This window comes from Pecten maximus, chromosome 8, assembly GCF_902652985.1.
Source record: "Pecten maximus chromosome 8, xPecMax1.1, whole genome shotgun sequence".
Classification (NCBI taxonomy): Eukaryota; Metazoa; Mollusca; class Bivalvia; order Pectinida; family Pectinidae; genus Pecten; species Pecten maximus.
This window is the reverse complement of record NC_047022.1, coordinates 9329168-9401256: the sequence shown is the minus strand read 5'-3', so window position 1 is coordinate 9401256 and position 72089 is coordinate 9329168. Positions and strand designations below refer to the sequence as shown.

The window sequence follows — 72089 nt, the reverse complement described above, 5'->3', positions numbered from 1 at the left end:
AGAATCGACGGTGAAATTGGGACAGCACAGAAACATAACTGTAAGGGAACAAAACAGGTACATTCAATGAAAATTAGAACGTTTTTACTGTGATGTCCCTTTAACATTTGTTAAGACTACTAGGAATATTTATTTGATTGTTAATACATGGTAATAATACCTACCTGTTAAATTTATTTTCATTAATATCCATAAAAGACAGTTACACAATTTATGCTGTATTCAGGTTTCTATTAAAGTTAATTATATATTATTTCAAATTTTATTAAGATATCAGTAAATTGTATTTCATTTTATTGAGGAATTGAAAATTATTTCAATTAGAATATGTATTACTGTATATGTGTCATGACAGTAAAGGAAGTTTAGATACAATGTATCTATGTTATGTTATTGATTATTCAAAATATTGAAAGTTTAAAGTATTTAATGCATTATGTGTTTTATTTTTATAAGACATTCTCTACATATATGTACTCAGTTCAGGCAAGTAGTTATAAAAATTTAATGTATGGCTTCAAATGATGCAGCTGTGCAAAGCAGGGTGTGTTATAACCTCAGGCCAATTAACAGAACAGTAAGATTATCTCCTGACTTGAATGACAATGACAATGACAATATTTCATTTCATAAGCATATAAAGTATTGAGAATTATATACACACCGAATATGTAAAAATGGATTGTAGCTCTCCATCTGAGATGCCTTAATCAGACCAAAATTACATGTATAAACGAAATACCAATGTAATTAAGGTGGAAATTTCAAGATAAGCTGTAAATCCATTAAAAACTTGTGAACATGTTTAAAAAGACCAACTCTATTGAAATGAAGTCATTCTATACTGAAATTAGAAAGAAAAAAAAACTTTATTAAATTGTAACCTAGCTGTCTAAACCGTAAGTCATTGAGACCAAACGTATTGGCCGGTTCATGTAGGTGTCCAGCATGTAGAGGTACAATGTCGAATGATATAAGCTCACAAAAAATAATGCAAATGAAATTAAGAAATGATGCAGTTCTTATCTTGTTATATTCAAAATATAAAGACATTACTTTAAAAAATTAATTGTAAGAAAAATATTAAATTAAAAAAAATAAAATTAAAAAATTCAGTGTAATTCCAAATGGTGTAATAAATGTAAATTCACCATTACCAAAACCAACCCATAGCCTTGTAGCCGTAATTAGTACACATTGTTCTCGTCCAGGAAATAAGTTTATAGAGCATGAGGTCCAATTTGCCTCAGGACAGTTGAACACTACAACCTATGTACCATTTACCTGTTAAACTGACCTGCTGGAACTACATCGTTTTCTTTTCCCATTCAGTCAATATCTATCATGTGTGTCACTCATACATTTGATTTTATGTAACATATATAGATCATGAATGCAATGGTTATTCAAACCAATTATAAAATTATAAAGTTCAATGTTCAAACTTAAAAGAAAATGACATAAGGCCAGCTGCAGTTGCTGTATGGTATGTTTGATAAGAATGTACTTAAACATTATATTAATCTATGGTGATTTACTAATTGACTTCTAATACTCTATACATACTTCCATTATAATATCAAAGACATAACGTTATAGTACCAGTTTGAAATGAAATATCTTTATTTCTTCAAATATGTTTTATTATAATGACTTATAACTGTTGTTATAATACTGTAAAGAAATAGACAATCATATAATTTCAAAAGTGTCAGATATAGACAGTCACAAGTCTGTACCTATATTCTATATGACCTTGGTATAGGTCAGCCTGAGTTTCCTCTAGCCCTGACACCATACCAGACATGGTGTCAGGGCCAGAGGAAACTCGGGCTAGGTAAAGGTAAGGTGTGATGAGCAGTTTCCATCTAACAATTAATTAGGGGGTCTTTATCCAGTTAGATGACCTTTTGTACACCTGTCAGTGTAAGTCTGTCTGTTCTCCACACCCCTGTAATCACGCTTGAACTACAGGTAAATATTGACCTGGGAGGGAGGGAGATTGTATCTTATATAACTGTTAAAAGAACTCGATGTATGACCACGATTTAATAAAATGGAAATTTAAGTCTAATGTTAAACTGTAATACATATATGAAACTTAATGTTATTTATTGTAAAAAAATAACAATTTATTACACTCTGTCGGATGTATAACTTCTTTAAAGACGGCATATTCTAATGAACATAATTTGTTGTAACGGAAATTATTTGGTATGTGGTGAGACGGAAAACGCAATATCTGTACAGACCCGTGTCCGTTCGTTGTTCCGTCTTCAACGCAAACGCTACGGAAGTGCTACGGAAATGGTACGGTAATGCTACGGAAGTGCTGCGGAAATGGTACGGAAGTGCTACGGTAATGTTATGGAAATGGTACGGAAGTGCAACGGTAATGCTATGGAAATGGTACGCTGTGCTTAAATCGGAACTGCGAACGTACACGGGTCTGTACCAAATTGAATAATCTCAAGGGACACTTACGTGAAAAAATCTTAATGTCTTTCCTAGATGAGCGCTTTATTACCTTAATATTTTCTTTTTTGAAAAAAAGTAAGGTGTCCACATCCCAATGTTAAGTACCTTACATTTGTCAACAAATGTTATTAACGGGGATACTTTTGTGGTGTCAAAAATGTTAAGATCAATGACAAATCGCAATTAGATGTTTAATGCGGCATTGTCATGTCCTCGATAAAAATGAAAATCATCCGTAATAGAACAAATCAAGCGACAGTTTATCGTTCAACCTTGTTGAAATGATTGTAGCAAGTAGGAATCAATTTAGTTCAAATTTAGGTATATCTAGGAGGTAATTCAGGAATATCAAATATGATCTTAACAAATATAAAGTGATGGTGTTTTAGTTACCCATAATTAAATACATTCTTTAAAATCGATATTGTGAAATATTGAAGTAACGCGAAATACACATAAATATACATATATGTCATGAATCTGTTGAATAAGGTACGGTCCCATACATATTTCATGTCTTTGAATTACTTCAACGATGTTGATAGTCTCGCGTTTTTAATATAGACACATTGCTTCTGGCAATTTTTAAACAAAATATACATTGAAAACGATTTGAGTTGGATGCATAAGGATTAACAATTTAATTTGGAGTTTCATATAACACTATATAGCAGCAACATAGGCGTATCAAAACAGTTCAGAGATTACAATACTTATATTATTTACAACTGACTTTAACACCACTGCGTGAAATATCTTGTTTAAGGGTACACCAAAGTTCCCATGCCTATGATGTGATATTGTAAATGAAAGGGCTTGACGAACTTATAGATGAATGACGATTTATCCGGAGACAGAGCATAGATGTAGTTTCTCTGTCTCCAAAGTAGTTGACAAAGTTAACATATATATGCTGGTAATTTTATACATGTAAATAGACCAACTCTGCTTATACGTACAATTCTGCTGGCACGTACTATCTTAAATATTTGAAATATATATCATGACACCCTTACAGATAGATTAGGGAAATAACTGGCCAGCCGACTCGGTACACACACGAAGGTCAACGAGTCGGTAATTAGTAAATCAACTATGTACATGTACATAGACACTTTGGCCAGGTAAACACACGAGGGTCAAGCAGTTATATATGTCACTCAATTTTACTTATTACAAATACTTATACAAATAGTTTGAAATCCGAAATTACTGTGATACGAAAATTTGAACACGAAGAATGATAGTTAATTCAAATTCGGCCCTTAAATCTAATTCGGTCCTAACCTACGGGACATTTGGAAGTGAATGTTCGCTTACTCTATATATTAATAAGACCGATAAAATAGTGAGTTCTAAAACATTGTCACTATTGATACAAACTTACGAACAGATCTAGTCACCAAGCAGGCAATTGTCTCTGCCAAATATATGTGTGGTAATGTGTCGTCATTATTGATGACATCTAACGCATACAAAATAAATACTCACATTTCGGTTAAATTTTGAAAGAAGTCACCAGCATACCAGGATCTAAAACGAAATAACAATGGATTAAAGAAAATGAAACTATCACAACAATATTCGACAGTCAGCTATCTGATTATACTTTTAATAGTCCAAAAGGTTAAACAATAATACAATTCCTTTACATCAAATACATTCTTATTTCTACTTTTGATTATAAGATATGCTCAACGATGATGCTCTTAACGTTTATTCTTTTGTTAAAAGTGCATCTATGTGTGGAGGAATCATAATTAAATAATAATAACCAACACAGGGATCCAATATACAGCACATATTGCTATAATTATATCGACTGTTTAATACATTTTTACCAGTGAAATATCCAAATTATTCATTCTATTAAAGTGATATTTTCACTGGACAGGGGAAACTACTTTTTTTTGTTTACAAATTATCGCTGTAGTCCTAGTTAGCATACGGGGTAGGGTTTTCGTTGATAAAAAATGTAATAAACATAATAGCTAACAGTGTCTTCAGTAATACCAAATATATTTCACGAGTGGGGCTAATATTTTGATATGTTTTACGAGTGCGCAGCACGAGTGAAAAATATCAAAATATTAGCCCCACTCGTGAAATATATTTGGTATTACTGAAGACACTGTTAGATATCCTCTATTTATTAATAAAAAATGCATGGGAACAAAGACAATTGGTTTGCATATTGGGTTGTTAATTTTCTAAATACTTAAATGTACCTTTCCAAATATAATGTAATATGGATATACTAAGTATGATGACAGCAGAGCCTCTAGATAGTCTCTAATAATTGGCGTTTTAATTGATTTGCAGTAAACATAACCTTCTAAAACGTAGGAATAAAAAAAACTAAAATAACGTATTTGAAAGGCCAAGAAATATCGCCATATTTCAGATGATATTACGGGGAAACGGATAAGTATCCAAGACACTGGATTATTGTTGTAGGCAAGTCTAGTTGACAAAATTTCATTGCAGTATACCACCTGAAAAACATTTGAGTGTGCTACATTTCAAAATAATATTTACAGATTAGATTCGTTAACAATGAAATAATAACATATATTCTGCAGTAGTATTTCGGAATGCATTACTCCAAAATGATAGCTGACAAACGTCTAGTTGAATACATCAATATTTGAAGTCATCATGTTATATTACACTGAATAGATGTCCGTACTCATTCAGCCAAATTGAGCGATACATTAACTAAACATTTTGAGATTTCTGACAAAGGAGAGTTTGTGTATCTCCCTTTGATATACGATTTTGATATACATTGTAATTTCGATAAGTTTGATGGTTAACCACGATATCTCAATACTGAATCGACATGAATGGAATGTGTCGAGTCAATGCGTCTACGTATATAATATTAAGGTCATTATTAATATTGCATAACTATTGTAACATAACTATTATTATATTGCATTAAGTTAGATATATTACTTAGAAATTTGCTTCTGTCAACTAAAATATGCAATTCAAATATAGTGTGTAAGTTAGTGTATTTATATAGCACTCGGATCAGCATCTACATCTTTAAATATGTATATAATGGCGCATTTTACCTTCATACAAAACATATTATAACTACTTATAGTTTCATGCTTACATTGTAATCTTACTGTGTAAATAACTTAATGACGTTCTGAAGGAGCTCGGGATTAAACAACTAAGAGCCAAACATCCGTGTTTTGTTGAGACATTATTTCGCTAAAATATATTCGTCGCCAAAAAGATACGAAGTTTAATGCAGAGGTTGCTTCTTAACCATAAGTCATCACTTTAACTGTGCATCTGTTTTTATAAACGAAGAGAAAGAAAATTAAAACGACTTTTTAAAAGGATTTCATGCGGGCTGCTGTGGGGGACCATAACTTGTGTTACCATGCCCACGCACGCATGTCGTCATGCTATTTCTCATTATCATGCGTTACACTTTGAGTAACTATACACGAATTGTTCAAATTATTGTCCGTCACAGCCTTGTTTTCGATTTTCGTTTTAAGTAGGATGGTGTAGCACATACAACCTAACATAGGTATTTTTGGATTTTGTTGATTTAGCGATAGATATGGCAATTATAGATGATTCAACATGAATGATCAAAAGTATTTCAAAAGTGAGACAGGTTTAGATACTTTTCATACATTTACCTGATTATTTGGCATTTTTAACTCTCTCCCGATATTCGCAAATATTTACAATATCATTTATGAGAATAGAGACTTGTAAATCGTTGAGAATAAAGTGTTGAGTATATTCTATTTGTAGCATACATCTGAATGGTTCTTGATACTTAATCCTAAGGTATGCCTTTTTTTAATACAACGTGTACAACATGACCTTTTTCCATCTAAAATGTCAGTAATAATCATTACATTTTCTCAATGATAACCTAAATAAGCAGTATAGAGTAAGTGACCACATGGTATCATGATCCAAACTTAAACTAAAAAAAGAGATGACAGTGTTTTGAAAGTTTGACAAATGATGATCTTTTTCACTTTATGTCATTTAACATTTCAAAATTATAGACAAATGACACAAGATCATTGAAAGTGAATTAAACAAGTATATAGACTCACACTTAAACATTGTACGATAGTTAAAGAGCAATAATCACAAAAAGACACATACCCGTCTTTCAGAAATCTGTAAAGCAAACAACGATTTAATTAATTAAAATACGTTACAACTTATTAAGTATTTGATTGCAATCATTTTGTATTTGTACAAGACAAAGCAATTCAATATAATTAATTATTTGTGAAATGATTTCAGATATCGTCCTTACATTTATACTTTTAAATCCAGGTCATTGACAGATGCGATAGATAGATGATGATAAGAGAATTATATATTTATATTGATTGTCTCTTATCGCGTGTTAATCAAACGAGATAACCGGAAATCTTCCATTCTTTTGAGAATATACATTTTACGTACAGAAATTGGTTTGCTAGCTTTTTTGTTTTTTTTTGTTTGTTTTGGTTTTGTTGATAAATTATCTCTTGTCCAATATAGGATACTGCAGATTGTTGTAATAAATAATAAGATATATATATAATATACGTTTGATAAACTTACTTCCGAACACATTCTTCAAAATCAATCAGCCTGAAAAGATAAAACAAATATATTCTATAGATGCAAACAAAGGGAAATACACAATTTTGGCTAACAAAGGCAACAAAAGGAATGTATTCAAATCATGTTATAACATTTTGATGAATGTAGATTAATGATTTACCCGTGCAGAAGAGGGTAAACAATATGTCTGCCTCATCTCTCACTGCATGCGTTGGGAGGCAACTAATTGAAATACAGAGTGACCTCTTTTGATACACAATACACCGTTTCAAGTGTGACGCATATAACAAAATGGGTTTTTTAAATTCTATTTAAATCTAAGTTCTAATGACAGTGATAAAGCATTAAATAAAAAAAGTGTTGGTACAATGAGAGATAGAAAAGGTTACAATAGAAGTTTTCGGTGAAAAGTGTTGTTAAGAACTTGTAGGCAGATGCTAAAAGTTTCACTGATTGGCAGGACAAGTATTTGCTTGTGAATCGCTTCAAGAGAAATTTAAAACGTAGGCAGCGACCTGGACATCGAGATAACTATGTTACTTTTATCAGCATTTCCTTGATGCATCACAATTTCCTTGCTGTCAGGAGAAGACCTGATTTATGGAGTCTCCATTCAAAAATGCCCCTTTTATGAGAAAACATTTGAGCAAAACACATCACTTTTGCCAAGCGGATAAATAACAACTCATTGGAACGGAACCTTTATATCGAAGTCCAAACATATGCAAGATAATTTTGGGCTAGAAAAATCTCACTGTTATACTTGATGACACTTATTTATATGCAACAAAATGCAGATCACAAGCTCCAGCGAATCTCCACCGTGCCCGGAGGAGTCTTCCATAAAACGTTTTAAAAATTCATCCATGACGATCAACAAGGTAAACTTGACAAATCAATCAGAAAGTCGAGATGACATAACTTAGGACAACAGATAAAGAGGCAATGATAGCAGTCTAGATGAGATCATGAAAAGTCTTCTTCAAATACACAACTTGGCACGGCGAGTGCAAGATGATATGACCTTTCAAAACGATCTCCTGCTTAGGCAATACAATTTGCTTGCTTTTATTAGTACAGGGGATTGGTATTATGAGAAAAAATGTTATAAAATCTATTTAAATGAAGGATGGATTAATTTCAAACGAACCTGAACAAAATATAACTGAATATATCTTATTGAAAACAACAAAGAATTCTGTCATACTAACTCATTCATATTCCAGCATAGAATGAATTCGTTAAGGGTAGACGCAGTGCTATTTTGTGTTTGTTCATTAAAAGGGATCTGATTGCTTTGGGAATTTCGCTGCGTTATTTAGCGCGACTATGAAAGGCTATGTAGCATATATTAGGTTTGGTATTACGTTTGGTAGTAAATATAATCAAGTGTAAATACAGACACAAAATACTGTTAACATCATCACTTAAACTTACCTCTGCGGCAAGTCCTTTTCAAGTCTGTTACATACAAAAAATGTAAAACAGCATAAGGGGTCAGAATTAAAAGAATATCCAAATTCACTTTTACTTTTACTTAGTTATTGCTTTGTAATAGCATCGGATACAACACCATGCATCTTTATTTCAATTTATCAATAATGACTCTTAAATTATCGCCGGGTTGTACACATACATCGAATACATAAGATTTTCTAACAGGCCTCGCAAATCTGTGTTGCTCACCTGTTAAGATTCTTTCCATTCAAATTTGAATACATTTTGAGGCAAGTCATTCCGTCAAACTACCGACCAAAATTATAATCCTTTGCCTGTTGGTTACTGTTGTCGCCAATTTTGTTTTACATATCAGATTTGCAAGATACTACAAGGGACTTATGTAACCCCATATCCTTGTCAATAGGTGACAATGACAAGTATTAGATAAGAACGGGTGGACGGACGGACGGATGGATTAAACGACGATTCAAGACATGGGGAAAGTTGATATGAACGTGTAAAATATCAAAACCCGGAATAAAGTGCAGATGTTAGTGTATTCGCCATCTTTGCACTCATCATTAAGCAGAATTAAGGTATGAACATCAATACAATGAAAAAGTCCAGTCAAAATGCTGATGGCAAAAGAATAACTACACGCCATTGTAATAAATCCTTTTAAGTTTCATATTGATCGGTTTAACAATAAACGGGCAATGTTTCAATACTGACATAAACCAATAGTGTCTATTTTTAGAAACAATGAATCAGGGCAGTGCGATTAGATTTATAGGTTTAAAGCTGCCAAGTTTCTATTGGATCGATAAATAAGTGAGATAAAATTTGAAAACGGAAAAAACGCATATTGTAACAGTTTCGATCATTTTTTAGTTCAAATGGCAATCAATTAATTGATGATCATTTACATGATTATTATGCATAGCAAGCATTAAAGATGACGGTTGAACAAAGAGGCGGAGTAATGGATTTGAACAGGCGGACGGACAACCCCATTTCATAATAGTCCATCACATTTTGACATGCACACAGAAAAACCACTGACTTCTTATATTTTACTTAAATACATCTTTTTTACATTAGGACGCCATTGGCAGATAACATGTTTGTATAATGTAGCATTTTGCTCTTTTATGTATTTCTCTTTCTGAAACCTTAATGCGTTATCACATGTATTTTCAATTTCTCTCGTGCGAACGTGAAACAATTCTTTGGCTGATTTAAATTAATCGAGTTACCAATACCAATAGCTTTCCGGGACAATAATCGAAGTATTTACTTACTCTTTAAGAATTTCCTCCCTTTCTCTGAAAATAAATCACACCATATTATATATACATACATATACTACTATAATATTCAAATTGTGTGTAGTTTATCCGTTCCGAAGGTAGAGTACCAAGTACTTTGATAGCATATATATATATATGAAGAAGTTCGTCACAAAGACATCAATAAAATATACTATTATCAAACGCTTATCATGATTAAATTATGTTATATCTTATTATTTTATATCTTATTAGGTTATATCTTATTATCTAAATAAACATAATGATGCAGATAATGTACATCTTTATTTATAATCATAATCTTAGAATTAGACTTACATGAATATTCGATAAAAAATTTTGAGTTTGATACCCATTGTATGATTCCATGTAAAATATTTAACTTATAGGAGATTACGTAGAGTAAAACTGACTTATATAAAAATAATGTCTTGATGTATGAATTAGTTATATCGATTGAAGTCATACTGACACGTGCTATTTTAAACAAGTGTTTCTGAATTTATAACAAATAATTGTCAAATATTAATTTTGTGAAATATTATTGGGATTGTTTTTTACATACCGAGTTTTATATTCATGTAACTAATCAATTAATCGTCGGTTATATGAGTATTGCTCCATTGTTTGTGCGCAGAATGTATTATCGCAGACATTGAAGATTACCGAGCATATCTTAAATCGCTAAAAGACGCATTTGAAGTATAAGGAGAAAAAAAAAAAAAACATGAACACGATCTGTATTTCCGATTCTTTTTTACTTGTCAGAATTATTGAAATCTGTTTCATGGGAACTACGGGAAACAGTCATTTATAATTCGCTGCAATAGTAACGTAAATAAATGGATATAATGATGTTCATTACTGTTCAGTGTAAAATATTAGGATACGCAACAGTGCATTAGATGTGAACTACTTTTCTACGAATAATCGAACATACCGAAAAGATATGTCCGCAACATCAAAAAAAAAATGGTAACTAAAATAAATGGATGACGTATTCGTTGGCCTGCATATATATTTATGTATATTGATTTAAACTACAACAGAATACACAAACACTTGTTTCATCACATTAACACATTTTTTAACGTTTGGGTACATGGTTACACTTTTAAAATATCAGATGTACAAAAGTTTCTGTTCAACAGCTTTCATTACAAACCTTTCGTTGTTTTTTCCAAACTTGTTCATTCTGTAACAGAGGAAACAAATGTAGTTTTTTCTGATTTAGAGCTGTAGGAAATTGTGTTTGATTCAGCTTCCCAATTTTAGATATAAACGTTTAAAGTAATCGGTGAAAGGTCGGTTGGCTGGTATATTAGTGTACATATATAAGACTTTATTTTTTCGAAAAGAAAAAAATAATAACTATGGATCATTTTTGTGCAGGCATCACCATGTCTACTTAGCTATCACAGACAATCATAAACTAACCCGCATAAATATCAGATAATGTTGTAGCCGAGTGGCAAACAATTAAATATTCCGTCCATATTATCTGCACTTTACATTTGTTAATGTACACTGCATTTGGAATAGAATTACAGAAACAACGATAACGAAATTTCCATGATAATCCAGAAGATGGTATTATTAATGAACCCTTTAACGAAGATTTTTTGAAATATTTGCCAGATAGTTTATTCTAAATCAATACGGCGAGCATCTCTATGACTTAACCACACATTCATACATTTTCTGAAATTATCTTTACTTCAAATACTGAATGGTTCGTTATTTGACAACATCTTGATATACAGTTAAGCTCTCAAGCTACATCAACCTTTACTGATAAGTTTATGAATGAAACATTACTATTTTGGTTTGTGTTTTAAACATTAAAAGCGAAAATTGTCCTGTAATATTTAGATTTTTTCTATTTAGAAACACCGGAACGATTATATGACCAATTAACTGTTTTTTAACCATCATCAATCAACATCATCTGCAAAATAGTAATAAAATACTTTTGGTGTACACGAATCGGAAATGGGTGTATCACTTACGCAAAATATTAACATAGTTAAAAATGTGCCACATTTTTTTTTATTCTCAGATTGTGTTACATATTCATTGTCCAATATTTACCAACAAATTTGCAGCATACTCTTCAAATATAAGATCATCTAGTAGCATAAGACTTTGTTTTGATAGTTTTGTGGATTGAAATTAAAACATGTCGTACTCCTACGAAAGGCAACACTAAGTAGGCCATAACAAAGGCATCTTGGAATTTTAGAATTGTTTAAAACCTTTGTCATAGGTGGTTTAAATCTTGCTATTAAGAACACATGGTTTTGGTCCAATTGTTTTCTGAGCAACATTACATTGTCTCTGTCAGGAGTCCTTTCCGTATCATCCGGAAACGATATTGGTATCATATAGAAAGAATATTCTCAATCAAAATGATGAAGACAGTCAAAACTAAAAATATTCACTGCTAAGACGGCCTTCAATTACCGGCCCACCTTCGAAATATCATACATCCAGGACATGAACAGCTTTGCTATTTTATTTTTGTTTTTCAAAATACCCGTCATTAAAAACATGTAGTTTAAAAATAAAATGTTTTATTCAATAATCATGTTATGTGTTTTACTTCAAAATTTATCGCAGATATTTGATTAATTATCCGAAACTTGTTACAAATATTTTTGTTTTGAACTATGTGCGAGTTTATTCGCATATATCATTAGATCATTCTCAAACACTATCTCTTCAAATTTCAATTGGAATGTTAGATATCGTCATCCACGAAAAAGTTTGCGCCATCTTTTTTACACAAAAGTGATAGTAAAAATAGGAAAAAAAATGAGATACCACATTCTTCAAGGTGAGCTCTTATCAAGACAAGCTGTAAATTCACAGAAGAAAGAACGATATGATCATATAACAAGTGGATTGTATACGATTTATATGTCCAATATGTACTATTTATGTGAATAAGAATACACGTAATATATATATTAAATTTTACTACATAGTTTCCTCGAAGTTATATATAGTGTTGTATACAAGGCAATCTTGTCTTGTGACATCAATCATATTGTACATAATTGTATAAAAAGTTTACCTTTTTTTCCAGTCTATGAACCGTTCCTCTCTGAAATTGATTATACATTTATCATGTATTCCTACCATTTGTTATGAGTTTGTCATTATCGTATCGAGTTGAAAATGAAAAGATAGAATAACACATTCCTTCCGACTTTAAACATTACACTGTTTAAAAATCATCATTATATTGATGTTATTTTCAACGAAAAGCAAAGCTTGGAATTATCAGAAAAATATATTCTAGTGTCTATTCACTCAGTAAATTGAAACATATACTATTATTACACTACATGACAAAAGTATCTGTTCTAGGAAATGAACTTGCCAATTACAAAGTTTATCAGTATAGAAACTAGCGTAGCATCTCATAAACATATAATGTTATCAGCAAAGTTATCATTCACAAAAGGACATTCAGTTCATCTACTATAACATATGCAACATCCAGTCCACACATCTATTTTGATATAAATATTTACATCGCTTCTAGTTGTTTTTCCTTTTCCACATCTCCGTCAATGCTGAAATCAGCAAATTAAAAATAATGTTTTTTATGACATTTAAAAGTAATTTTGTATATCAGTTTTAACACTAACATAAAATGCAAGTATGTTAAAACTAAACCCAACATCATGTTTATTTATGTGATGTCCAAACTGAATAAACAACCTGTTACTAACTGTAGTTCGAATCTCTGAGGCATATATGATTTTCACGATTTCACTTTTGACTCTTAAGTTAATGTTATTGTTCTTTGTCAATTCTGATAAGCATGTTTCCCAAGCCTGTCAGGTTTCCATAGACAAACAATATATGATGTATTGCATACAATTGAATGTTATAACACAAGTAAACAATATAAAGCTCAGGTTTTCGCTTTCCAAATTTGTCTACAAATAGCTATCTTAAACTTTTTTCTATATTGTTTCATAATTTTTGTGTCAAACATTTTGACCCAGCAGTCATGAAATAAACGTGAGCAAGCAATAACAAGAATGAGTTATTTACATGAATCATCATAAATTAGTTACATCGTTGATTACAAACTTATATATTTAGACGGAAATTTACCTCGATTTTAGTGCCTCAGCCATTGTACTTTTATTCTCTATGGTGTCATCAGCCACGAAAGAAATCTAAAATAAAAGATAATATGAAACTATTTTTAAACATTAAATTGCCTTCTTACATTATTTTCGATTGTCCACTGCAAGAGAAAATTCCAGTAAAAATATTTTATACTGCTGAAGAAACCAATCCGTGTGATGTATATTATACAGACCCGTGTACGTTCGCTGTTCCGTCTTAAACGCAAACGCTACGGAAGTGCTACGGAAATGGTACGGTAATACTACGGAAATGCTACGGAAATGGTACGGTAATGCTATGGAAATGGTACGGAAATGGTACGGTAATGCTACGGAAGTGCTACGGTAATGCTACGGTAATGCTACGGAAATGCTACGGTTGACGCTCACAAATAATCGGCCGTTTCTGAATAAATTATCTGGTTCTTATAAAAAGCGGATCCTAGACGAAGCGAACACGTAGAAACGACAGTGCAATGGTGTTTGATGGAGTGAATGTTGTATCGGGAAGTGGAAGAACGTTTTATCAAATTGTACTACTATAGAAAACCTCAGTATGCAAAAAATTGTACAACTTTTAGAAACCGAAAATATTAAGGTGATATAAGGATCTTTCAAATTTATGAAAATTTATTATTCTCGGCAACAAAAGACGATAGCATTTACTGTAATTTTAAAATAAAATCACTCTCTACACTAGCGCTGCGGTCGCGTATGTGTTGTCTCTGTGTGTCCGAACTTTATTGTTGTGTATTTATGTATTTATTTATATTTTCACTGCATTTATTCACTGCATTTGTACTGATAAACCGTAAGGTTTAAGAAATCAACTAGTTGAATTGAAAAACTTGTATCAAAGTATTAATTTAGGTACAGGTAAACAAATCAAGATTTCTGAACACAGATTGACCAGGCTATTTATAGACCCCCTATAGGGCTAATTGTAAAAAGGAGAAACTGACCAGGTGTGGTGATGACTTACACACCTGAGCCCGATGACACCTAATCAAGTGTATATCCATGGCCATCAGGTGAAGTTGATGGTGGTGGGGAGGGGGATTAGTACCCATGGCAACAAGTTAGAGGGACAATTAAGTCAAGTACATGTACGTGTCTGGCAAGTCTATATATAACATTCACTGGTACATATTACTGGTGTGTATGAATTGACGATTTGTTTAAAAGTCTGATGTCGGATCAGAGGAAACTCTGGAAGGGGAGGGATGAAAACTAAAAACAAGACATCAATAATTATATACTTAAGAATATACAACGTACATGTGCAATCAGATACAGTACGTGTATATCATACGTCTGCAATGGAGCAGACTCTGTGTGTTTACGTGATAATGGATAATTAATATAACACTCTGAAAATCTTTATTAATGGACTTGTTTTGTGATCTAACCTTCAGTTGAGTGACAATCAGTTAACTTTTGCACCCAAGGAGAAGTGAGGAATGCACGATAATTAATTCAATTTTTTTTTTTTTTAACTTATTGTCACAAAGAACATAACCAGGTAATACATTGTTTCAATATATAAAGACTTCAACAGTGTAGAGTGAAGAATCTACTTTTGAAATTAATTTTGATGTTGTTTGCGATCATTTTAATCACTTACATGCTTGTATTACAACACATATGTTTGTGTCAGAGGCCTAATAATGGCTGACTCAGGTGTACATGTACTTCATGTAAATATTTTGTCGGACAAAATATTAATATTTTGAATTTTTATAGAATGTTAATTCACGAAAGTTTTGGCTTTTACATTGATATTCTAAACTTGAAAGTTTCTTTTACAGTACATGTCATCTATATGATTTATACATTGTATGTTCTGTCGACAGATCTTGAGACATGTACAAATAAATATATATGTCCAGACTACATGTACATGTATGTAAATTACATTGAAGCCAAACATCTAGGAACGGCCTGTTGCCAATGGCCAACTGGGCGCAATATGCAACCTTACAGCCTTGAGGACATGCATCCTATCACACCTTACCTGTAAGATGCTGATTAGTCTAGCTCTTTTGTGTCTGGCACATGGTTTACCTGGCCAGGTGACCTGTCCCCAATTAACCCCCCGGGGTCCAATTATTGCTCATTCTCACTGAGTCACTGTTTTTACTTTCATGAGAGAAAATATAAAAATGTCAAGTTGAATATGACTTATAAAACGATGACTCAAATGATTCACCCTCTCTTTTACATTTTTTTTTCAAAACTTTTCTTTTTGCCGATGATGGTAAATTTTGTAAAGCAGCACGTTATATTTAAGACTCCTATCCGATATTGACAGAGTCTACGACTGGTGTAAAACTTTAAAATGCACGTTTTATATAAAAAAAATATTGTTATATAACGTTTAGCAACAAAAGATATACAACTGAGTATCCCGACAGCTTGGGTGAGGAATCTCTAAAGAAAGAAACACATGCTAAAGCCTTGGGTGTATGGGTCACTCCGAATCTTAACTTTTTATTTCATGTTAGATAAGTGGTTGGTAAGGTCATGCCAATCTACATATTTGGATTTTCAAAATGTTATTCGCTCTCTGTACATTAGTGCAGTCAGTTAGATTACTGCTCTGAAATATGGTCACCATAGCAAGCAACACTCGTACACCAGATTGAAGTTGTACAGGTTTTTTTTTTTTTTTTTTTTTTATTTCTATGTTTTAAATCAAAATTAAACGATAATAGTCTATATTACATGTAAATTTGTACACAATTCAACTTACATAGTCTGGTATGAAGGCATTAATACATATATTTTTATTCAAATCTGTACAAAGCCTGCTTGATCGAACTTTATAGGAATAATTATTAATAATATAGGATAATTTAACTTTTTAGTTCCACATCTTTTTTTGACTATGTCGAGTAGCTCAACCTTGCTTTATCCCTGTAAATGCTTGATTATTGTAAGAAATTGTAATGTTCTTAAAAGAGTCCTAATTGATTTTAACTACATTTGTACCTTCGTCATGTTCCCGACAGTTTTTGGGTTTTAAAACTGAAATAAATAATGAATAACTCCGTAGATCACGATGACATTCTCATTAAAGTTGGAAGCCAAGTTTTATGAAGCAGTCTATAGCCTTACCTGTAGGTCATAATTACCTCTTATCGTTCTACCTTTCACACCTAGTATCACTTGGTCCACAAAATACCGTACCTTTAGTTGACCAGTGTACAACATGCTGTGATGTTTGTATCATTGCTGTTAATTAAGTCTAACTACCCTAGTTTACCTGTGTGATACTGTCTGGACCATTTGTACCCTATACATGTAGCCTGACTAGTGCATATTATATGTAACTGTTTTAAAGGTTAGATTTATAGCCGTATCTATGTAACTCTCACCTCCTTATAAAATTATTTGCTGTCGCTACATTTCTTTTTTGACGTTCGGTAAGTATATTTAACTAAATTTCGTTTCGATAAAAAATACATTCCGCAAAATTTTCTACCGAACGGTTATGAGACGGTCTGTAAGTGAAAATAGGTAAACGCAAATGCTACGGTAATGCTACGGTCAGTGGACGCAAACGGTACGGAAATGGTACGGAAATGGTACGGTAATGCTACGGAAGTGCTACGGAAATGGTACGGTTATGCTACGGAAACGCTACGCTTAAATCGGAACTGCGAACGTACACGGGTCTGTATATCAAGTATCCGTTTCACTAGTAAAAATGGTCAATCGGGGGATGGTTTTATCAGTCTGATTTCTTAACTTGGAACGAGTTTGAGTTGTGTTGACGTGTCCATTTTTAATATTATATCAATGCTGTATTGTATTTTGAAGAATTATTTTCCTGTCACTTTTATAAACAATGGTTAACATTTTGTCATTTATCAGGTAATGGATCAACCTATATTCAGCTATTAATATGATTTTGTTTGTTTTAAAACAGCATATAAAGGGTTTTAAGTGTTTTCAGGAGTAATTACTATAGCAGATGGACGCCGCATCATACACCCACCTGTCCCTTTCCAATGATTTTTGATGGGTTGATATTTAAAAAAAAGGTAAAGATTTTGTATGTGACTTGGTCATATCTTGATAATCAATTATATGATTAAAATTTTCATTTGCCTTTACAAATAGAAGGGTTATTTGGTATATACTATATTAACGAATGTTTGGCATGTAATAAAAGATAATACATACTAAATTAGAAAAAAATATATATCTAACTTGAATAAGATATTGTTATTGTATCAACACCAACATATCCTCCATGTGCATCTTGGTAACATTGATAAGAAGTTGTCTAAAGAGAAAAGTTGACGGACGGATAAATGGACGACATCTGGACAGGCGACGGATACTTCACTATGACGTAAACTTACTACTGACAGGTGAGCTTAAAACTAAAGAAGAACTAAAACAGTTTTTGACTGGTGCTTGCTTTATGGTGGAATATCGTAAAGAGGATCAGTTTAATGGAAATTAACTATGATATTTCGAAAGAAAACGTATCAATCGTGTTGTCAAGTCGTATGCATATGATTGTTATTTGTGTCGTGTGTTGTTTGTATGTATATGTTCCTGTATTGGCTACCGTACGGGAGTATGTGACCAGATAGGTGCAAGGTCATGGAGAATTATCGGACTGTGGTTTACGGGTATCTTACACTGTCTTTACTGCGTGAGCAGTCGAAAATTAAATTCAGACACAGATTCCAGATTGGTAAGTATATCTTTATATTTTTCTACCTATTTTACAATTTCATAGCCCTATTTTTGATAAATATCTTTGTTCAACAATCTTTAGAGAGATGCGTAACATTGTTAGTATTGTTTGTCGTGCTTATTAAGGGTAGATATTTTCGATTATTGATTTGTTATTGGCCACAGATATTATCATTTACGCTATGTGTTTATATATTTGCACTTATCATGACTTAAACTCATGTTATAAATTTAAAATGAGTACTCAGGTGAGAACTTATGCATGTTTTTTGAGTATGGAAGCCGTGAGTGGCCGTATAATGTTGTGTTTATCGTTTTCAACATAGTTTTTAGGATATTCTGACCCTGCACATAGTCGTTTATGAAATCATTATATTTTACATTGTAGTATATTGCAGGTAATATCTAAAGGTAATTTAGCCTTTTCTCTATTAATAATTATTAATTATATGTTATCACGATTGTCGTGTTATAGCTTTGGTAAAAGTGAGGTTTGCATTCAAGTATTAGAAAACTTGCATTATTATTCTTTAAGCTCCAGGCGAGGGTCACATCATTATTTGAACCCTTACCAGGGCTTATGACATCGTCAGGGAATGCCGGCGGCAGGACCATCAGACAGAATGATCAGTCAGGACAGGTCAGGAGGTGATATCAACACTGACATGCGTGATGATGTTTAGGCATGCTACAGAATCAGCGTCGAGACATTTTTGAGGGAAAAATTATTGGATGTCCAATAAGGAGAGACAGAAAAAAGTCATATTTTTTAAGTAATTTAAATTGGTATCAGGTACAAGACTTAAGACCTACCTGCGGTGCAGCATACTTTATGCTTAAATATAAGTATTTAACCATAACACACAATATAAATTTCAAGCTTGGCTGCAAAAACATTTCCATTCTTTGGATGAAATATATTTGTTATATTATTTTTTTCGTGTGTGTATATGCGTACTTTTCAGTTTTTTCATATCATTTTACTTACACAGTGTATTTTAAAAACGAAAATAGTTTAAAAACGAAAATAGTTTAAAAACGAAAACGGTATACTTATATACAGGTATTCACTTCTCCATCAGTAAGGAAGGTGCTAATTCTATACCCTTTTTTGAAAAGGCAAACAGTTAAAAGAAACACACTATTAGGTAAACTTACTGAAGAAGGTAAAATGTTACAAAGCACATGGATTTAAGCAAATACATTATTTAATCTAAGACATTATAATGCCTCTTTTCTTTTTATGCATGACTTTTATCAAGAATATTTATCTGAAAATATGAGTGCATTGTTCTATGTATTGAAGACACCTGAGGTTTATAGACACCTGAGGTTTATAACAGCTTAGCATACTAAAATGTTTTCTATTAAATGATCTGGAAGTCTAGCACACTGGAACAAGGTGTTAAAATGATACTAGCAATGGCTTTTTTATGCCACCCAACATCTATATGAAACAATAACAAATATATCCTGTCAATGTAAAGTTGTGTACAAGCATGTACGAACGATGTATGAACAGTTGGAGTCATGCATGGTTACCTCGATATATCAAAAAGGTTCGAATAATGATGAGGATGATTGTGATGATGAGGATGACGATGATGATGACGATGATGACTATTGATGATGATGATGATGATGATGATGATGATGATGATGATGATGATTATTATTTTGATGATGATCATGATTATTTTGAGGATGGCGATAAGTGTTGATGATTGGAATTTGTTTGAAGGCATATTGAAAGAAGGTGATAGATATGAATGAATGAGTGTGTATGAAGAATGAAAGCTATGTTTAGTGTTGTCTATGTTTTGTGTATATTACATATCTATGAAAATTGGAAAAAATAAAACAATTACAAAAAAAAGATTCGAATTTCGTTCGTCACGGAAATAGCAAGTTTTAACCAAATAAATAACTGAGTTCTAATTACAAATAGACTGAAATTCTAAATTCTATATAGAGTAAGAATTGTGGTTGGAATTTGATACATTGCTTATTATTTTTCATAGTTTACCGACACTACATAACCGAGAGTCTAGTAACTAATAACTACGATTATCTTATAAATATCCAATTAAAATTCCTGCAAATTCTCTCTCGTTTTTCTATCTGCAATAAACGGAAACAATACATACAAGGAAGACATACAGAGAAATTATTTAAATGTCAAGGCCCATTTCTTTATCAGGATATGAGATTTCCGACAATGTTTCAATAGGTAGACATATTCGGTATCATGTGTCGGCGAGTGATATCAAACATTCTGAAACTGAATTATTATGTATTTATCATATTGTATTTTTGTCTGATACGCTTCATATATACAGAACCAAATCAAAAATAGATAGTGGGTTTTCCCCGTTTGGGCAGAAGATTAAATAGGAAGGTGAATGCATCGGGGCCTACTGTTTGGATATTTAGGCAGAGAAGTTTCCAAAGTTTTATGTGTGGGCTTGGAAATACATGTAGATATAAAATACATGGAATTTGTTTTCCTAGCCTGTATTTGTCAGGGGGAGTTAATTAAGCGTGTATTTTGTTGTAAAATTAAATGAATTGTTGGTGCTGAATTCATTACAAGATGGTGGGCCCCATCTAAAAAAGTTCAAATTGTTAGAATTTTTAATCATTCTATTTACAGGTTTCCGAGATGACATTCCTCAAAATTATGGCTAGTGGACCAGTGTTGAAAATTTCATCGAAGCAGTACAGTGGTAAACGTTAACATTACCGTCTATAGGAAATTATTTGGTTCCGTGGTTCCTATATATGATCAGCAGTACCCCATTTAAGAAGTGTCATAAAGGTGGACTCCCTGTAATATAACATTGAAATAAGCATGTTGAAATGTTCAAACTTAACGGTAGGCATTTTAATAGGTATTTTGCATTAGAAAGGCTTCATTCCATCATATTTTATTGCAAAGGACAAGACCTTCACTATTTGTAGCTTTGGTTTATCGATTTCACTACCGTCAATGGACGCTAATCGTAGTTCTGACGAAGACTATCCGTCGTCGTTATCGCGGCCAGGCCAAACTGTGTCCGCAACATTTAACTGGGGCTGAAAAATCGGGCAACTTCAATGTTAAAATACCAAGAGCGTTTCGATTCCCTCTGAACTGCATAATCATTTCAAATTATTTCATGCCTCTCAATGTTTATTCTACTTCGGTAGCCTTTTCACTATGAAACGAATAGATCAATAAATCAATGAATTGATTAGAAAACACCTTCGCCTGATTCATGCTGTTTTGATATTAGAAAAAAAAAAAAAAAAAATCGCGATATGTTCAGAATTCAAATTGCTTTTTTTATATATTGATATCGTGAATCTGCCTATATGAGCCCTTTTTGGCATTTTGCATTTTGTGAGAAAATCAAATTTTGAATAAGAATTATTTTGGGCCATATTGTCTAAAAAGCCTTAATCATTGCTTAACACTAAACTGTTCGCCTTATTTGAAACACTCTGATGATTCCAATTTGTAAATTTAGTGATAAGTACTGAAATTAGGCATAGACTTACCTAAGACTTATTCTAAAAATATCCATCTTATGAAAATGTGAATCAATATATTTCTGCTATATTGAATTTCAGTGTTTAAAATCGTTGAATAAGATTTGACAGTAATTTCGTGGAATATCTAAGTTTATGAAGAAAATGGGAGCTTAAAATGTGTGTTTTTTTTGTTTGTTTTTTTGTTGTTGTTTTTTTTGGGGGGGGGGGGATTTTTTATTTTATTTTTTTTTCGTGGCAAAATGCAATAAAAACAAGATTATAGAATATTACATGAATAATGTAAGATATTACTACTGAAAAAAATGGTGATTTAAGTCTTTTTAAGTTTTTGCATTTTAATTTGCTGATAGAGTTCTATACTATTCGTAAATTCGAGTTGTCTCCCTTGCTCCGTAATACACGAGATTTGGCTGCTTTTGTCGTTTTGCTTTCTGTTTGTTTTAAACTCTTGCACTTAAGCCGGATACATTTTGTGTTTATAGTCTACAGATGGCGCTGTCAATCTGAAAATTGTCCAACAATTTTATATTTAGATAATTATATGTACACTGTTGTTGTTTGGAATATAAAGAAATTCAAATGACAATATATTTCCTTACAGAAGAATGGTAAATAATTTGGCACAAATGTCAATGTATTAGACTAAATTTTGACAAAATCCCGTTTTCGTTACAGAAAATGGTTAATAATTTGGCATATCTTATTAGTGGGCCCCGCACATCAGAAACCAGTGAACAAGCTCAGTTCCATTTTGATATAAGCTTGATTCACTTTCAACCTGGAATATTTAAGATCTTTTAAGCTTCAGCCATTTCTTTTCTTTTCACACATGAACAAGACATGCAATACATTATATATCATACATGTTTTACTTGTCAAGAAGTGTAATAGATTATACATATCAAGACATGCAATCCATTATACTTACATACAACTCGATATGAATATTGAAAATTTATTAAATATTTACTAGTACTTTTGCCTTGTAGTGTTTTGAGAAAACAATTTATATACATATATATATGAATTATGAATCTATATGTTCAAATAGAAATAAGGTTTAATTAGACAAAAAGGAGAACCGGACAAAAAAAAAATCAAGGAGACGCGAATTGTGACATCCTTCGCCCAGTAGTTCGGAAAACCATATAACATATTTTTTTTTTTTTTTGGGGGGGGGGGGGGGGGGGGGGGGGGGGATGTATAAACGTTCATTAATGAGACTATAGCATCTAATATAATGAGCCATTAATTATGTTGACCGGTATACTTAAAAATAGTAAAATAGTAGAAAAGAAATGCTACAAAATAATATGAGGCACCACATGAAGGAAATATATTTCAAATTCTCATTGCGTTAATTTATCTTAGGTGGCACATTATATAAAATTATTGTTTATTTCACTTATTATTATCAAACATAAAAATGTTCAATTGTTTAAATCAATTCTTGAAAGGTTTTCAAATGATAAATCACTTATTCAAATAAAAAACAAATATAATATCATTTTATGGCTTCTAAGAATAGTCTCATTATACTGGCGCTAATTATAGACATACTTGTTACTTAACAGTTCCATTGACTGAGCATTGCGTACCTTTAAACTTTAACCAATCTTATTGTTGGTAGCAGGATAATTTACAAAATTGTGTTGACATATTTACTTAAAACATTGATGATTTCAATTAAGAGAAACTGTAGATACAAACATAAATTCATATATTTTGGATCCTTGCTTTTTTATCAAACATAACTTATTACATCTTCGATAGTCAGGAATAGATATTTATCTAAAGCATATTATGTTTAAACCTCCTTAACCGATACAAAGAGCATGTCCTTGATTTATTCATGGTTATCTTTAACATTTTGCAACAAAGAAACATTCACTTTTTTTAATTGAAAAAATAAACATTCTTCATTGGTGTCTACTATAGACATACCTGTCACTTAACATACATGGTGACTGGGCATTATGTACATTTAAATAACCCTGATGTTGGAAACATGATATGGCTGATACCTCGATAATAGCTGAAGCGAAACAACATATTGCTGTTGATATATTTCTTAATTCGATCCTTCGTGTTTATATTTAATTTGATTTTAAATCTTTCTTTAGATATGATTGATTAAACTGTTATTACGATATAAATAAGTTTGTTTTATATGGTTGATTAATTAGGCAGTCCTTATGATTTTTGTTATCCAAGATGGTAATGTACAATGTCTTATGTGAGTTGGAGGCCAAAAACTTGTTTGATAATAACACCCTTGAATCAACACATTAACGTAACTGGATTTCAAACGTGTGCCACGACAGACAGAGTTGGACAAACTCGATGTAAGTTTGAGGAATGTGCTAAAACATTTACGGTCGACGAGGTAATAACATTCAAGATACCAGGCGTTCTGAATTACAGAATAAGCCGTTAAAAAGCTTCAGAGACATTACTGCTGGGACGACTTCTTTGCACCTTGAAAATAACCAACCTCACTCACCAAATATTAAAAAAAACAAAAAACATTTGTAAGTTTCTAATAAATGACTGAACTAGCTTGTATCAGGTATACATCACATGACCTTTCAGATATAGGCTCTCGTTAACATAATGACGGTCAAATTCTGGGCTGCCGATATAGGTGTCTTCTGATTCATGCTTCCAATAGGTCATGATACGCGAATTCTATGTCATTAATGGATCATCGTATTTTCGATGCAAAATCTCAACAATTTACAATAAATGTCACAAAGGAAATGTATCATAAAAGTGTTTGTTTTTATTTGATGATGTTGTTGTTAGGTATTAAACAGGACCTGCCTTGTCCAGAAATAATTACCTATACAAATACACTGCTTTACTGATCATATTTGAATTGCGGTACAGTGGTCATAGTGCATGCATATCAACATTGTGAAAACGAACTGTCAATTACACAGGTGGTAGACGGCGTATTGTAAAATTCGGACTTTTTCAAATATGACTACGAAAATTATATGATAAAAGCAGGTCTCGGATTTGGAGGTTTTCAATAATCACAAATACAACAACAAATCCACCCGCGATACCGTTATTAATATTCTGAGTATAATGTCCGGGATTTCGGAATTAAGTACCTGATCGGTTTTAATATTAATACTATTTGTTGTACAAAGCATCCATTAACCCCGAGCCCTCGGGTCAAAACTAATTTGACACAGGACGTTTTCATGCTGTGCGTTAAGCTGATGCACCTTACTTTTGACATTCGGTGTATTAGGCCTATGTATACCTTGTCCTAGCACATTTAAATGCATATATTGACAATGTTTGGTGACACTAAATGATAGAACACCTATGTACCTATGAAATGAACCACTCAACTGTGACAAATCTGTATACCGCTTGTTGCGTGCACCGGTTTTAAACGATTCAATGTCACCACTCTGTTATGCATACCTTTGACGCACTGGCCAAATTGCATTGCTCTCCGCAATCACATTTTAATCATTAAAATGAGTCAGTTGTGTATCAACAAATGAATGACTTCACAGCTTTATAAGACGATTTTATTAAAACTAAACACAATTTCTAATTTCAAATTTCTAATTTTAAGATTCAGATACTTTAAGCATTTTAATGCATTACATAATTAAAAGAAAATTGTGGTAAACCCTATCAATACGTTTTTACTTCTTTCTTTTTAAATGAAAACTGAATGATTGTGCAATAAATTATACTTATCATGCCTGTTTCCCCGGATGTATGTTCGCGAGGGGTCTTATTTTGGCTGGAAACCGGAGTACCCAAGAAAAGTCCGAGGGCTCGGGAAGGTGACCCCATTTCGCATCAGAAAAGGGAATCGAACTCTAACCGTCTAGTTGAAAGCCAATTGTATTACTACTGTACCACCCGACCACCCGATATTGTCTAAGAGGTAGCAGTTAAGCGAAATTAAATTTTAAATCCAAATAATTACATTCAATTTCTTGAACTCAATATATTAATTGATCCTAATTAAGTTTTCATATATACATTTCAAATTTATATTCAATCAACAAATGTTATTGGTCAAATAAAATCATATAATTAATTATGATGATAAAAACGATAATCAGAATCACTGTACCTGAAATGTTTTATCAACGATGAGGAGTAGCAAGTAAAAATGTTGCACGCGAAACCACGAAATTTTGTGTACAGCTATTACCTATTAAGGCATTTTGTCCACAAATCAGCTAGCTGAGGAGCCAGTTTGTAAGCTCTTATAAAATATAAGTGCAATGTTTAGGACGATTTGTATGGAATAGTTAGTTCAGTATTCTGTTGGTGTTGTTGATGAACATCATGGATGTAAACTGCAAAACAAACATTACTGTGAAGGTTCTTAATGCCGAAGCAAAAAAAAAAAACATCTTCTGATTTTTTGGGACAAAGTGCATATTTAAAAATGAATAGTAGCAGTGTACTGTAAAAAATGCCCAATTCTGAAAAATATAGTACATGTTTTAGATATGTGAACATTGCCAGTTAACCCGACATATTACCTCTAATAATATATATATATATTTGTACTCTTAAAACATTTGCAATTTTATACAGCTCTGAAGGATAAGTAAACTATTTTTTTCTGTGAATTTTAGAGCTATGAATACCATGGAAACGGCTTAAAAAGGCTGAAAAATTGCAAATATTATATTTGACCCAAAATGACACAATTCTGTTCCCCTTTTTTTCTGAACCCTATCTAAAATTAAATGTCTCTATCCCAAAGACAGAATTAATCGTGTTTTGGCAAATGTTCTAAATTAACTTTCCTGCTACCAAACGCTCGTTTGAAGTTCAAATGATGTGAATCGTATATACAATTAAAGTTTGAAGTTTTTTCTATCGGATACATGTTGACATTGTATAGGTTTTATGGCATATTAGTGCACACGGGTACTCGGAAGACAGTAACCCCGACATTAACAGTAAACTGGGCTACTCCCACCTGGGGAATTCCCGCCTTTTTGCACCTCTAATCCTACGCCATTCTATTTTCAGTAGGAGTGCATATTTTTGATTTTCAAAACCTCAAGACCTTACACTTTCTTCTCGTATATAGAAATTACCCATTTCATATGTTATTTACTCAGGAAAACAGCTACAAATCTAAGAAATACATTTTCGTCAGGAACTTAGTTCATGTGAAACACCATCTGATTGGCTGATTTAGTTGATTGAGTCCTAAACACACTTTCGGAAAATCCGGAAACTTAAATTCGGAACCAATTTATTAATTTTTGTTCTAAGAAAAATGAAGTCTGTATGTACCACTTCTTACTGAATATACCAATTATAGTGTAAATGATTTTTTTTTCATTTTAATGCGTATAACAATACAGTAATTTATCATTTGCTTAACAAAAAATCGCCCATGCCCGGGCTGTCCTACTGTAGTGTGCAACCATATGCCCTTAATCAAATTTCTACGCTAGGTTTCTAAAAATGTGTAATTGCACAAACATATGTGTAAATCCCTGAAAGATCTGAGTCATCGAGAGAACGAGATAAAATGCAAATGAGACAACCACATAAGGCACCCTTCCAAATACTGCGGTATCAAAGCTGATGTAAACAAAATAGGCTACAAATCTGAAATGTGAAATACCAGTATCTCTGACCTAGTTTTATTTATCCTTTCTGTGTTTTGTATGTTTTGTTTTGTTGTTTCGTATTCTTTTCATTCTTATTAAAGATTCACTAACATAATATTTTTTTTGATATATCGTAATTGTTGTTTCGTATTCTTGTCATTCTTATCAAAGATTCACTAACATAATATTTTTTTTTGATATATCGTAATTAATGAAATCAAATAATAAAGTCAACTTTCTACAACTTGATAAACGGTATATCAGGGTAATACGTTGTAACTTTTTAATCTTGTAAAGGAACGATACAGTGTGGCTTGTAATAGTTTGATTAATACATTTAACATGGGTCTGTTCCATTGATAGGGATATCATAACCCGAGTGTAAGAGTTTTGCCTATCAGCACGAGGCTTGACGAGTGCTAGATATCCTGCCAAACTCTTGCACGAGGGTTGATACATCCATGTTCAAAGAACAGACCAATATTTGATTACTTGTCGCACATACTTGGAAGCAAATATACTTTTTTATGGAAGTTTGTCATTGTGTCATATATAATACTTCTTGGAATGAGCGTTAAAATTGATAACGTTATCATTAACAACATGATTAGTCATCGTAAAATGATGTTGTTACGTTATTGTGAGCAGCGTCCTATAGCACGTACAGCTCTCTTTACCCCTGTGTTTGATCGATTTATATTCTTGCCACCAACCATCGGTAACCCTGTAAAGTATGTAATAATACTGTCTCCGCTACTCAGCTGGCTTAATTTAAGATTGACAACTTGGTTATCTTAAGTATCTGCACCCGACAGCAATACAGTGATATCGTTAAGCATGAGTTTTGAGATTCATTGCCACCAGTTTGACACAAGCGACCCTTAATACGGAGTGCCAAGTAATTGTTGATAGCAAGCTTCCGGACGCAAGAAATAATTCTATTTGTCATTCATTGAAAACATACAGTTCGAGCAGGACAATGGTTTAAACATTCCGATACATGGCATTTCGCTTTAGCATATGATGACATTTCCCTTTTTAAATAAATTGAACCCCTCTATATAAGAAAGAAGATAAATGAAGAAGATGTCATCTTGTAAACTTTGCAAAACTCCATGACTGTAGATGATTGCTTCAATTTTAGTTATTCAAGGGAAGTTTGAATGCTATACATTTTTTTACATTTATACTAAACTGCAAATATTGTAGTTTTTCCATTGCATTACATTAAAAACTATCAAGATTCTTGAACGTTTGGTCAACTTAACAAGGCAATGCAAAACCTTGGATATTTTTCAAAATTCTGATATTCACGAAGGAATAAAACTGATATGAATCTGTAATGATTACTGCAAAACAGTTTTACAAAATGATTTGTAGAATTATTTATGAATGTCACATCATGCATGTATCTGCCTTTATGTTTTCCAATCTCCATATGGCGTGTTAAACTTGGTATTATATATTACCTGTATTCACAATACGGACGCCAGCTTACTTGACTGTTTTGAATAAGTACAGTCAGCTTGAGAGTTAATTTTACATGTCGCACTACTAGTAGGATTACATGTTATAACTTATTATGTTAATGCCAATGGTTTAAGGAAAACTAAATGTCAGTAGCTAAAAAGTAAGTGACTTTTTCGCAACTTCATGTGCGGAACAAAACTGGATAGTTAATGCAAAATCAAGTATCAGCAATCATACAGGGTCTACCAAATATTTGATCAAATATGTATAGTTCGCTTCTACCTAAATCGTTAATTTATCTAAAAGGAAGACACACTCACCGTTTCTGAAATTTATTCTTTTTTATAAGAAGTCACTATCACGTTGTATCCATAACATAGGAATCAAAAACGCCCAAGGGAATATTCATCGCCCATTGCTTCTGTGTAAGTAAATATGATCCACAGTTTACCTCAGCGAAGTGATAGCTTGTGTTGCTACCACTTATCAAACACAGATTGAGACGACTTGTTCTACAACTTAAGCGAGTAGACAGGGTGAAGGCCTTTAGTAATCCAACAACATGCACGCTGGCTTTGTAATAAAGCTATTATTGATTTAAGTACACAGACGTCTTCAGAAATTTGTTTTAAAAAACGTCACACAAGAGTGTAAGAAATGTTTTGTATACTGACTGCAATATAAGTGTCTTTTATGTACGATAGGCGTCTAATCACGTACACATGTGTATAGACTATTGCCTTGCACAACAGCGTCTAAATGCCTTTACTCTGAATCTTGAATAAATTTGAATACAATGACTGGTGTCAGTAACAATACAGTTTGGGGTTTGTAATTCAGCAATATTTGAAGATTAAGTTACAAATTCCGAAAAATATTGGGGCCATGACGATTTTTTTTCTGAAACCTGGTGCTACGGGAGCTGGCCGGTCTCTCTTAAAACAGCGATATCAGAATATTGATTTTATTCGTAACTTTTATAATACGTGGCACCACGAATTAATCAAATCGTTCAAACATGGTACGCTGATGTAGTTCACGTACATTAAAGCATTCGGTTAATATATACAAATATGGTGAAAGATATGTACATTATCGAATGCAATTATTGCTGAAAACTCTCAATATTTTATTAAATATGTAAGTTTTTTTTTTAAATTTATTTTCATTCGCGATATTTTTAACAAACCGCGGGGTAATTCATCAAGCTGAGTTTCATGAACATATACCAACAACATTATATAATGTTTCGTCCTTTAGCAAGAATGTTCAACAGTTTCCTAAATGTGTGTTAGAAATGGAAGCTTTAAAACTCTACATATACATTTTTGAAGTAGCAGTTGCAAGTGTTTTGACAGTATTTAATATTTAAACACACCTATTGGGGAATGTTCTGGACTTCGTGCTGCAGACATGTCACTAATCGCTCTACAGAAAAGTGGGTCGTATATGTCTGGAGCATCAGTTCAGCAACGAGTTAGGAACGATCACAGAAATGATATATTACTGACAGCTGGAGCATTCTTTAGTCGAAAACGCTCACGGTATGAATACGAAATCGTGTGTCCGTCAACTTCTGATCAGAGGTGCTTTTATGTTCTCTGATCATTATATGGCTGGTCAACCGTGGAATTATACATCCTATTAATTTACAATAACGACACCAGTTTGACTGTTGTCAAGTACAGTCATCACGAGAGGTGTCTATTGATATTCAAAAATTGCACTATGAGCAGGATTTCATTTTATAATTAATAATGGCTTAATTATGAGATGTTTTTCTTGCACTTTATAAGTGGGCCTACCAAATATATAGCAAGTATACTTTGAACTCTAATTATCTACAGGGATGTCCCACTTACCTTTTATACAGTGTATTTTTCTTAAACAGAAGCAAAAGACAATGAAGAAGAATTAAGTTGGCATCACATGAAATATTAACCGCCAATTGTTTATGTTAATAATCAATATAGCGTCAATATAGCGTCTTATGTATGGAGAAGGAAGGTGTGAAGTGATAAAGGGTCAAATTAACCAATTATAATTCTTCTATTTAATTTCTCGTCTGAAGGTTTGTAAACACGTCATACAAATAGTAATTATATGCATTCAAGTATATATTGCATAATGCATATGATTTACAAAGGTCAGCGTAAGGCAGATAATTACACCTATGGCTCACCGTAGAAGACAATCACATACGATATATATACTGGGACGAAGATTTACTACCGATGATAAGATCAGTGTGTTGTGTTGTCCATGTAAAAGATCATATCGTATCATATTGTGTTAACTGTTTTGTCGTTTCAGTCTACTTTTATAACATTGTAAATGGAGAAGTATCCAAATCTGTATTTATGTCTGTCTTAAATGAAATCCGTTCGACATTCCGTGCACATATATTTGACTGTATTAGTAGTAGCATTCTCGGCAAACGTTAACCTACAGTAATTAGATATTTAAGGAATATTATACCTGACACTTATATATCTGTAGTTATTTCGATATTTCGTTAAAAAGATATAACAGCTACGAGTGTCTTTATCTTTTCGGCTTATATACGTCTCAATGTATTGGCATGAATTTAAAAGTCTGTTATTTTCAAAAAACATATATATAGAGTATGTCTGATTGTGATAATAATATTAAGAGAAATATACTCTATTGGAATATTTGGCCTCCTATTGTAGCTGCTTGACACTTACCTTTTTTAGACAGCCATGACTGGATTAAATATAATTCGGAAAAAGGATGGAGTCTTATTGTCCTATATCCGTTGAGTTTTAATCAACTTTGTTTTCACCTTAATTGACCAGGAAAATGCATTGTCATCTTTTAGAAAAATATGTAAATTTTCATTTCAACGCAGTCTGTATTATCATTAGTTATAAAACACAATCCTGCCAAACATTATACTTCTATAATGCACTCCCCTCTCCCAGAGTGACTATGTTTGCTCAAACACGTAATCTATTGTACGTATTGTGAATCAATATAACGTGAAATATCGGGGTGAAGACCCGATCTGACCCAGTTGAATATCCCCCCGGACAGACATTAAGCCTATAAGGACAACGGCACGCCTACAGTGAGATAAGCAGCAGTGTTGTGAAATAAATAGTCATAGTGAGACTGGGCACATGGCTGTGTTTACATGTGTACAATACAATAACAACATACTCACAAAATTGATGTTAATCCACTTAATTTAATTTCCCCGACTGTAAATTCCACAGACATACCTATTCCAAATGTTTTGCACGAATTAAAATGTTTGTTTTGTGTAATTCTTTTTACCAGCTTGCCTTCTAGGGGCATGAGGGTCTCGCAGATATGAAATACATGTGTATGGTCTGTTGACATTTTCATTCCAATGACATGAAGCGAGTCTGATATTGCTTGCTTCCAAAGGCAATACGCTTATCCTCATAAATGTTCAGTGTATTATTGAAACTTTCAACAAAATATGTGTCCTTTCCTAGTTTGAAATCTTGAGGATTTTTATACACTGTAGAATTTTGAATAACACCACGGAGAAGTTTTTCTGCTACTGGATCAGTTATCACCAGTCTTGAAGGCTCATAATTTGGATCTTTTTGACATCGTGATGATTTTGGACAATCTGTATGGTTGTCACGATAATGCTCCACTACATTGTCTAGTAGCTTGGTCAAAACATTTGCATCACCGTCACAGTTTCTAACAGCCCAGTGGAAATGAGTGGCGATTGGTTCAACTTTGTCGTTAAGATCAAAGTAAAGTCAGACAAAGAGTCTGGTCATGCTTTTAAACTATGTAAGGCCCAAACATTGTTTTGTGTTATTAAGTTAACCAAGAATCTAAGCAAAGGTGACTGTCTTTATATAATGCAAGGTAATATTGCTGCATTGACAGCTTAATCACAATGCATTTTTTTTTAAACAATTAAGGGACATTAGTTCCACAATAGAAATACCTAATACACTTTACGCTGGAATAAACTTAACCACCTATTGGCATTAAATACTACACAGTTTACCAATATGAAAATTGCCTTGAAACATTCTCAAGGTCCGAGTTTTATTTTGTTAGAATTAATTCAAATCCAAAATCGGGTTTTGTATTTGTTGTTTTTTTTTTCGTTTTGTTTTTGTTTTTTTTTGTTTTTTCTTTCTTTTTTATTTTGTCGTTTCCTTGGACAATTAATTGCAAATTGTACGTTGAGTTTGTTTTTGTGCGTGTTTTTTTGTGTGTTTTCTTTTCTATAAAACTACAATATCGATCCTTTGGAAAAAAATCAATGTACGGTGTACAATATCAGGTTAATCGGATTACTGCTACCTGTAATATATAACTTTAGTTAGCAAAGTGTATCGAGTTCATACCTAGCAGAGGTATTAAAACTGTTCTAACAGTTACATAAACGCCCATATATTATAGTCAGCACGAGAGTTGTCTATTGATATTCAATAAATTACACAATGAGCAGGATTTCATTTTAACTTGCATAATACAGATGCCATTGATGGTGTGTGGCATTGCCGCTCCGTTGGAGTCATCAGCCGAGTCCATCCTTCGTTGAATGTTTCAACCCCAGGCTCGGAACTCTCTCTGGATGGGGGTCAAAAGTGGTGATCAGTCACTGTGCTCCAACGGTTGGCTTCCAGGTACTCTCCTCTCTCTTCCTCCAAACTCAACTGCAGTCACGTTCAGCTGCTTTGGCGAGCCTCGGTACTGCTCTCCTCCTTTCCAGGCCTGTCAGTCCTAGCGCGCTGAGCGGCCTCCACACTGACTGTGCAGGGAATCCCCTGCACCCAACCTCCACAGGGAAGTTCCATGTCTGCCATCCCTGCTCCCGGCACTCTGCCAACAAGTCCTCATACTTTGCACGCTTCCTCTCGTTTGCTTGTATACATCTCTCTTCCCATGGCACGGTCAGCTCTACTAGTAGTAGCTTCTTCTCTCCCCTAGACCACAGCACAATGTCTGGCCTAAGGGAGTCTGGACTATGTTCGGGAAAGATGATCTTCCATGTAGATCCACTTTAATGGTCCAGTTGTCTGCCATCTTTAGCAGGCCACTCTTCATGTTGGTTCCCTGCACTAGAACACTCTGCTTCTCCTTAACACATCTGATGGTAACCATCTTCTTCTTTACTTTCCTCTGTACTTTCCTCTCCCTTTCTAGGATGTCTGCAAGCTCCCGGAGTACCTCATTATGTCGCCATGTGTACCGGCCCAGTGTCAGTGCCGTCTGGCAGCTTATTAATACATGGTCCAAAGTCCCTTTCTTGCCATACATTACACAGATAGGGTCAGGTACCAAACCCCATCTATGGAGATTGACTGGTGATGGCAGGACGTCATAGACTGGACGCAGCAGGAATTTCAGTTGTGCTGGTTGATATCGCCAGATATCTTTCCAGGTCAAATGCCGTTCCTCAGTCTCCTATCATGTCAATGCGCCCTGACAGCCCATCTCCACAGCTTTTTTTCTTTCTTCCCTCCTCCTAATGAGCTCTAATCTCACTCTGTACCATCCCCCTTCTATCTCTTATGTCTGCCGTTCTCCATGACTGTCTGTGTGTTGTTCCTAGACCCTGTCTGCCCAGACATACTGTCCCAACTATATCTTTGTGTCTCAGCGTGCCTTCTGCGTCCTCAACAGCTCTGCTTGACGACCACTTCCTCCCTGTTCTCACATGACCGCCTGCCTGCCTGCCTTGATCATCCTTAAGTCTTCAGTGTCATGATGAGTCTGGTCTTTCCTACCTTGCACTCCTCTACTAACGAGGCGGATGGTAATTGTAGCTTGGACGTTCTGCTATACTTTGGTTTGGTTTGGTTTATTTTGTTTAACGTCCTATTAACATCTAAGGCCATCATATGCTAGAGAAAGATGGTGGTACTCCAAGCCAACGCCGTAAATGCCTGTTAATGTTTCTCTCCAAGCCTTCTACTGTTGTTACCCCTATCTCATACAACATCAGTAGCCAGGTCAGCCGGGGAAGCAGGCCATGCTGGGATACCCAGGCCTTGTACTTGTCAGGTAGTCCCTTATTATCGATATTCCTCATCCCCTCTGATGTTTGCTGTTCTATTCGCTTGATACCGCTAGTGTCGCGAAGGCTTTCATCATACCATTTCCCCAGGCATTTAGTTGGGTTGCCGACTATTGATGGAATCGTCTCTCCTTGGACTTTCAGCTGGAACTGCTGTGTAATTTTCCCCTTCTTGATGATAAGGCACCTCGACTTCTGTGGTTTGAAGCGCATCCTCGCCCATGACGCTGTTTCCTCTAATGCAGTCAGTACCAACCGCACTTGAACATGGGTTCCTGTCATGATGGACAAGTCATCCATAGACCCTCTCCTTTGTGGTTGTCTGATGTTAGTGTCAGTCTTTGGGCCCCTAGTTTCTCTTTCCCAAGCCTTAATCAGCATATTCATATTTGTAATTAATGATAGCTTTAACATCGGCTTTTCATCAATATTTTAATATAAGATGGCTTTTCTGACACTTTATAAGTGGCAAAAATAAATATTAAGTGCAATATTGGGGCCTACCGAATATCAATCAAGTATACTTTGAACACTATTTATCTACATGGATGTCCCACTTACGTTCATACAGCGTGTTCTTCTTTAACAGAAGAAAAAGCCAAAGAAAAAGAATTAAATGAACATCACATGAAATATTAACCGCCAATTGCTTCAGTTAAAGCTGACAGTGCAAGTTAAAAAGCATCCAATTGAGATTAAAAAAAAAATACATGTACAGATTTCCAAAAACCGTTTCCGAGACATCCCCCAATTATGGTTGTGTCGTATCTAAGGACGCGCAGACATTTTTGTTTTTTGTTATGCGTAGATACGAGCCGCTATAAAAGCGCGTGCGTTCATTGAGACATGTATCAGTCTATCGATACATGCGCATAGCGACACATCTCTCCATTATACATAGTATACGTTCTAAATACAAACGCAAATGAGTTTTTGTTCACATTACGGAACTTGAATATTGAATTTGAAGAGGTTACTTTATATATATACATATGTATTTTATTTTACAATAAAAGAAAGAAAAGAAAGTATCGACAACACAAACTATTTGGGCCCCAACAAAATATGTACCTAATGCAATTATAAACAGAGTAAATATGAGTAAATTTCTACCTGAGTCTTTCCAGTGGGATATGCAGCAAGAACTACTTTACAACTGTTACATCATTATATCCATAGTTTCCATCGAAATATTTTCCGTGTCTTCGTATTATTTGTGCACGTGCCATAACGCAATTAAAGCGTGATAAAACCGCACAACAGCCCTAGTGTAGTGTAGACAATAGGAAAACATCCGAGGAGTGCTAGTGTAGGATACGAGTAAAAATCGGAACTCCTCGGACTGTTTACTTTTCATGAAAATGGCTGCACCCACGAAAAACACGTGTGAAGATGGGTAGAGTAATTGGGATTAATTCGTTATGCATTTTTAAGCATTTATTTGGAACTTTATTTTCAACAAGATTTGAAAGATAATTGAGAGACACTGGCCATCTTTCTGCTCAAGTTACAGGTAAGTGCTTCTGTTTGGTGTCGTTCGCGAATACAGTTATAGGTCACGTGGTGTACAGATATAGTGTAGAGGATACAGGTGTGTCACCGTGAACACCTGAGGTTAGAGTGAATGCGAGTTTGACCAAGCACGTTCCTTTTATAGCAGCGGCGGCTTGGTTGTATCCACGCATAACAGAAAAGAAAAATGTCTGCCCGTCCTTAGATACGACACTACCATAACTGGGGATTGTCTCGGAAACGATTTTTGGAAATCTGTATATGTATTTTTGTTTTAAATTTCAATTGGATGCTTTTTAACTTGCACTGTCAGCTTTAATTAACAATATAGCGTCAGTATGGCGTCCTATGTATGGAGAGGGGAAGTGTGAAGTGATAAAGGGTCAAATTAACGAAATATAATGCTTCCATTTAATTTCTCGTCTGAAAGTTTGTAAACACGTCATACAAATAGTAATTATATACATTCAAGTATATATTGCATAATGCTTATGATTTACAAATGTCAGCGTAAGGCAGATAATTACACTTATGGCTCACCGTAGAAGACAATCACATACGATATATATACTGGGACGAAGATTTACTACCGATGATATGATCAGTGTGTTGTGTTGTCCATGTAAAAGATCATATTGTATCATATTGTATTAACTGTTTTGGCGTTTCAGTCTACTTTTATAACATTGTAAATGGAGAAGTAGCCAAATCTGTATTTATGTCTGTCTTAAATGAAATCCGTTCGACATTACGTGCACATATATTTCATTGTATTAGTAGTAGTATTCTCGTAAAACGTTAACCTATAGTAATTAGATATTTAAGGAATATTATACCTGACACTTTTATATCTGTAGTTATTTCGTTACAAAGATATAACAGCTACGTGTGTCTTTATCTTTTCGGCTTATATACGTCTTAATGCATTGGCATGAATTTAAAAGTCTGTTATTTTCAAAAAAATATGTATAGAGTATGTCTGATTGTTATAAAAATATTAAGAGTATAATCTATTGGAATATTTGGCCTCATATTGTAGCTGCTTGACACTTGCCTTTTTAGACAGCCATGACTGGATTAAATATAATTCAGAAAAAATAGGGTCTTATTGTCCTATATCCGTTGAGTTTGAATTAACTTTGTTTTCACCTTAATTGACCAGGAAAATGCATTGTCATGTTTTAGAAAAAATGTGTTATTTTCCTATCAACGCAGTCTGTATTATCATTAGTTATTAAACACAATCCTGCCAAACAATATACTTCTATAATGCACTTCCCTCTCTCAGAGTGACTATGTTTGCTCAAACACGTAATCTATTGTACTTATTGTGAATCAATATAACGTGAAATATGGGGGTTTAAAGATCAAAGTAAAGTCAGACAAAGAGTCTGGTCATGCTTTTAAACTATGTAAGGCCCAAACATTGTTTTGTGTTATAAAGTTAACCAAGAATCTAAGCAAAGGTGACTGTCTTTATATAATGCAAGGTAATATTGCTGCATTGACAGCTTAATCACAATGCATTTTTTTTAAACAATTAAGGGATATTAGTTCCACAATCGAAATACCTAATACACTTTACGCTGGAATAAACTTAACCACCTACAGGCATTAAATACTACACAGTTTACCAATATCAAAATTGCCTTAAAACATTATCAAGGTCCCAGTTTTATTTTGTTAGAATTAATTCAAATCCAAAATCGGGTTTTGTATTTGTTGTTTTTTATTTCGTTTCGTTTTGTTTTTGTTTTTTTTTTCTTTTTCTTTCTTTTTTATTTTGTCGTTTCCTTGGACAATTAATTGCAAATTGTACGTTGAGTTTGTTTTTGTGTGTGTTTTTTTGTGTTTTCTTTTCTATAAAACTACAATATCGATCCTTTGGAAAAAAAAAACAATGTACGGTGTACAATATCAGGTGAATCGGATGACTGCTACCTTGAATATATTACTTTAGTTAGCAAAGTGTACCGAGTTCATACCTAGCAGAGGTATTAAAACTATTCTAACAGTTACATAAACGCCCATATATTATAGTCAGCACGAAAGTTGTCTATTGATATTCAATAAATTACACAATGAGCAGGATTTTCCGTTGGAGTCATCAGCCGAGTCCATCCTTCGTTGAATGTTTCAACCCCAGGCTCGGAACTCTCTCTGGATGGGGGTCCACAGTGGTGATCAGTCACTGTGCTCCAACGGTTGGCTTCCTGGTACTCTCCTCCCTTCCTCCAAACTCAACTGGAGTCACGTTCAGCTGCTTTGGCGAGCCTCGGTACTGCTCTCCTCCTTTTTCCAAGCCTGTCAGTCCCAGCGCGCTGAGCGGCCTCCACACTGACTGTGCAGGGAAACCCCTGCACCCAACCTCCACAGGGAAGTTCCATGTCTGCCATCCCTGCTCCCGGCACTCAGCCAACAAATCCTCATACTTTGCACGCTTCTTCTCGTTTGCTTGTATACATATCTCTTCCCATGGCACGGTCAGCTCTACTGGTAGTAGCTTCTTCTCTCCCCTAGACCACAGCACAATGTCTGGCCTAAGGGAGTCTGGACTATGTTCGGAAAAGATGGTCTTCCATGTAGATCCACTTCAATGGTCCAGTTGTCTGCCATCTTTAGCAGGCCACTCTTCATGTTGGTTCCCTGCACTAGAACACTCTGCTTCTCCTTAACACATATGATGGTAACCATTTTCTTCTTTACTTTCCTCTGTACTTTCCTCTCCCTTTCTGGGATGTCTGCTAGCTCCCGGAGTACCTCATTATGTCGCCATGTGTACCGGCCCTGTGTCAGTGCCGTCTGGCAACTTGTTAATACATGGTCCAAGGTCCCTCTCTTGCCATACAGTACACAGTCAGGGTCAGGTACCAAACCCCATCTATGGAGATTGACTGGTGATGGCAGGACGTCATAGACTGGACGCAGCAGGAATTTCAGTTGTGCTGGTTGATATCGCCAGATATCTTTCCAGGTCAAATGCCGTTCCTCAGTCTCCTATCTTGTCAATGCGCCCTGACAGCCCATCTCCACAGCTTTTTTCTTTCTTCCCTCCTCCTCCGGAGCTCTAATCTCACTATGTACCATCCCCCTTCTATCTCTTATGTCTGCCGTTCTCCATGACTGTCTGTGTGTGGGTCCTAGACCCTGTCTGCCCAGACATACTGTCTCAACTATATCTTTGTGTCTCAGCGTGCCTTCTGCGTCCTCAACAGCTCTGCTTGACGACCACTTCCTCCCTGTTCTCACATGAACGCCTGCCTGCCTGACTTGATCATCCTTAAGTCTTCAGTGTCATAATGAGTCTGGTCTTTCCTACCTTGCACTCCTCTACTAACGAGGCGGATGGTAATTGTAACTTGGACGTTCTGCTATACTTTGGTTTGGTTTGGTTTATTTTGTTTAACGTCCTATTAACATCTAAGGTCATCATATGCTAGAGAAAGATGGTGGTACTCCAAGCCAACGCCGTAAATAACTGTTAATGGTTCTCTCCAAGCCTTCTACTGTTGTTACCCCTATCTCATACAACATCAGTAGCCAGGTCAGCCGGGGAAGCAGGCCATGCTGGGATACCCAGGCCTTGTACTTGCCAGGTAGTCCCTTATTATCGATATTCCTCATCCCCTCTGATGTTTGCTGCTCTATTCGCTTGATACTGCTAGTGTCGCGAAGGCTTTCATCATACCATTTCCCCATGCATTTAGTTGGGTTGCCGACTATTGATGGAATCGTCTCTCCTTGGACTTTCAGCTGGAACTGCTGTGTAGTTTTCCCCTTCTTGATGATGAGGCACTTCGACTTCTGTGGTTTGAAGCGCATCCTCGCCAATGACGATGTTTCCTCTAATGCAGTCAGTACCCACCGCACTTGAACATGGGTTCCTGTCATGATGGTCAAGTCATCCATAAACCCTCTCCTTGGTGGTTGTCTGATGTTAGTGTCAGTCTTTGGGCCCCTAGTTTCTCTTTCCCAAGCCTTTATCAGCATATTCATGTTTATAATTAATGATAGCTTTAACATCGGCTTTTCATCAATATTTTAATATAAGATGGCTTTTCCGACACTTTATGAGTGGCAAAAATAGATATTAAGTGCAATATTTTGGCCTACAAAATATCATATCAAGTATACTTTGAACACTATTTATCTACATGGATGTCCCACTTACGTTCATACAGCGTGTTCTTCTTTAACAGAAGAAAAAGCCAAAGAAAAAGAACTAAATGAACATCACATGAAATATTAACCGCCAATTGCTTCAGTTAATTAACAATATAGCGTCAATATGGCGTTTTATGTATGAAGGTCTGAAGGTTTGTAAACAGGTCATGCAAATCGTAATTATATACATTTAGATATATATTGCATAATGCTTTTCTTTTACAAAGTTCAGCGTAAGGTAGATAATTACACTGATGGCTTAAGGCAATCACCAACGATATATATACTGGGACGAAGATTTACTACTGATGATATGATCTGTGTGTTGTGTTGTCCATGTAAAAGATCACATTGTATCAAATTGTATTAACTGTTTTGGCGTTTTATTCTATGTTTATAACATTGTAAACTGAGCAGCAGCCAAATATGTATTTATGTCTGTCTAAAATGAAATCCGTTCGACATTCCGTGCACATATATTTGATTGTATTAGTAGTAGCATTCCCGGCAAATGTTAACCTACAGTAATTAGATATTTAAGATTTAAGGAATAGTATACCTGACACTTATACATCTGAAGTTATTTTGTTATTTCGTTAAAAAGACATAACAGCTACATGTACGTGTGTCTTTATCTTTTCGGCTTATATACGTCTTAATGTATTGGCATGAATTTAAAAGTCTGTTATTTCCAAAAAATATATATATATAGTATGTCTTATTGTTATAAAAATATTAAGAGAAGTATACTCTATTGGAATATTTGGCCTCATATTGTAGCTGCTTGACACTTACCTTTTTTAGACAGCCATGACTGGATTAAATAAAATTCCGAAAAAGGATTGGGTCTTATCGTCCTATCTCCGGTGAGTTTTGAATTAACATTTAAATTTGTTTTCACCTTAATTGAACAGGAAAATGCATAGTCATGTTTTAGAAAAATATATAAATTTTCCTTTCAAAGCAGTCTCTATTATCATTAGTTATCAAACAAAATCCTGCCAAACATTATACTTTGTCACAATGTACTTCCCTCTCTCAGACTGACTATGCTTGCTCAAGTACATAATATATTGTACGTATTGTGAATCAGTGTAACATGAAATATCGAGGTTTAAAGATCGAAGTAAAGTCAGACAAGTATTATGTTCATGTTTTTAAACTATGTAAGGCCCAAATTTTGTTTTGTATTATTAAGCTAACCAAGAATCTGACTAAAGGTGACTGTCTTTATATAATACAAGGTAATATTGCTGCATAGACAGCTTAATAACAATGCATTTTTTAAGCAATTAAGCGATTTCAGTCCACAATCGAAATACCTAATACACTGTATGCTGGAATAAACTTAACCACCTACTGGCATTAAATACTACACAGTTTACAAATATGAAAATGAATTAAAACCTGCTCAAAGTCCGGTCTTTATTTTGTTATAGTATATTCAAATCCATATCGTTTTTTTTTCCTGTTTTTTTTAATTTTTTTTTATTAAAAATTATACGTTGAGGTCGTTTTTTTTTTTTATAAAACTACAATATCGATCCTTTAAAGAAAATCAAGGTACGGTATACAATATCAGGTGAACCGGGTGACTGCCACCTGTAAAACATTACTTTAGTGTACTGAGTTCGATTCCTAGCAGATATATTAAAAAACTCTTCTAACTTTTACTTCAACGACAACGAGATATTACGAGCAAAAGATCTATTGAATATGTTGATCTATACTTCGCTGCAATAATACCTTGATATTTAACAAAATATGTTATTACTAGCAACATTAATATAACACCCTAAGGCCAGTCATTTGATGAGAAGTATTTGATTCAAGCATATTTGTCTGAAGAAAAGAATAGTTTTGTAAATTCACAATCTACGGCATCGGAAAGTTTCTTACAAAATTTCATTGATTTTATTTTCCAGCCTCTAGGATTCCCTTGGAGAGGAGGCAATGCTTGGAATCGTTGGTACATCTATGGCTGTCGAAGATTCGTACAGGAATTTACCAAAGTTGGTTGAGCGGCTTCAGAAAAGGACTTTAAACAAATTAAATGTCTTGTCATGCAGCTGATTCTTTAAATAGTCAGTATTTTTATGTTGATAATTCAAAAAAATTCGTATTATAAGATGACATTTACACTTTTCACTTAAATAAATTGAAAATTAAATGGTTTTTAGAATAAATTATCTATAGTATCTTGATTAAATCTAATTTAAAACGCAAACAATGTTCATCTACCTGATAGCGTGAGAGACATGACCAACCAATGTGTATAATTTAAGGATGTATTATATATGTCACGGTATTCAGATAAGTGTGGTATTGCAAAGGTACTCACTGTGTGCAAATATACTAGGGTGTTTTTATAAACATAACTTGGAGATTAAATTTAACTCCAAAATTCCGAATTTCTCCAAACATTAACAGATTTGTCACTCGTTTAACCTCAGTATGCTTCATTAAGTAAGCATAATCGGAATTGTATGTCGTCGAGCAAAACATTCTGAAACTGAATTATTTCAAAAAATAAGAGAATCTTTGTTCACACTTCTTACAAAAATAGATCTATCATATATGTTTTTTTTGTACTTTCGTCTTTTTTTTGTTTTTGTTTTTTTGTTGTTTTTGTTTTTTTTTCTGAGTCGCTTCAACTCTATATGATCAGCAGTTCCCTTACATGAATTTATTAGATAATGAGATAAAAAAAACACTGTGAACGCTTCGCCTCTTTCATAGTGTTGTGATATTAGGGTAAAAAATACTCGCGATATATTCAGAATTCAAATTGCTTTTTTTTATTGATATAGTGAGTCTGCCTATATGAGCCCTTTTTGGCATTTTCATTTTATGAGAAATTTTGAATTTTCCGCCTTATTTCAAACACTGTGATGATTTCAATTTGTGATGTTAGTGATAAGTACTGAAAATAAGAATAGACTAACCTCAGGCTAATAAAGAAATATTGATATCATGAAAATGTGAATCAATATCATTTTATTTTATTATTTGGAAAATGAAATTCAATGAAGAAAATTAGAGCAGCACGTGTACTGGAAATGTTTTTTTTTGTTTTTTTGTTTGTTTTTTGTTTGTTTGTTTTTTTCATGACCAAAGGCAATGAAAACAAATTTATAGAATATTCCATGAAAAATGTAAGATATCACTTCTAAAAAACATGGGTAATTTAAATCACATCCATTGCATCTTCATTTGATAAAAGAGTTGTATACTTTGTATTAGTAAATTCGAGTTTTTTCCCTTACCACGTAATACACGAGGTTTTGCTCCTTTTGTCGTTGTGTTTTCTGTTTGTCACGTTGAACAAGAAAAGAAAGAGGTTGTCCAGCAATAATTTAGCAGGGTGTCTTGCTGGGTGTCTTCGGCAGTATTCTTAAGTGAAGTAGCACTAAAAATCGGCAAAAGTTCCGGCCTATCACAAGGAGACTTAACAAGTACACACCGCAGCCTCACAAAACACAATTTTGCACTCACCACACGCATGCATATCGTAAACAAGGGAGGGCGTCCTTAAATGACCCTAACTGTTAGTAGACGTTAAACAAATAAAACTGTATTTTTTTTGCGGGTATAAATATAGCTTATCACATGGTATATATGACCGATACGAGGAAACATATGTGCTTCATCTTTTTTTTTTTTTTTTTTTTAAATGCACTGGTCAGTAACTATGTGGCTGCTTTCCATTGGATCACCACGGCAAATTCCCTACATCATCAATGGTACGATATGCTTAGTAACTACTTCGCTGTCTTTCAGTTGATCGATGTTGTAACTTAACTTTGTCATGGGGTCATGGTTGTCTACCATTTTAAAAAACATAGAAAGATACAGTAAATGATCAGATCATTTCATTTATATTATTATTCAAGAACGATATCTCCGTATCATTTACTATGTAACTTCATATTTATTCATTCTGTTGTACAGCTAAAATTAAAGGTCAAAGGTCGGTGATTGTACACGTGTGCCACAATAGATATAGTAGGGACACCTCGATAAAGGGAATGTTTTCGTCACCAATTATTGATAAAATTTTCGTATTACTATTGTACAGTTCTTATTATTATACGGAGTAAGTGAACCTCAACTTTCGTATTTTCCGTACGTTAGGACCGAATTAGACTTAAGGGTCCAATTTGAATTAGCTAACCTTCTTGATTTCACGAATTCAAATTTTTGTATCACTGAAATTTCGTATTCAAAACTATTCGTATAAGGGAATCACGGAGTGTGATGTAGTAGTGTTTCAGTAAAGTTGATTCATATATATAAACCTGCTTGACACTCGTGTGTTTACCTTACCAAAGTGTCGACGTACATTATTGATTAACTAACTAATTACCGACCCGTTGACCTTCATTTTTCGTTTTTGAGTCAGCTGGCCTGTTATTCCCCTAATATATCATGTAAGAGTTTGATGAAATATAGTTCTAAAGATTAATATAGTACGTGCCAACAGAATTGTACATGTCAGCAGAGTTGGTATATTTACATGTATAAAAGGACCATCCTATATATATTAACTTTGTCAACTACCTTGGAGTCAGAGAAACAACATCTATGCTCTGCTCCGAATAAATCGTCATTCATCTATACGTTTCTCAAGACATTCCATTTACAATACCACACCATGAATATATAGGTGGTCTATTATTAAGACAGGGCTACGTGACCGTAAGGCTGCTAGTTCGAGATCAGGCATGGGCGCTTTGTTATACCCTTAAACAAGACATTTCAAGCCGTTGTGTTTGAGTCAGCTGTAAATGGGTACATGCTCGTGGTAGGACGTTGCACGGACTGCTGTTTGTAAGCTGCTATATCTGACATATCAGCTAAGGGAGTTGATAAAGACATTTGCTGGTTACTGAGCCAAATAACCACTGATTATAATCTGTGAACTTCTTTGATACGACTATGTTGCTGTTATATAGTGATATTTGAAACCCGGAACTAAATTGTTAATCGTTGTGTATCCAACTTGAATACTTGTTAATGTACAATTTTTTAAAGATTGCCAGAAGTAATGTGTCTATATTAAAAAAAAAGTGAGACCATAAGTATCGTCGAAGTAATTCTTAATCATTAAACACATGTGGGTACGCAACTGTTCCCGGACCGTACCTTATTTAGCAGATTCATGACATATATGTGTTTTTCGCGTTACTTCAATTTTTCACAATATATCGAATTGAAGGAGTATATATAATAATGGGTAACTGAAACACCGTCACTTTATGATATTTGTTCAGGTCATTTTAAAATTCCTAAATTACCGTCTACATACACCAAAATTTGAACTAAATTGATTCTTATGGTCGATACTTGCTACCATCATTTCAATGAGGTTGAAAGATAAAATGTCGCTTGATTTATTCTATTACAAATTATATTTATTTTCATCGAGGACACGACACAGCTGAATAAAATATCTAATTGCGATTTGTCATTGAACATTTATGACATCACAAAAGCATCCCCATTAATAACATTGTTGACAAATATTAGGCGCTAAACATTGTAATGTGGTAACCTTATTTTCATCGAAAAAAGAAAAAATTAAGGTTGTAAAGCGAACATCTAGAAAGAACCTTTTTACACGCGATTATGTATTTAGACCTTTTTGACGTAAGTGTCTCTTTTAAGGTACATATATTGCTTTTTCCATCTCACCAAACAACGTCTCGTTAAAACAAATGTATGTTCATTAGAATATGCCTTCTTTAAAGATACTACTTTGGTTTTGGTTTGGTTTATTTTGTTTAGCGTCCTATTAACAGCTAGGGTAATTTAAAGACGGCCTCCCGTGCGCGCGATATGCATGCGCGCGGCGAGTGCGTATGTGTGTTTTGGGAGGCTGCGGTATGTTAAGTCTCCTTGTGATAGGCCGGAACTTGCGCTGATTTATAGTGCTACCTCACTAAAACATACTGCTGTAGACACCCAGCAGCACACCCCACCCGGTCACATTATTCTGACAACGGACAAACCAGTCGTCCCACACCTATTATGCTGAGCGCTAAGCAGGAGCAGCAAGTAACATTTTTGAATATTATGGTATGTCTCGGCTATGGGACAGAACCCAAAGCCTTCCTAACAGCGGCGAAAGCTCAACTAAAGGCCAAAAGTGAGGCATTGTCAATGGAGACATTAGGAAGAAGAAAGTTAGTAATAAAGAAGAAAAAAAGTAAGATCCCAAATTTAGTCGCCTCTTACGATCATGCAGTGGGGCAGCAGGTACAATTCTTACGCCCTACCTACAGGTCAGTGAAGATGCTCCACCTCCGACAGAGTAATAGATTGTTATTATTTTGACAGTAAATAACATTAAGTCCATATATGTATGCCTATTGAAACCTACACATAAAACAGAATTATAATGTCTAACAATGTAATGATACCAAAAAAGTTACAAGTCTTTTAATGGTCCTGCCACAGGCGCTTGCATATAGAAAATATAACTTTCGATTTTTTTTTTTTTTTTTGATATGACAGTGGTATGTGTAATATGTAAGAGGGAAGGTCGGAAACTCCGCCACGAGCGAAACGGCACCCCATCTCACTTCAATCGACTCAAAATCACATTTATTCAAACTGACACGGCGCACACTACATGCGACCGTCATCAGAAAACATTCATCTTTAACCTACCGTGCCACTCAATACGAATTGTTACATCCAAAACACAATAATCCGTGAAAACATCGCCAAATTCCTCGCTCAGAACGCCATTTCTCAAACTGCTCCCTGAGCCTGTCCAGATTCTTCATTTACATACGGGGTGCAAAGGTCATGCGATTATATGATCGTCAGTCGTCAGGTGTACTTTTGGGGGTCATCTCCGCATGCATTTTGTCCGGAAAATGCTTCGGCCGCTGAAGAGTTTCATCTAAGTTATGATTATTTGAAGAGTTTTGTCGATGAACGATGATTTATAATCATAAATTATTCATTATTTTGAACGTTAGATCACCATACACCGTACATGACAGTACACAGCAGGCGCGGATCTAGTAATTGGAAGGGGGGGGGGGGGATGGTAATTTAATGGTAATGTGGTAATGCGTGCGCCATAGGTGGGAGCCGAATTTTTTTTGGCGAGGGGTCTGGGGGCCAAAATTTCGGAACAAAAATTTCGGAAAAATGAAATGATTAAATGATTATAGCAAATTTTGCAATCTTTCGAGAATAATATTTTCGATAAGTGGAAAGGGGGGAGGGGGCATAAATTGATTCACACAGAACGTCACTATCGTATCGTTTTCTAAATTGAAATAGTTGTCACAAAGGTAGAACAAAATGCTTATATATTGATTAACTTTTGTCAGTTTACTGAAATCTGGACGAACAAAAAGAAAAGTGAATCACGAATAAGACTGTCATCAGGTTACTGGAACGTATACATGTGTACCAACACTACTTACTTCAGACCAGTTCATTTATTTCTGCACATTTTACAAATATCATGTCGTCGTCAAATACGAAAATCATACTTCAGACCTGCCAAAAGATTTGTACGTTGTGATCTATGATCCATCATCAATTTATTTTCATTTCCCACGATGTTAGATTTAATGTTTGCTAGAAGTTCTTTGAGTTCAATCAAAATTTTATGAGTACATCTATCACTGTATGATCATCGAAATATTGAGCTCCTTCAGTCATTTTGTTTTAAACCCCTTTTTATTCAAATTTTCGAAACAGTATTACTTTCTTACTTGATTTCGGGTTTTAATACACTCGATATCATTTGCCCCTTAGTGTCTACAATCAGGGGCGCACACAGGATTTTCAAATAGGGGGCGTGCGAAATAAAAAAAGGGGGGGGGGGGGGGGGGGGGGGGGGGGGGGGGGAGGGGTGGAGTTCCGCGGGTACTCCCCCTGAAAAAAAATAGCAGGTAAATGCAAAATCATGCTTTCTAGTGTATTTCACGATAGATTCATACCTAGTGTGTTTTATAAAATCAAGTATATGAGAGATGTTTTTTAATGATTTTATATTATTATTTCGCTGATTGATACGATCATTCGTTTTTTAGATACACTTACTTTGACAATTTTAGTGGTGACAATGACAGTGACAATGTCAAAGAGTCTAACGCATTGTAAAATGTATTCTTTGTAATACTCATTATCCATTTATTCCACTTTACATCGCTCGCATATATAAAATTTAAGTTATTGATGAATTGAGTGTGTAAGCATCAAACGCTACTCTAATAATAATCAAGCTGGCTGAAGTGCTTACAGAATTATGAAACTGAATTAAAATGAGAAAGAAAAGATAATACTTGAGGGGAAAGTAGTGGTTATTTTGTGTCAACGCCAGATTTTTATAGTATTTTAGGGCTAACGCCAGAATACCCAGAACAACCTCTTATTCTTATCGATATTGTGTGTGGTATATCCATTTTTAACTAGTCATGTAGGTGTCCATTTTTAAAAAAATGAAGATTTGCATAGCCCTAAATAGATGGCAAGTACAATAAAAAATCAAAATATCAAACAACTATCAGCTATTATCCCATCAAAATTTTAACTTCGAAAAATTCCAACTGATACTGCCTGTTCATGGTATACGTATAATGTCCCGGCCCTGTCTTGAACAAGATATTGAGCACCGTTATATGCAATCTTTTTGATTGATAACGAAGTTCAACAACTACCGAAATGATGCATTTGAAGAAAAGGAAAGGACGATCTTCTCACTGCATGGCATTAAAAAATGATATCTTATTAGTCCGTGATATCGCAAACGACGTCCTGTGCATGCACCTGTGAAATAAAGTATGCCGAGATGACCCAAAAAAGTGCACCTGGTGACAGTCGATTATATAATCGCATGACCTTTGAACCCCGTATATAAATGAAGAATCTGGACAGGCTCAGGGAGCAGTTTGAGAAATGGCGTTCACAGCGAGGAATTCGGCGATGTTTTCACGGATTATTGTGTTTTGGATGTAACAATTCGTATTGAGTGGCACGGTAGGTTAAAGATGAATATTTTCTGATGACGGTCGCATGTAGTGTGCGCCGTGTCAGTTTGAATAAATATGTTTTTTAGTCGATTGAAGTGAGATGGGGTGGCGTTTCGCTCGTGGCGGAGTTTCCGGCCTTCCCTCTTACACATTACACATACCACTGTCATATCAAAATAAAAATCGAAAGTGATATTTTCTATATTCAAGCGCCCTCTTACACATTACACATACCACTGTCATATAAAAAAAAATCGAAAGTGATATTTTCTATATGCAAGCGCCTGTGGTCCTGCCTATGAAAGAGACCAACATTATTATCTCATTTGCATACATGTGACCATGACCGCAGTGAATTCTGGGAGAGATTTGCATACAGAAAAGGTGGACTTCAGCAGGGACAAATACTGCATGTTCCCTATCATAACTACACATTTTAAATGCCGAGGTTTTGATGCAAAAGAAAAGGAAAATAAAAAAAAATAAACATTTCAATATCATCGTCGCGAAAAATCACGATCCTCTGCATGCTGTCATCCACAAGCTTTGCAGTGATCGATTGAAATCCTTAAATTAAAGTGAGAAATAAGGTGACAAATTCCGAAGTTTTAAAAAAGTTACTGCTGAAGAAATCTACATATGAGTCTATTTGTGTTTTTAATTTATAAAATTACTATTTGTCGGAGATGTAGCACTTTAATATTTTTTACATTGTTTTTCATTTGTGTTGATTAAGAAACAGTTTTTTTTTTAAATCTGAGAACGACAGTTTGAGATTCAGCGACGTTCATTTCAAAATGGATTGAAATTGTGGATATAGAAATAATAGCCAATATCAGTTAAATGAGCTCTAGCACCACCAACATAGAACACCGACATAATGACGAAACATAGACAAAATATGAGTCAATGATTCGTCTTATATATGGTCAAATCATACAAAATATACATTATATACAACCTTGCAATTATACAATAATTAAGCATATAATTATGTAATACATGTAGTAATGAAGTAGTTTAGTGGTAGGATGACAATGGACAAATATCACAGTACTATAGTATAAAGTATCGCATATCCTAATATTTCATTTTCCCGGTAGCCTGTTCAATCATGTCATGGGCTCAGCTTAAGTGCTGGTCTTATCAACTCTTGGCACGTCATTTGAGTCATCAGCACAATTGATCACGCCCCGCTCGGATTAAGCCAATTACTAATAACGACACATATAACAGCTTTGAATATTTTTGAAGCAACGCGCTTAGTAGGAAACACCATTTTAAAAGAAGATCTGAAGTTATTGTATGGTATGAACCATGTGCATAAGAACATTTCTAAAATAAATACATGTTGCATTGCTACACCATAATGTACAGGTTCAAAAAAATCTTTGACAGTTTTGAGCGCAAGAAGGTAAATTATTACGCATGTGAGGACCTTGGTATGTAAAATATCTTTTGAACAAATTGGTTTCAAAAGATGACATGTAGAATACATATACAAAAAATGTAGATGATTTGGTAGTTCTTGTTTGAATTTCGGATGACAACTTAAACCTGTTCATGTAATGAGGGACCTAGTTATTAAGGGATTTGTATATAAGAATAGAACACTTGTATTTTTTTCAAAAGTAAGGCATTTAAGTTTTTGTTAACATATCGGCTTAAGTTGTATCAAAATCACATTTTGAAATAGATGTGACAACGCGTTTTTGAAGTATTTCAATCTTGGTGATGTGATTCTTTAAGGCATACCCGCTATAGAACGGTAGTCGAAATGGGGGTTAATGAAACAATTGTAGTAAGTTAGACATGATGATTCAACCAGGAATGGTTGAATACGTCTCGTTTGGTAAGTTTTGTAAGAAAACTCTTTCGACGTTTCTGCAAATTGGTTTTCCCCAAGATAAACAATCATCCATAGTTAACCGGATATGTTTGTCTTGCTTCACATTTTCCATTTGTACATCATTTATTAAAACATAGAGGTTTTCTTTTTGCCTTTTGTAATGTTCCAGTTAACATAACTTTAATTGTTTTCTGTGTTGACACACATTTTAATTACATAGCACCAATTTTAGGTTAGTTTAGCATCATAATCTAGGCTGTAATTTATGTTTTCAATATAGTTTCAATGTGTGTGAACGGCTGTGTTTCTTGTTAATTGTTGATTTTTTTTGTGATCAAAGGTAAATCGTTCACATGCAAATATGTTTACGATTCCTAGGATGATGGGCTTAACATTTGGCTGTTTTTATTTCAATCCATCATGACATACTATCTTCAGTTTGTAAATCGTTCCTTAGAATATACGTAATGTCACTTTTGATATAGAAACCATCTGTTTTAGGTGTTCTATCCGATTTAATTATATCATAGCCACGTATTTATTATTTTTTTATTTATCTTTTTTTTTTTTTTACATATTTGCCCAAAATCTATGTCACTTTTAGATAATAAAAAAGTTGCCCAAATAACCGTTGAGCTTATGTAATGAGGCAGCGTCTGGCATCTCTCGACAGAATGTCAACATTTCCTTTAAACTCTACCGATAAATGATTTAGTGGAGATTGACAAAATGTGCTCACAAACAGTCTTTTTGGATGTTTTTTTTTTTTTTTTTTTTTTATAAATCAATGTTGGCTATAGGCATCTGTTGCTTTAGGAGATTGATGTAGTAGTTGCGATATAGCAAATTCTTTCAAATCCTCAGTTTTTGATCGGCAAGTAACAAACAGAGATGCCCTGAGTAAATCTTCAAGATTGAGGAAATGACGTCGAATCAATATATCTCCCGGGATCCCGAGAGTAACATCTGTGAAACAAATTAATCCTTCCTAGCTAAAGCATAAGGGAACGATATTATTAAAGCAAAACTTTCAAACCATCTCATGAAGACATTTGCTGTGAGGTTTATGACATTTCGTGTAATAGCCTTAGTAACCACTCAAACAATTCATAAGGAATCTTAGAAACTGATTTTAAACACACCTGGATATATTCCCCTATTGATCCGTAAAGTTTCTTGAGTCGTTAAGCAAGTTTCAGCTTTAAGCTGTGGATGCAAGGTAAAGTAGTAAAGAGCTCAATACAATAGTTTCATGTCAGCGTGAGTTGCTTGACCATTTTTGGAAGATTTTTTTTTTAAATGAGTGCTTGACGTGACTTCGTGAATTATAATTTAAGAGTATGTCCTCTTGTGATCAGTAAGTATGTATAGATATTGCCTTTTTAACAAATGTTCATTACACGGCAATACTATTTTCTGATTCTTTTTTTAAATATGAATTCGATAAAACATTTATTAACTTTCTGTTGTGTTTAGGTATTGTAATTCATGTAATCTGTATATTTTTCCTCACTGTAAGCTGTTTTCTCTCGGCATTATTTTCAATCTCTGCCTACATTACACCACATTGGTAGTAATTGCCCTGTACTGATGTTTCGTTATCAATATTGCCCATATGTTCCTGACATTCACGAGGACGTTAAACTCCGTACAATTAAAAAATGTTTCACATATTTTTCTTTCTTAACTATGATATCGATTCCCAGGGTAATCAATTAAAATTATTCCATATAACTATAGACAATTTTGATTACTCAATGTATTTACCGAATATTTTATATTTGAATTATAGAATTTTAACTGCATCGTTCGAGGAACAGTTATCTCCGAAATGTAATATGTAATTTTTATTTAAAAGCTGTCAAGATATCGGATCGAGACGTTATATTTCGATAAAGTATTTTCTTATTTCAGGGTCGACACCAAGATGCTGCATCGACTTAATAGGTAAGAAGATGCAAGATGAATATCAAAACATCGGATAAATTGTAAGGTTATTTTTTCATGGACGGTAAAAAAATATCTGGTTATATAAGTCATGAATGACATGATTTTCATTTTAACAGTGTCAAGGATCAATAGATTGAATCGCATGTTTCTGATTGTTGGTAAGTATTTCAGATATTACATTTATACAAAGTTGCTATTCAACCATATACAATTATTACTGCTGTTCCCGCATTTGCATTTTACATTTGGAATATCAGAATACGCATGTCAGGACAAGGAATCCTTAAAGGAAGTCATCACACAAAATACAGTTTCACCTGATATGTCAAAACAAGATTAATTCATTGGAATGTCTTTTTTGGTCAAATACCGCACTTCGCGATATTTTCGATGTGGTTATATTGGTTCATTTTGCCCTCCGGGTGAATGAGCTAAAATTAATCACACCAAAATTCCACGAAAAACATCGTCGGAAAAATATCCGGATTACAGCAACCATCTCTCCGTTCAATCACTACATATCCATTACTAGCTTCCGCGATCTGTGTTGATGTGTGTTGGAAGATATGTTTTTTGATAAAAAAACATGTCAATAAAGGGGTGTTTTCATATAAATGTGTCATAATATTTATTCACGTTTTCATACTGATTATTGTATTAGCTGTGTTCATGGACAAGTCTCGTCTCGATCGATCGATTAACTTATGTACAAAGCGAAGACCGTTTTTCCTGTGCTACCAGGTGAGACGATGAACAAACATAACAATTACATAGCTACAGGTAAGTGCTAACATTTAGCAGACATGATGGTTAACGCCAAAATTGAAGCACCAATATTTAGGCACCCTATTTCGAGCAAAAAAAAAAAAAAAAAAAAAAAATATTTTGGTAACGCCAAAATATCCCAAATTACGGTATCATACTATTTTGCTATTTTCAAGTTAGTTTTTAGTTGTTACCATATTATTCACAAGTCTGAAAGACATAGAAAAAATTAAGTTTACTTATCCATCAGAGCTAAATCAAAATCGGAACAAAAATTACAAACATTAACTTCATTTAAGGTAATATGTAGAGTTATCAGGCAATGTTCACATATCTAAAGCATGTGCCATATTTTTTTCAGAATTGGGCATTTTCACTGGACACTCCTACGTATGCTTACTAATTGTACTATATGTAATTGAAGAATAGCTTTTTGAAAGACCAATCCGATATCGATGGAACTTTGTTCATTTATTTTGATTTACTTTGTTTTGTTTGAAAATACAAAAATGGGATCGGACAAAACTTATAACATTTCTTCCCAAGACTGAAAGAGTAAAAATGCTATTCACATATACATTATCTATATTTAACAGATCCAAAGGTAGGGAAGAGAAGTTTATTTATCTACATTGTTGAATGAAAATGCTCTTAAAGAGTAATTATGATAAATTAGAAAAAAAAATTAGCTGTTGTATATCGGAAACAATATCAAAATCTAAATACTAACGACATAACCATCATCTAGATGTTTGAGGTTTTAGTTTCATCGGTTGAATCTAAAATGAATAATTAAATCAGAATGTCTATCGTTATTCACCTTGGTAATTTGTGTGTATACCTGCTTACTATTAACCATTATTATCAGAACACTGCTATTATTTGTGTTAGTGTTATTTAAATATTTTTCTATAAAGTGTCAGCTTATGCATTATGCGTCCATCCAGCAAATCTAGGTCATATCCGGTTAAAGAGACAACACTAAATGACAACAATGTTGGGGTCAATTAAACGTCTCTGCATGTTAACGAGTATAAAACACATCGCACGTAATTTAAACACAACGTAATGTCAATACATGGGAATATAAAGGACCCAGCATAAAAGTTCTTTTCGATATGATAATCAACCTTGCATGAGTGCAGGCGGTATGGAGTGGGGAAGTGAGGTCCCATATTTTGCTTCGAAAATTAAAGGTTGTTACATGTGTGTTATTGCAATATATATCGGGAACAGATAGCATGTTTATTCGTAAATCAACTCTGGCTACAGAACGCAGAGATTGGAATTTACGCCTTCATTAAAGGTTGTTATCATTTGCAGCTTAATATCAATCTTCAAGACCGACATATTTTTTGTGGCGCTTATGATTTTTCTGCTGTCTCTTTTAAAACTGTTCTCAAAGGCACAATTTATAAATTATAGAATGGTAAGATAAATGTAACAGGGAGAACATGGTCACACAAACCCATTCTTTTAGGATAAAAGATGAATAGTCTGCTGTTAAAGCTTTGGTTGAGGAGAAGAGGTCTTTTAATCGGGATTGCTCATATACTTAGCATTTCTGAAATAATCCGTAATACAAAAATGAGTTATCCTTTGATATATTGATATTGGAAAAAGATAAAACAGAAAAATAAATAAATAATAATAAAACGTGTAATGTGTCTCAGAATTCCTACGATTTCTCATTTACTCTGTCAGTTTTACTGATATATTATATGAAACGTTTTCTTATCTGATTTCAGGTCAGCTTTGTTCATGTTAGTATACACACTATAGACATAAGATGTTAGCTTACTTACACAACGATGTATATTGTGGAAAACGCTGCAATCCTACTTTTATTGTTGCAGTAACAGTACAGTAACTACTAATAACAGGCTATCTGACTACTTCGCTGGTTTATGTTTTGTTCGAAATATGTACGGCATGTATCGGCATGAATAAAATCCATATACGGTATACATGTAAGCTATGGTGAGGCGTTCATCGTTCCTTCGTACGTTTATCAGTCAGGTGATAACTTCTTCTTTTCAATACATGTTTGTGAACAAAACAGATTTCAGGATCATGAAATTGGTCAGTACCATGCTCGGAATGTGTGTACCTCCACTTATAAAAGGGTATATAACAATAACTTTGTGCGTACGTGAGTACATCTGTCTGTCGTATATAATGTTGTAGTGTACCCCTATTGAACCCTTTGAAACATCTAGTTCTTATTTTATTTCATATCAGAGTCTACATGTAATTACGTAATGGTGGTCGTAGGTTTACATTATATGCTATCATGCAATCAGTTTTTGTTCCTGAAATGAAATGCGTCTATCATCATCCCTTTCTAAACCCTTTCACTCTTTCTCTTTCCTTGTATAATTGACACATAGAAATCAGTACTGTTTGATAGCTATTCTTTGAACACATAGAAATGGGTTCACATAGTGTTATGAACTTATTTCTGATTCCTTTTCTGTTTATATTGAATGTATGCACTATTGCAATTTGAAACAATAAAATGAAATTTAAACTAAAACAAAATAACGTACTGACCATGCAGACGTCACCAGTGTGATCAAGACCCAGAGCCCAAACAATACGAATTATTTCGTCTTTCCCCAAGCTGTTAGAGATAAGATGAAGCCTTATAATAAACTACCTGTACATGCATAAGATGTAATTTTATATTTCCAGAAATTAGTAGGTAACAAAGAATTCCACTAGACGAAAAATATGCACCTTGTTCTTTGAGTATGTCGCAGATAAGTATCATTATTTGATTAATAAAAAATTCGAAAGAAAGTGTAAAATCCAAATAATAACCTTTCACCTCCAAATGAAACTGATCTTAAGGGCGTTAAACAATTGTAATTATAAACGAGATCTGAATGGTTTATGATTTTTTCTTAAACAACTTTTCTCTTTCACTTAGATTAAAGCGACATCACGGAAAACCAATTTTTATTTTGTATTTTTTCATATTATTTGGTATATATATTAAAAATATCTTTATGAACAATAACCATTCGAATTTGATGATATATGTCTATAAAGAACATCAATTTTTATTTATAAAAAGCTTATCACCATTCGTTGATCAACAGTCTGAATATGCAAATTTTGTGACATATACGATAAAACGTATGCGCACAACAAACTAAAACACCTGAAGACAAAAATGGCTTCCAATGTAAAGCGACTGCGATTGAAAACGATAACAGTTTCCGCAAGAGATTAATGGGAAAATGGGTCAAACACAATCCTAGAATTAAACTATCGTTAACCTTGTTCACTATCGTGTGTTTGTGTTGCCCCGATTTCACGTGATGAATTAAAAATAATTTCCGTGCTAAATTTAGAGGGGGATTCCCAACTAAACCGTGTGGTCAAGCTGGACATAGGGATCGACTGTGAACATTGGAACAGAACAGAAACATAGCTGGGAAGAAACAAAACACGTACATTCAATGAAAATAACAACGTTTTTACCGTGATGTCCCTTTAAGTATTTGTAAAATATAATTCGATGAATAATATTTCATCGTACTTACATTAGTTATTCATATATATGTACAGTAAAACATGGATAAGTGAAAGTCGATGGAACCATGTACGACTTATCCAGTGGTTCGACTTAACACAGTTTTATGTACATACATGTAATGATATAATGACCATAATTCATCGTTTGTTTACCACATACATGTCCGATGACATGGTGGCATAAAGGAATACCTGAAACCATTTTATTCAATGATATTTTTAGTTATTAAACATTTTATATGGTGTAACAAAGGCAGGGTTTTGTAACAGATTGATTGACTAAATTAAGATTTTTTTATAGTTAAAGGGTCATTCCTTCATTCGGACATCAAACAACAAGAACAATCTATACCCGAACGATGATATATGAGTGTATGTACCTACATGTAATGAAAATAACCCCAAAAATATACAGGAAAAAAGCGTATCGTATGCAAATTACGTATGTCTTTGCGGTCATTGGTGATACTTTCGGAAGTCGAATAAGCATTCCTCAGGACTTAACACTAGAAGAACTTTGGTTTATCTTTAGAGTAAATTTGCCGTATCAATGTAAAAAGTATAACTTTTACAACTTTAAAATATTTTCCAGTAAGTTTGATTGTGACGACCTAAACTTTATTCAAACGAAGAAATGCCTCTTAAGTAGATATTGTAGTTATTAAGTTTAAGGATCAATTACACTGAATTTTGTGCTAGGAACCGGTATGTTCACGATCAGTAATAGGGAAAATGGTATCGTTTGGTAGCATTGATTCTACAGGTATGCTATCTCAGATTGTTTAGCTCTTAGGTAATAAAAAAATATTCCTGCAAGTAGAGTATTGACACTAAAGATAAGTAATGGACATATGAAGGGAAAGAATATTGACTTATACAATAGCTTACCTAGCAGATGGTCTTCAAACATATTAGAACTATGACATTAGGATCTCGAGTAAACATCACGAAAGCTAGACAAAACTAGTCATTTAAAATCCACCCGGATATAAGGTTTGACAAATCGGGTATTACCACGAATAGGCCTTTTAGAAAGAGGGCATAAATAGAGAGAACGTTCGGGGTAGAGTAGAGAGCTCGACTAGACAAGCCCTCACTACACGTGACAGTGTCTCTGGAGACAAGCCCTCACTACACGTTATAGTGTCTCTGGAGACAAGCCTATTACACGTGATAGTGTCTCTGGAGACAAGCCCTCAGTACACGTGACAGTGTCTCTTGAGACAATCCCTCAGTACACGTGACAGTGTCTCTGGAGACAAGCCCTCACTACACGTGACAGTGCCTCTGGAGACAAACCCTCAGTACACGTGGCAGTGTCTCTGGAGACAAGCCCCCAGTACACGTGACAGTGTCTCTGGAGACAAGCCCTCAGTACACGTGACAGTGTCTCTGGAGACAAGCCCTCAGTACACGTGACAGTGTCTCTGGAGACAAGCCCTCAGTAGACGTGATAGTGTCTCTGGAGACAAGCCCTCAGTACACGTGACAGTGTCTCTGGAGACAAGCCCTCAGTACACGTGACAGTGTCTCTGGAGACAAGCCCTCACTACACGTGATAGTGTCTCTGGAGACAGGCCCTCAGTACACGTGACAGTATCACTGGAGACAAGCCCTCAGTACACGTGACAGTGTCTCTGGAGACAAGCCCTCAGTACACGTGACAGTGTCTCTGGAGACAAGCCCTCACTACACGTGATAGTGTCTCTGGAGACAAGCCCTCAGTACACGTGACAGTGTCTCTGGAGACATGCCCTCAGTACACGTGACAGTATCACTGGAGACAAGCCCTCAGTACACGTGATAGTGTCTCTGGAGACAAGCCCTCAGTACACGTGACAGTGTCTCTGGAGACAGGCCCTCAGTACACGTGACAGTATCACTGGAGACAAGCCCTCATTACACGTGACTGTGTCTCTGCATTGCAGATACCATAGATCAGTATGTTTGTAACAAGAATGGTGGTACATATATTAATACTGTGGAAAATCAATGTCTGCTATCAACTTGTATTATGTAAGTGTGCACGCCTTGTTGAATTGAAATGGACATCATTCAGAAAAAAACCAACAAACAAACTAAAGTCGTTTCATTGGCTCTGGCCGTGCCATACACAAGAATACCTGCGTGATTATTTTGTATAAAGCATAACATTTCCTTGATCATGAATGATTAATTCAAATATTCCATTGGACACAGAATGCAGCAAATCAAGAACGCCATTATCAATTTTGCTGATAACAAAACCTACCTGATGTGTAATACGAGATTAACATCATATCAGCGATCATTTTATTCAATAGAAAACAATGTTTACGGGGAATTATCTCATTTGGGAGTTCTCATCAGTCGGAAATACGGATCAACTGTATAACGGTCCAACCCAACACAGGCAATACACGGATACATTAAAATTAACACATAAAACTGTAATGAATCATTTTCCAAAATGAAAAAGAGATACAATTGTCAAAATAAAAGCCTCCTAAAAAAAATAAATAAAAAAACAAAAACAATTTCTGAGTCAGGGAATCAGATTCCTTTAAATTTTTTATTTGCAAATCAATAACAAATAAAATCTGATAAGCGGTTTAACACATACAAGCTTGATAAGCTTGAATGAAAATGGTACAATAAAGTTTTTTTGGCAACCTAAAAAGAGGAAAGTAGCAATGATAATTTCTATGCATACATGAATACATATGCTGTTTGCATTCAATGTTGACCATAAAACGGATTTTAATTTCTAACATAAAAATGGTAATTACGAGGGATGGTTGATATGTTGTGAGCCACGTATTGAATGAAGTACTCGGGGATGTTCTTTTTAAGTCCTACTATTCTCTGGCTATATAGGGTCGTGTAACAAAGGACTGGTCTCATTTGGTAAGTTTATATCTACGAGGTAGCACTAAAAAGTAAACAGGACAAGCGGCTTTTGCAAAATGAACAAAATCGATGAAAGAGCATTGATCCAATATTTGCACAAAACAAGTTTAACACCTAAGAATATCCATAATGATAAATATGAGTTCAACAGTTTACCCCATATACCAAACAACAATCGAAGAAATAGAAGCACCCTGGCTGTCTCCCGCTAAAGAAATGCTTTGCTTCATTTGTAAGGCAGTTACGGGAAAACATTAAACTTCAGCTTCGCGGAAAGCTTTCTAAAGGTGTGTATGTATAATAGTAGTTTTGGAAACGATAAAGTGAGTTGATATTAGGTACAATACTCTGATGATAATGACTTTCTTTACAACGTCATCCCAGTGGCAGACTTATCTACTGTGACTTCGTGTGCTTAACTGTATTGAGTGAGACGTTATCTGATCCGGGTAAAACAAAGCCATTGGACACGGATCTTATAGCAATACCATTGTTGCAAAACTTCTTCAATGGGTGATAATGCTTACTTAGCGTATTCTTATGGATTATATGACATATACCGTTCTATGAAGGAACATGACAAACTACAAGTTGCTTTAATGTGTTTTTTTTAAAGATAAATCAACCCTTAAACAATCTTTTTGTAATTTATTTGGAAGAGAAGGATGATTGCATATCTTCAATCGGTCAAAATGATTTTTTTGTTAATTTTAACCTTTGACCTTCACTTGAACTAAATCAACCCTAACCTGTCTGTTGCCTAATTCACGGGACATGTACAAGCTACATAGAAGGTCAAAACCCATATATAACAGTCATGTGAGAAACTGCATTGAACTTCAACAGTGAGTAGGAAACTAACCTTACCAGTTTCCCCTATACCTCCATTATATTTGCAAATTTGGGCATCCCACAAATGACACTAATATATATATACATAAATGTGTATGTATTTTTCCAATTTTATTTTCTTAAATTGTGAATATGTGTTGTTTAAAACATGTTAAACAAAAACAAAAATGTGGCATTCTTATTTTTTCCCAATATATTGACCTTATTACATACTTTCATGTTTTATAGCTTAAACCTTATGCTTTATTTAACTATTGTGTTATAGATTATAATGAATTACAATATTGATTAGAAAACAAAATACAACGAATTTAGTTTCATTACCCCTATCAATATGATTCAATATTTCATTGTAAGGGTCATTTCATAAATGAGTAAAAAAAAATATTTTCCCCACACTAGATTTTTTTAGATTTTTTTTATGTTGTACAGAACATTTCAAAGGTGACAAAAATGCAAAGATACTTTATGTTGCTATTTGTTTGTGGTTTGGCGATTTTTTGCCAGAATGACTAGACTATAAGGCACGCACAGGTACAGTATCAGTGATTTGGGCCTCTTGGTTTTGAAATTACTTCTAAAAGATTTTAACCTTTTTCACCAATGTGACATTGAAATCAAGCCGTGATCATTAATTCAAACAAACTTGCAGAACTGTATGGCGGTATGCTATAGCCTGTTAAACAACATTAGAGTATTCCTATCCATGTAAATATCCAGACCATTGCCTTTAAATCGTCAGGTAATACAGAAGGCCTTAAAAGGATGTACGCTAACATGTGTTCTATGTCTTCTTATGTGTTGCCAATACCGACCAAAGACTTAATTAAAAGGTTGTCATTTTGAAAATTCCATGGTCACTATATGAAGAGCATTATGCTTTCACTACACAATATCTGACGCCATATATATAGATAGTATCATGAGTGCATAATATGTACTGTGTGTGCATGTGGTATTACTCCAGCAATGGATAAAATTTGACATGAGAATCACGCTCAAACTGTAATACATCATTAATAAAATAAGGCCAGCCATCAATTACATATTGATTATCTATTATGATTAAACCGCAGGCAAAACTACGATTTGATATAGTAAAAAAGGACAAAAACATGTCTGACAATGCGACTGATGTTGCCGCAAACGACAACCAATGATAACGACAGATTAATCCTTGTGTTCACCATGCTCCGCTGGCACAACAACCAATATACAACTGTTTAGATAAAGAAATCAAAGGGACACTTCTCATTATGTAGACTCCAATTGTAAATTAAGTAATTTGTTCTGATCTGTCATTTGAAGTAGGTCCCCAAATGTAGCACCGAAAGAAACGCCTTGTAACAAGGAACATGCATGTCAAATTACATTGGTTTTAGTGAACTATGACATAACATATACTATTGTGACATCAACTTCTTCATTTACGACTGCATCATTTGTATGGAACGGGACCGTTACAATAAACACTTATTATGTATAAAACTAAAGTTATATCTGTGTTCATCATCTGTGAGGATTATTGTATGAAGAAATATCCCAGACAAGGTTACCTGGTTTAGAAGAAGTTGGGGTTTGGTTTAACAGCATGTCATAGATCATTTCTGCCTCGTATTTAAATCAGACACATGAACGAAGTTTACTGAATATGAATTTACTAGGTGACCTGTTTTGGTGCCTCGCTATTAGGCCCCAAAGCTAGAAAAGTCAGTACCTTGCCAGATATGGATTATGACCCGAATGTTGGGCATGGCTACTGTTGAAATGTAAGTACATGTAGTTAATTGTTCCTGGACGTGTTTGGGGTTTTCGTTTGAGACAAAAGCAGACATGTCGTTAAATTAGGTCAGTCTGACTTTCATTTTCAGTTTTTTACGCATTCTTAACAGAAACGTAAAATATGCTTTTAATCCAACATTTAAATTTGTATCAGCTCGAACCGTTTAATTTGAATTTTACACTTTATGAACTTTGATGCCTGATTTTTTTACTATCAGCCAAGAAAAAAAAGTTGTTTTGAACAGCATATCATATGCAGTGGACTTTAAAGTATTATCTGGAATACAGTATGCTTATCACTGAAGGGCAGCAGGGTAGCCCAAGTTGGCAACCCGTTTTTGTTCAGATACGTCAAGGTGTCCACAGGGACACAATGTCATAGTCCGTTTAAATGTTTAACAGTTATTTGAAACTATCAGTAGAGTAACAATTTGCTTTAGAATCATGAATGATTTATTTTGTATGTTCAGTACAGGGATTGTTCTTAAAATAAAACAAAAATTAAACAACATAAATCAATCATAATGTCGCCGCTAACTGCGACGCATACATTTCATAGACGCCTCGTCGCTCCAACAAGGTGATTAAAAATACATGGGAAAGTTTAGCAGTCGTTATTGGTTGATATGACAATATACGTAGCAGACGGTTTCCAATATACCGTGGAATATCACACAGCACATTTATTGCGCTATCCTTAACGACCAGGCGTGGCATCAACTGTAATTTTAGTCGTGAACAGAGTTGTTATACCGTTGGTCAGAATCAAGTGACAATGATGGTTAAAGGTCTATCCGACATGAAAAGGACTTTATGGTGGACAGTTTACGCAGGATTGTGTTGCTATTACACAGGTAAAAACTTTATTTGAAAACTATTTCTTATATTTATTTTATAATAACTTTTTTATTTGCTGTCCCAGACCAAATAATTTATCTTGATATCTTTGGAAATAATTTTTACCATAAAATCAACTAGGACATGTAAGTACTATAAAAGGGAAGCAGGTGTTTTAAAAATTCGATAAAGGTTTTATCTAAACCACTTCTTTACTAATACTACGTATGCTCTTTTCTGTAACCTATATCAACACCTATTCATTGTTGTCACTTTAACGCTACCACTTCCAAATCTTTATTATGACGTTAAGATTATTGTGACGTCGGCGATAACGAAATCTAGTAGTTGAAAAGGCTGTTCCGTGTTTGATGATAATTATTCGTTCATTCATCGTTCGAGCGAAATTATTGAATATGGTCTTTGAAAAACATTGTCAAATGCGCGCAACATTTATTTGCCTTTATCGAGTTGGTATTTGTCTGGCCATAACTTCCAACTGAAAGGAATTCAATGCTTAATTAAAATACTAGATACGTGTCCCTTAAATGCGATAAAATGAGGTATAATGGCACAGACAGGGAAATGATCAATGGTATTAACGTGTTGGTTGTGTCTCAAAGGCATATGTCTTATTCATGACCACACGTTTGGGAAAAAAATCACTTATATCAAAAAATCATAACGATATGGTAGCCAATATTTCTTGATTTGTAATGAAGGCATTAACACTTTGACTTCAAACACGACGTCGTACTTATATTGAACTAGCAGGTAGCATATGTCGCTTCAAATACGTTAAATTGTTCCTCTCGGTGCTGTATGGTTCCCACAATCATTGAGGATTATCAGTATACTAGTATATAATACTTTCGTATGTGGCCGCAAATGTTAAGCTTTCGATGACGGAATATTGGCATATTCGGTTTTACAAGTCAAACTTCGGAAAGAAAAAGACAAGCTATTGATCTCTGTGTGGTGTAGGCAAGTGTATCAAGAGTTGTGAAGTCCTCAAATGTCTTGTCCTCGCGGGATATATTCTATTTATCCGCAATTTAACAAACGAGAAATCGCTTTTCTGTTTAGGCATACAACAGGCATATTTCTCAACATTGTAAATAAAAATGTATACAAAATATCCGAGCTGTCCCAGTTAAACACAAACTTAACAATGTTTACCTATAAAACTCTTTTTCAAACTTTCAGAAAATCAGAATTCAGAAAATTGATTGTGAAATTCAAAATGAATATCAAATTGCCATATCGTCATTGTATTAAGTAATGAGTAATTAAAAGCAAACCATAATGATTTTCATCCGCGCGCGGGTAAAATGTAGAACAACGGTACTTGTGAAAACATGAAACATTACTTACCAATATTTTATACACCATATACTAATGCAGTACCATGATTCATAACACAGTTAGGGTATTTTCCGTACTGACCATCCGTGCAAGAGTTCGTCAAAAGTTGCTTCCCTTTGATTCTTTTTCTCATTTTCTCATATTGTGATATTCCTGAATAACATTTTTATGTTATCTCTCCAAAATTATATATACTCTTGCCTTTGTTTTTAAGTCTGTTTGTCTCTTCGAACAAACCAGTATGAAACTTATACCATGGCAATATAATGTTGATACAAGTTTCTTGTTATTATATTTTCACACATGTTCCTGGAGGTGGAAGCTGAACCAAGGGCTCCCTCCATGGAAATGTATATCAACATTATTTAAATATAAAGGTCAGCATTTGTCCTGTTCTACGTTTTAAAATTAGTAAAGGGTTTTTATTTTCCTAGAAGGACGAAATATCTTTATTGTCTCTGAAGCATTTGCTCATTATCCTACTTATATAATTACACGGCATCTCATATTCGATTCACATCTTAGCGCACTCTCTGTCCTATTTACATGAGTAACAAAGAATCATTATATTATATTTCGTATTTTTCTCAGTCCACGGCTACTTCTTCAGTCGCGTCATTTCTAACGTCGCATTGAACAAGCCAACTACCCAATCATCGACCTTAAATGCTTCCTCTCTTGCTGTGGACGGATTTGTCGACCCTCCAACCTGTATGTCAACCTCAGGGACTGGCTATCAGTGGTGGCAGGTTGATCTTGGAGCAGTCTACACGATTACGAACGTTTCGATTCAGGGCAATATTGGTAAACGTAAGAATCACGATAGTGGTTTTATTGTATATGATATAGGTATTGGTGATCTTTAAGATGTTCCATATCACATTTGAAACGAGCGCGATATTCAGTTTAAAAAATATTATTATTTTTGCAAATATTCGTAAAACATCAATTTATTAGAAAGATTTAAAAATCTACGGTCCTCATTCGATTTCTAGATATCAATACCCAAATAAAGAGAAAATATTTACTCTAGGTTTCATGCGCGCGTGTTCATACAACAGTTTATACAATGATTGTGTTTTACCACTATTAATAGGGTACTCATTGAATAACGTGTAAGTTGTAGAGGCGACCTTTTTCTTAGCATATCGAAAATCAAAATCCCAAAAGTGCAGATTTAGGTAGATTTTTGAGTCGTACATATCGTGATAGATTTTCATAAAATTGAAGTCTGTTAATTTCAACGAAAAATGTTTCGCATCGGTCGGTTATTTACTTTCAATAGATATGTGTGTTATTTACACATAATTTCCATTGTTTTAGACGACGGATTGAGAAATTTTACTGTAGAACTGTCCAAAACGAACACGTCTGACGTGAGAGGCTATCTACTTAATGCCATTTTGTGCTACAACTTTACCCAGTTACAAGTTCCCGAGGATCACATCATCACTTTGCCATGTCCACGTGACACGATCGGCCGCTTTCTAAGGATCTCCAAAATGGTAGAAATCCTTGACGACACTTTGACCTTCTGTGAGGTTGTTGTTGAAGGTACTTTCCATGTATCCCTATACTAATAAACTACCGTACTAAATATCAACCTGGTGTTTAAGGATCGACCTTATAGCAAAATAGTTTACGAGTCTATTATATGGTATGCAACAGACAATATTAAAAAATATGTATTATGATTCACATCTAGTTTATAGTCTTGACTGATGTAGACGAAAGCAATAGATATTCCTTAAATAAAGTCATATTTTGTTGTTTTGTGGATACGATAGAAGGATATTTTGGAGAACCATTATCTGCAATGTCAAGAAAAAATCCCTCAAAATCACCAAAAGATTTAGTAATAAAATGTTGGTTCCCAAATATTAAACTTTTAATCTGTCACTGCTCTAGCTCGGTCAATGAGATTGATAGTCTTTGACAGTGAACAGTTGTTTACAGAACTTTGCTCACAATAACAGTGTAACTATTAGAGATAGCTGTTTATCTGGTTAACAATTCAATCTTATTTTAGTTGTAATGGTAATCGCTTAAAGAACCAACATTAAAGCAAGATTATCACGACAAATCGACTGAGGGACGGTATGACATCGAAACTATGATTTGCTCACATAAGGTGTTGTGCTTGCAATTATAGAATGATGGGGAGCATATTCATGATAATAAAAAATGATAATAAACCGTCTTTAAGTTTATACAAAACACAAATATTGGAATATTGGTCTTACTCGTGTCTTAGAAATAGAAATACTCAGTAGACACCAAAAAAATCACTGCATGAATGTATCTAATGATAACATTAATATAACTGGCAACACAATTACATGTACAATACTTTTGTTTATCAAAGTTGGATATGTTTCAGTCTTTGCATATCATTGATTGGATATTTACTTTTTTATCTAGTGTCCAGGGATGAATGCAATCTGGCCGACATAGCATTAAATAAGCCGGCGACCCAGTCATCTGTCGGATGGGGAGGGGTCGCAGGACGGGCCGTGGACGGGAATCTAAATCCAGACTACCACGCAGCTATGTCCTGTATGCACACAAGCCTGACGGACGATAAACCGTGGTGGCAAGTTGACTTAGGAGGTGTTTACAGTATCAACCATGTCTCGCTTCAGAATATATTACGTAGTGGTAAGAAAGAGAATTGACACATGCTTTGATAAAATAAACAAAGATCAGTGCAGTGTGGCAGTTAAGTACTAGCATTTCTGCTGTCAACTTACTTAAATATAATGATGTACAGATGTATGTTGTGATAGCTACTTAATGGCAATGTTATAGATATAATAAACATATCTTATGATATATGAAATATTATCCATATTCAGAAAGGACATCAGTGTAAATGTAAATTAACGTTTAGATAACATATACTATACTGATATCCCTAGAGTCCATATACCTTATGAATAATGTTCTGAAAGACATACTATTACCGTGTTATGTTCAAGGATGAAAATGAGTTGAAATAAAAGGAAACAGAAATGAAATAAAGGATAACTGATAAATGTATTACATTTTAATAGATTACAGGCTGAAAGATTATCAGAGACGAACGCCATTGGGCCAGATGGTCATCTTAAAAACAGCAAGTTGTGCTACAATTACACTGAAGCCCGCGTACCTTTTGCTGAATTAAGGACTCTGGCTTGCCCAACTGACACTGTCGGCCGCTACCTCAGGATCACAAAGTCATCTTATCCTTTACAACTATGCGAAGTCATCGTAGAAGGTTAGTAGAGAAAACACAGAAACAATTTAAATGGTTCATCGCTGGTATTTTTTTTATATATACACTAGCAATGTACATGTATGCTAATTTCAGTTATATTCAATGATAAATGGTTTTTGTTTTTGCTTGGTTTCCCTTCTTCTGACCTTTCTTTGTCAGTTGACATTCAACGATATCGTGTGAAAGTCGTATGTACAATAATCATGCATGTTAATGACTTCCCCTCATTGCGTTTTCGGGAACACTGTATGTTATAAAATGATCAATGAACAGTGATTGCTCATAGGTTTAGTGTTTCTGAACACAATAATATATGCATATATATATCGAAATCCCAAAGTTGACTTTAGAAAACTCCTAGTCAATGAATCCATTAACTATAATTATATGTAATATTTATTTTACAATTACAGGTAAACCGGTTTCCTGTCTCGACACTACCTGTCAAAAGATACCAACGATAAGACAACGTGACGATCAATCTGTGACAGAAATCGTCCAGGAGTTGAAAAAACTGATGTCCGGAACTGGAAGCAAGTGTAACTTCAGGAGGAAATGGATCGGTGGAGGATGGTATTGGTCTGTGTGGTTCCCGACTGACTGATCGGACAACCGACAAACATGACACATCATAAGTCTGTGACAGCGACAAGGATAACACTGTGTCATTCACAAGGATTACACTGGTGACTGCGACAAGGATTACACTGGTGACGGCGACAAGGATTATAGTATCACAGCAACAAGGATTACACTATGACATTCACAAGGATTACACTATGACATTCACAAGGATAACACTGGTGACGGCGACAAGGATATCACTTATGACGGCGACAATGATTATAGTGTTACAGCGACAAGGATTACACTGTGACTTTCACAAGGATTACACTATGACATTCACAAGGATTACACTGGTGACGGCGACAAGGATCGAGGATTACACCGTGGCAGCGACCGTGATTGTCATGTTACAATGATAAAGACTACATTACGATAAAGACAGGGATTACACTGTGAGTTGAGTTGCATTATGACAATCACAATAATTACACTTTGACAAGGATTACCGACATGAATAGCACTGTGATAGAAACAAAGATTACACTGCGACAGAAACAAAGGTAACGCTGAGACAGTGTTACAGTGCCAACACCTACAATGCTACAGCAACGAGAATAACACTGAGACAATGACAATGATTTCAATATTACAGTGGCAAGGATTACACTGTGACAGTAACAATGATTTCAATATTACAGTGGCAAGGATTACACTGTGACAGAGACAAGGATTTCAAAAATATTACAGTGGCAGGAATTACACTGTGACAGTGGCAATGATTTCAATATGACAGTGGTAAGGGTCACACTGTGACAGTGACAAGGCTTTCAATATTACAGTGGCATGGATTACACTGTGACAGTGATAAGGATTTCAATGTTACAGTGGCAATGATTACACTGTGACAGTGACAATGATTTCAATATTACAGTGGCAATGATTACACTGACAGTGACAAAGCTTTCAATAATACAGTGGCATGGATTACACTGTGACAGTGATAAGGATTTCAATGTTACAGTGGCAATGATTACACTGTGACAGTGACAATGATTTCAATATTACAGTGGCAATGATTACACTGTGACAGTGACACGGATTTCAATATTACAGTGATAATGAATACACTGTGGCAGTGATAAGGATTTCAATATTACAGTGGCAATGGTTACAATTTTAAAGTGTCAATGGTTAAAATGTGACAGCGACAAGGATTACACTAAGATTATCATTATATTTCCTTTCAAATTTCATTTTGCTGTTTCTTTTGTTCCATATATGATGTAGTTGAACTATATGTGTATATAACATTTATGTAAAATATCAAATAACAAATGAAGAGTTCTTACATTAAAAATGTATATTCAGTATGAATTCCCCTGTTGTGGAATAAGGAATCTGAAATAGCTGGTGGTAATTTCTGTAGAAAAAAATGAGATGTGAGACATGTCATTGTTGTATGTCATTCAAAATAGATGTGTAAAGAAATTTAGTAACTATGCTAATAATGTTGTAAACATTTCAGGTACTTCTTAAATAAACAATTATAATATTGTCTATCAAATCGCAACACCTGTATCGATTTTTACGAATTTATACTGAAAATACTGTTGGAAAGGAGACAACTGCGAGATGCTGACGTAACCTTAATACAAATGACATCCATTTAACTACAAAAATATAATTCGCCTAACAACCAAGAGCAAAGCAAAAAAAATTCCCGTATTTCGTAATTTTCTCAAGTGTTTTGGCTAACACAATTTTTGTTTACAGCTCGATAGCTTTTATCCGCGAGATTTGGCCTAATTTAGCGATCACGTGATTCGTCTGTTCACGTGATCACTCAGCCAAATTGACACCTATTCTACACGGGTTCACACGAAGATTTGGCTAGCGTGATGTGAACTTGTCGCTAGAATATCTACCAACATGAATTAAGGGCATGTTACTTACAAACTTTAAATCTGTTTGTTGACCTATTCAAATTATTTAGGACGAAACTCTTCGCTATTAATGATTTAGGGACTGGCAAAGCAACAAAAGCCTACGTGTTTCAAATCTATGAATCAGTACGTGATAGCATGATGAAATCCAATCGTTTATTTCATAAAACTACCAAACTTGGCACACCTGTTAGTCAAGGTGGTCATTTATGTTGTTCATACTGACAATACGTTCCCCGACGTAGACAATATACAGAATTTGGTGTATGTGATAATAAATACTGCAGTGGCTACTCAAACTTGGAATTTGCAAATCCAAACTGTCTTATTTATATATTCAGTTATTTAACCTTTCATATATTTTTAATGTGATATTCACAAAGCTGTGAAACGTTTGTATTACATAAATAATACAAATAATTGTAGATTAACAAAATATATACCAATGTTT

General features: G+C 34.3%; 1 protein-coding gene across 1 annotated transcript; it reads left to right on the top strand.

The window, feature by feature from the left end:
* The first annotated feature begins 54585 nt into the window (after positions 1–54585).
* Positions 54586–68544, top strand: LOC117332103 (fucolectin-like). The gene is made up of 4 exons (XM_033890987.1): positions 54586–54616; positions 66461–66679; positions 67193–67423; positions 68291–68544. The coding sequence occupies exons 1-4, from the start codon at positions 54586–54588 to the stop codon at positions 68542–68544; spliced, it is 735 nt and encodes a 244-aa protein (XP_033746878.1).
* The last annotated feature ends 3545 nt before the right edge of the window (positions 68545–72089 follow it).

Coding starts and splice junctions, on each gene's coding strand:
- LOC117332103 (XM_033890987.1), top strand. CDS start 54,586: ATGAACAAACATAACAATTACATAGCTACAG. Junction 66,680..67,192: donor TCAGGGCAATATTGGTAAAC/GTAAGAATCACG, acceptor CCATTGTTTTAG/ACGACGGATTGAGAAATTTT. Junction 67,424..68,290: donor CTGTGAGGTTGTTGTTGAAG/GTACTTTCCATG, acceptor TTTTTTATCTAG/TGTCCAGGGATGAATGCAAT.